The sequence below is a fragment of the Pseudophryne corroboree genome, chromosome 2, assembly GCF_028390025.1.
Source record: "Pseudophryne corroboree isolate aPseCor3 chromosome 2, aPseCor3.hap2, whole genome shotgun sequence".
In the NCBI taxonomy this organism is placed as follows: Eukaryota; Metazoa; Chordata; class Amphibia; order Anura; family Myobatrachidae; genus Pseudophryne; species Pseudophryne corroboree.
In genome coordinates, this window is record NC_086445.1 from 684,596,639 (window position 1) to 684,668,727 (window position 72,089).

The 72,089-nt window shown below is 46.3% G+C and overlaps 1 pseudogene; it reads left to right on the plus strand.

Moving 5' to 3' along the window:
* The first annotated feature begins 36,727 nt into the window (after positions 1 to 36,727).
* On the plus strand, positions 36,728 to 37,715 carry LOC135051080 (uncharacterized; annotated as a pseudogene).
* Positions 37,716 to 72,089: the final 34,374 nt, after the last annotated feature.

Sequence of the window (72,089 nt, forward strand, 5' to 3'; positions counted from 1 at the left end):
TAGGTTCTACTTCACTAGGCAGGCGATACCGAGAATGTACAGAGACGTCAGAAAAAGTGTTCTCAGTGTCCTTAAAAAATGCAGTTGTACCCACTGTCCACTTAACCACGGACATGTGGACAAGTGGAACAGGGCAGACTAAGGACTATATGACTGTAACAGACCACTGGGTAGATGTTTGGCCTCCCACAGTAACAACAGAAGCGGCACCAGTAGCAGCATCTCGTAAACGCCAACTCGTTCCTAGGCAGGCTACGCTATGTATCACCACTTTTCGTAAGAGGCACACCACTGACAACCTCTTACGGAAACTGAGGGACATAATTGCACAATGGCTTACCCCAATTAGACTCTCCTGGGGATTTGCAATATCGGACAACGCCATCAATACTGTGTGTGCATTACATGTGGGCAAAATCCAGCATGTCCCATGTTTTGCACATACAATTAATTTGGTGGTGCAGAAATTTTTTAAAAATGACAGGGGCGTGCAGGAGATGCTGTCGGTGGCTCGAAAAATTGCGGGCCACTTTCGGCATTCAGCCACTGCTTGCCGAAGACTGGAGCGCCATCAAACACTCCTGAACCTGCCCTGTCATCACCTGAAGCAAGAGGTGGTAACGAGGTGGAATTCAACACTCTATATGCTTCAGAGGATGGAGGAGCAGCAAAATGCCATTCAAGCATATACATCCACTTACGATATAGGCAAAGGAGGGGGAATGCACCTGACTCAAGCGCAGTGGAGAATGATTTCCGTCTTGTGCAATGTTCTCCTACCCTTCGAACTTGCCACACGTGAAGTCAGTTCAGACACTGCCAGCTTGAGCCAGGTCATTCCTCTCATCAGGCTTTTGCAGAAGCAGCTGGAGAAATTGAAGTAGGAGCTAAGATGGAGCGATTCTGCTATGTATATGGGACTTGTGGATGGAGCCCTTCATTCGCTTTGCCGGGATTCAAGGGTGGTCAGTCTATTGAAATCAGAGCACTACATTTTGACCACCGTGTTCGATCCTAGGTTTAAAGCCTATGTTGTATCACTCTTTCAAGCAAACACAAGTCTGCAGAGGTTCAAAGACCTGCTGGTGAGAAAATTGTAAACTCAAGCAGAACGTGATCCTTCAACAGCTCCTCCTTCATTTTCTTCCGCAACTAGGGCTGCGAGGACAAGGATAAGATTTCCTAGCCCTCACGCTGGCGGTAATGAAGGACAGTCAGGAGCGAGTACTGACATCTGGTCTGGACTGAAGGACCTGCCAATGATTACTGACATGTCTATTGTCACTGCATATGATTCTGTCATCATTGAAAGAATGGTGGAGGATTATATGAGTGACAGCATCCAAGTAGGCATGTCAGACAGTCCGTACGTATACTGGCAGGAAAAAGAAGCAATTTGGATGCATTTGCACAAACTGGCTTTAGTTTACCCAAGTTGATCCCCCTCCAGTGTGTACTCCGAAAGAGTGTTTAGTGCAGTTGGTAACCTTGTCAGCGATCTGCGTAGGAGGTTACGTCCACAAAATGTGGAGAAGATGATGTTCATCAAAGTTAATTATAAATTCCTCCGTGGAGACATTTACCAGCAATTGCCTCCAGAAAGTACACAGGGACCTGTGATGGTGGATTCCAGTGGGGACGAATGAATACTCTGTGAGGAGGAGGATGTACACAGTGAAAGGGGTGAGGGAATCGAAGGATGATGATGAGGTCGACATCTTGCCTCTGTAGAGCCAGTTTGTGCAAGGAGAGATTGATTGCTTATTTTTTGGTGGGGGCCCAAACAAACCAGTCATTTCAGCCACAGTCATGTGGCAGACCCTGTCGCTGAAATGATTGGTTTGTTAAAGTGTGCATGTCCTGTATTAACAACATAAGGGTGGGTGGGAGGGCACAAGGACAATTCCATTTTGCACCTCTTTTTTTTCTTCTTTGCATCATGTGCTGTTTGGGGCTTAGTTTTTTTAAATGCCATCCTGTCTGCCACTGCAGTGCTACTCCTAGATGGGCCAGGTGTTTGTGCTGCACACTTGTGTCGCTTAGCTTAGTCATACTCTTTGATTCTAACGCAGATGGAGCTAGACGCCGCGTTGCCCCATGCCTCAGACCATTCCTCGTTATCTAAAGTCGAGCCTAGGTCCGTTTCCCATGCTCTCTCATGGGGATCGCGCTGAGAGGGAGCATCCCCAGTGAGAGTAGTATATATGAGGGAGATTAAGCCTTTGGTTGAGTAACGTCTGAAACATATAGTCTCAAACGTGGTCAGGGGTCTTCTGGAAAGGACGCGGCCCATTGAGAAATGAAAATGTCTAAGTTGTAAAAATTTATAAAAATACCTAGAGGGAATATCAATAGTTTCTTGAATCTGAGAAAACTGTGGAAAGGTAGTGTCCCTGGTAATATCATTCAGATATAAAATACCTCTATCCTGCCAGGGAGCAAACAATGATTTATTTGTACCGGGAGGAAAAGCAGGATTGTGTAATATTGGGATGACAGGGGATGGGGCTGGGGCCAAGCCATATTTCCTATTGGCAAAGTCCCAAATCGTTAGTGAACGGGAGATTATGGGATGGGATGTTATAGTTTTGGGGCGACAGGATTTCGAAAGCCAGAGAAGAGGAGAGAGAGTAGAGAGACCCACTTCGGCGGCTTCTATAGATACCCAGACCCTTCTAGCATCGGGGTTGCACCATTGCACGCAGTGTGAGAGCTGTGTGGCTAAATAATATCTCCTGAAGTCTGGGATGCCTAGGCCGCCACTAAATGTTGGGCGCTGTAAGAGTTTCAATCGAACACGGGGACGTTTATTCGCCCATATGAATTGTGACGTATGAAATTGTAAGAATTTAAAAACAGATGGAGGAACAAATATCGGGAGGGTCTGAAACAGGTACAGTATCCGAGGGAGCACGTTCATCTTCACCGAGTTTACCCTACCTATCCAGGAGATAAAGAGGCTAGACCAAGAATACAAATCAGACTTAATTCGATCTAGAAGTCTAGGGAAATTAGCTTGGTAAAGTTGATGATGGCTATGTGTTAGAAAAATACCTAGGTATTTGATCTTTTGTTTGTGCCATTGAAATGGGAAGGAACTTTCTAATGAGAGCTTCGTCGGGCCGGGGAAATAAAAATTCAATACTTCAGTCTTACTCGTATTAAGTTTATAACCTGAATATTTAGAGTAGAGGTCCATCTCAGAGAGGAGCGGCTGTAACGACTGAGATGGCGATCCCAGAGATATTAGTACATCGTCAGCGTATAACGCAATTTATGTTCAGAAGGGCCAACCCGCACTCCAGCTATATCTATATTAGCTCGGATCCTTGCTGCCAGCGGTTCCATAACCAGGGCAAATAGCAACGGGGAGAGCGGGCATCCCTGTCTGGTGCCGTTGGTGATGTTGAACGCGGAAGAGGTGAGGCGGTTAACAGAAACCGTGGCAGTAGGGGATCTGTAAAGCGGCGAAACACCTTCTAGGAATTTGCCAGAAAAGCCCATCCTCCGGAGTACTGAGAAAGCAAAGGGCCAGGAGATTCTGTCAAAAGCCTTCTCAGCATCTAATGTTAGCAACAACGAGGGTAGCTTCTGTTTATGGATAGAGTGAATCAAATCTATGGCTCTCCTGGTATTATCGGAGGCCTGGCGGCCAGAAATAAAGCCCACTTGATCTGGGTGTATCAGTTGCGTAAGCAGGGGAGCTAAGCGGTTAGCTAAAATTTTAGCGTAAATCTTAAGATCTACATTCAGCAAAGAAATCGGACGATAGTTGGAACATCGAGTTGGATCCCTTTCTGGCTTTGGAATCACAATAATGTCAGCTTGTACTGTCGCTGGCGCAAATGATGCTCCCTCTAGAACACTATTAAAGAGCGAGGTAAGGTATGGGGCCAGTTCCATATGGAATGTTTTATAATTCTGAGCAGTAAAGCCATCTGGACCAGGGGCAGTTGACAACTGCATAGATGTGATAGCAGCAACCGTCTCTTCCAGCGATATATCCGCATTGAGAAGAGAAATCTGGTGCTCTGTCAAACCCGGCAGGGGGGCACCCAACAAGTATGAACGCGCTCCCTCAGTACCATCGGAGGGAAGAGAAGGGGGAGGGAGATGATATAAGGAGCTATAATAGGCCAGAAATTCCTCCACCATCAATTTAGGATCATAAATGAGTGCGTCTAATGTAGAAAAGTGTAGTTTTTCTATCAGCCCCATAGCTCGCTTACTTCTTAACTTATTAGCTAAGAGACTATCAATTTTATCCGCTTTATCGTAAAATTTCGGACGTAGCTTCTGTAGTATAGTTGCCGCTCTCCGCGATAAAAGGGTGTTTAACTGACCTCTGAGGTTATTTATCTGGGAAAGTAGGGAGTCGCACGGGGCAATTTTATGTTGGTGCTAAAAGCGCAGAAATGTTAGATTCCAATGAGGAAACTTCCTGTGCTGCTTTCTTACGTATTGCTGAGGCCTTAGACATAAAGTGGCCGCGGATAGTGGCTTTATGTGCTTCCCAAACTAGGCTAGGAGAGATTTCTGGAGAGGCGTTTTCCTCAAAGAAAAATTTCAGGTTCAATTTGGTGTCTGAAAGGGTGGAGGGATGCGAAAGAAGAGTATCGTCAAGACGCCATTTACGGGATTTATTAGGGGTTCCATAAAAGTCTACTAGGATATACACCCCTGCATGATCCATCCATGAACAGGGAGTGATGCCTGAATCAGATATCAACGTCGAGAGTGAGTGAGATACATGTATCATATCTATTCGAGAGTAATGCTAATGAGGTGCAGAGAAGTGAGTATAGTCTCTGGCATTGGAGTGTTTAAGACGCCAGGTGTCTCGTAAATCAAGCTGCGTGAGGGAGGATGTCAATGTGAGGGCAGCATCAGATGGGGATGTATCCTTCTTAGTTTTAGGGGGAACAGATTTATCTAAGGAGGGATCCAGCACAGTATTAAAGTCCCCACCTAAGATAATATGGCCTTGCGCTACTCTATTAAGGTGCAAAAAGAGTGTGCGAAAAAAACGGGATTGCTCTTGATTAGGGGCGTATACCGACACTAGCGTTAGAGTTTCAGTGCGGAGCGTACCAATCACTATTAGATACCGTCCATCGGGATCAGCTATGGTTGTAGTGTGGACAAATGGGATGTTACGGTGGATCAATATAGCTACCCCCCTTTTCTTACAGTCAGCAGAGGCAAAAAAGGTCCGGGTAAATTGCTTACCCCGAAGCTGAGAGTGTGTACCGGCGAAATGGGTCTCTTGGAGGAAAACTATATCAGCCTTCTCTCTCCGACAGGCGGACAACATCACTGTACGTTTCATGGGAGAATTAAGCCTGTTAACGTTTATAGAGAACAATTTAAGCACCATGTGATACCAAAGAACAGAAGAGGAGCAGTGGAAACCCAACCCGGGGAAGAAGGAAAAGGAAAGAAGAAAGACTGCAAAAACCAAGAATCAGAGACAGAGAAGAGAAGAAAGGGATAGAGAACCCATACGGGAGAAAACCCTGAGTTATAGGGTCCCAATCAGGGACCGCTACACAAATATAAAACAACATATTTCGAAGTAGCAAATAAAGGTAGCACGGGGGTAGTGGGAATAGCAAGCTAATGCAGGAGAAGCGGGGGAGGGGGGGGGGGAGGGAAGGGGAACAAGGGGAGACAAGACAAATTGTTATGATTCCAGCACTCTGGTCTGAGGAGGTCCTATTGCAAGGACCGGAGCACTGGAACGTAATGCTGGGGAAGGAAGCGGGAATAGAAAGTAGCCCCTGGCGCCCTAACTCCGTTGTCTCGCCCGTGCTGTCAGAAATCCCCTGCGAGACTATGGTTGCTTGAGCCCATGGCAGCCGCGTTTGAAGGGCGGATTATGTCTGCCCAACTCCGATGCCCCCTCAGGTCTTAATGGGAGACAAAGGGAAATCCGAGACAGGGTGATAACAAGGGGCCCTCTGACTAAACAACCAGGCCAGGGGCTACAAGCTAACTGACAAAAGCTGAGGTATGTGCGGAAACCCGCCAGGGAAAAGGACAACCAAAATCCACTAGTCCGTTACTCCTACCCAGCACCGCTGGATACCAGAGTGGATCTGTGGGAGCGGAATCCTCCGCAAAAGCTCTGAAACACAAATAATAAATAATAAATGATAAAGCGGCCAAGCCGCATCACACGGCTATGCCGTGACTCACGAACACCACTGGATGTTCAAAGGTGCTCAGTCAGGACTCCAGGAACAGATGACGACTTCCGAGTACAGGACAACTGAGAACAGGAACGACCGGATACAGCAGGACTGGAAACACTCTCAGCAAACAGATACAGCATGCAAGAAGCTATTACCGGCGTCTGTGAGAAGCCCAGGAAGTGTATTTAACAGGGAGTCCTCCAATCAGCTGTTTAGAGGCTGATTGGATTAGATGCCATACAGCTGCCTAGCTGCATGGCCAGGAAACAGGTGTCCTATTAATTAAAATGGACCCAGCAACGGGGAACGCGGTCCGTCCGTGGCGTCCCCGTTGCTAGGGTCCGTGCGACTCCGTGCGCCCGGCGTCTAGCGTTGCCAGGGAGCCGGCGGCTGTATGCGCACGGCGTCCCTGGTTGCTAGGCGCCGGGCCGCACCGACGAGCGGACCCCGCACCTAACAGTACCCCCCCCCCCTTGAGGAGGGGTCAAGGAACCCCTAAAGCCAGGTTTCCGAGGAAATTCCCGAAAAAATGCCCTCTTGAGCCTCGGGGCATGGAGATCCTTATCCAGGACCCAAGACCTTTCCTCTGGACCATAGCCTCTCCAGTGCACCAGAAAATAAAGCCGACCCCGGGACAATTTGGAATCGAGAACCTTCTCCACCAAGAACTCCTGATGACCCTGTACATCTACTGGTGATTTCCCCTGAGAGATCTTCCGAGGAAATCTACTGGAAGAAACGTATGGTTTCAACAGGGAGCAATGGAACGTATTTCCGATCCGGAGAGCTCTTGGTAAACGTAACCGGAAAGCAACTGGATTGATTTTTTTAATAATATGAAATGGTCCAATAAATTTGGGGCCCAATCTAGCTGAGGTTTGTCGAAGTTTAATGTTACGAGTCGACAACCATACCCTATCTCCCACCTTAAAAGTGCAAGGACGCCGGAGCCTGTCAGAAATTTTTCTCTCTCGAAATGCCGCTTTTCTGAGAGCAAGGTGCACTTTTTTCCAAATGACTCTGAGATGAGAGGTTAAGGTTAGCGAGGAAACAGAGGAATGTTGAAAAAAAGAATTAGCTCTGGGGTGAAAACCAAAAACTGAAAAGAATGGAGACACATTAGTGGAGGAATGACAAGAATTGTTGTAAGCAAACTCCGCCAAAGGAAGAAACTCGGACCAATCATTCTGGAGTTTGGCTGAGTACAAACGCAAATACTGTTTTAATGATTGATTAACTCGCTCGGTCTGCCCGTTGGATTGGGGATGGTAGCCGGATGTTAAAGACAATTTCATCTTTAATGAGGCACAAAAAGACTTCCAGAATTGTGCAATGAATTGTGGACCCCGATCAGAAACAATATCAGTGGGCAACCCATGAAGTCTGAAAACATGGCGGAGAAACAAAACTGCCAATCCCTGGGCAGATGGCAGTCGGGGAAGAGCAATGAAATGGGCCATCTTGCTAAAACGGTCCACTACCACCCATATCACTCGGAATCCGGCTGGCAGAGAGAGGTCTACCACAAAATCCATGGAAATATGAGACCATGGCCTGAGAGGAACATTTAAGGGCATAAGTTGCCCGATAGGCAAGGAACGGGGAACCTTATGCTGTGCACAGACCTGACAAGAAAAAACAAACTCCTTAATGTCTTTAGAAAGACCAGGCCACCATACTGAGCGGGAGACTAATTCCAAAGTCTTAGAGATCCCCGGATGCCCGGCAACTTTGCTATCATGAAACTCAGTCAAAACAGTAGCTCTCAAAAACTCAGGGACGTAAAGACGACCAGCAGGAGTATTTCCAGGAGCTTGATGTTGAAGCTGCTTTAACTGGGTAAATAAATCTTGTGTGAGGCCTGCCCAAATGACTGAAGACGGAAGTATGGAAGTAACAGGACTGTTATTATGAACTGGAAGAAAACTGCGTGACAGGGCATCCGCCTTGGTATTCTTGGAACCTGGCCTAAAGGTGATAATAAACTTGAAACGAGTAAAAAATAAAGCCCAACGAGCCTGCCGGGCATTCAGCCGCTTAGCTGATTCGATGTACTGAAGATTTTTGTGGTCAGTCAATACTGAAATGGTATGTGTTGCTCCCTCAAGCCAATGCCTCCACTCCTCGAAAGACCATTTAATAGCCAGTAACTCCCGGTTACCAACATCGTAGTTGGATTCAGCGGATGAGAATTTCCTGGACATAAAGGCACAGGGATGTAGTTCTAGAGAGTCCGGATCCTTCTGAGATAGGATAGCCCCCACTCCAACCTCCGAGGCATCAACCTCAACAATGAAGGGCAATTCAGGGTTGGGATGTCTGAGGACTGGGGCTGAGACAAAAGCTTGTTTCAAGGCCTGAAAGGATAACTCAGCTTCACGTGACCAGTTGGTAGGATCCGCTCCCTTCTTAGTCAGTGCCACAATGGGAGCAACCAGGTCGGAAAAAGCATGAATAAATCTTCTATAATAATTCGCAAACCCTAAAAAGCGCTGAATTGCTTTTAAGTTGGTGGGTTGCGCCCAACTAAGGATGGCTTGAAGCTTCTTAGGTTCCATACAGAATCCCCGAGGGGAAATAATGTACCCTAAAAAGGATACCTCCGTGACATGAAACTCACACTTCTCCAGCTTGGCATATAGGTGATTTTCACGTAATTTTTGAAGAACCTGACGCACCTGGGTAACATGTTGTTCAATAGAGTCAGAATAGATCAGGATGTCGTCTAAGTAAATGACCACGAATCTTCCTAGAAAATCACGGAGCACATCGTTAATGAGATCCTGGAAAACTGCCGGAGCGTTAGACAAGCCGAACGGCATCACCAGATACTCGTAGTGACCCGACTGAGTACTGAACGCCGTCTTCCATTCATCTCCCGACTTGATTCGGATGAGGTTATACGCTCCCCTCAGGTCAATTTTAGAAAAAATCACAGCCGAACGCAGCTGATCAAAGAGGACAGAAATCAGCGGCAGAGGGTAAGTATTTTTAACTGAGATCTTATTCAGGGCTCTAAAGTCAATGCAAGGTCTGAGTGATCCATCTTTCTTCTCCACAAAGAAGAAGCCTGCACTTAAAGGGGATTTAGATGGCCTGATAAATCCTTTCCCTAGGCTCTCCTTAACATACTCATTCATGGCCGCAGTTTCTGGCCCGGACAATGCATATAACCTTCCCTTTGGCAATGTGGCACCAGGAATTAGCTCAATAGCACAATCATAAGGCCGATGGGGAGGCAGAATGTCCGCATTGCCCTTGGAAAATACATCAACAAAGTCCTGGTATTCCACGGGAATGGGTTCGGGAATGGCAGCAGCTATTCTGACGGGAAATGTAATACATTCCTTATTACAGATGGTACCCCATTGTGAGATCTCCCCCGACTGCCAATCAATGATGGGATTATGAAAGGCCAGCCAAGGGTGACCCAGAACCACTGGAACTGCTGGGCAATGGGTAAGGAAAAACTCAATTTTTTCGGAATGAAGAGCTCCTACCGTAAGTAGTACAGGGGGTGTACAGAGGGAAATAACCCCATTGGACAAGGGACTCCCATCTAAACCATGCATGGTGATACACCTACCCAAAGCTAACTGAGGAATACCCAAGGCCTTGGCCCACGTTAAGTCCATAAAGTTCCCTGCAGCTCCACTGTCAACAAAAGCCGACACCGAAGAACAGAGGCTGCCAAAGGAAACTTTAGCTGGGACTAAAAGGGAGTTATTCGAGGAGATAAGCTGCAGACCAAAGTGAACCCCCTCACAATTCACTTGGTCGAGGCGTTTCCCGACTTATTCGGACAATTACGGGCAAAATGTCCCTTACCCCCACAGTACAAACAAAGACCAGAGTTTTGCCTTCTGGCTCTTTCGTCTGGAGACAGCCGGGAGAGACCCATCTGCATGGGCTCCTCTATGTCCTCAGGAATGGAAAATACACATGGAGTAGACCTGACAGGTGCTCCTTTTTCAGCCCTCCGCTCTCTGAGACGACGATCAATCTTAATAGAAAGCTCCATGAGTTTATCGAGAGTCTCAGGAGCGGGATACTGAAGGAGACTGTCTTTTATAGACTCAGATAAGCCGAGGCGAAACTGACTGCGCAGGGCTGGGTCATTCCAGCCACAGTCGTTCGACCAACGGCGAAACTCCGTAGAATAAACCTCTGCAGGATTTCTACCCTGTCTGAGAGCGCGTAACTGACTCTCAGCGGATGCCTCTCTATCAGGGTCATCATACAAAAGCCCTAAAGACCCCAGAAAGGCGTCTACTGACAACAATGCCGGATCCTCTGCTTTTAAACCAAAAGCCCAGGTCTGAGGATCCCCCTGGAGCAAAGAAATAATAATTCCGACCCGCTGAGATTCAGTACCTGAGGAGATTGGTCTTAAACGAAAATAAAGTTTACAGGACTCTTTAAAATTAAAAAACTCCTTCCTATCACCAGAAAAGCGGTCAGGCAAGTGCATTTTTGGTTCAGGGACTACCCTCGGGGAAGTCCGTAAAAGATCTTCCTGCGACTTCACCCGAAGGGAAAGATCCTGAACCATCTGAGTAAGTTCTTGAATCTGGCTAACTAGGAGCTGGCCAGGATTTGGCCCTAAACCAGTGGGATTCATGAGGCCGATAAATCTTACAAAACTGAATAAGGAAAAAAATCAAACCCTGTTTAATTTTAAGTTTGGGTGTGGCCGGTAATAATGTTATGATTCCAGCACTCTGGTCTGAGGAGGTCCTATTGCAAGGACCGGAGCACTGGAACGTAATGCTGGGGAAGGAAGCGGGAATAGAAAGTAGCCCCTGGCGCCCTAACTCCGTTGTCTCGCCCGTGCTGTCAGAAATCCCCTGCGAGACTATGGTTGCTTGAGCCCATGGCAGCCGCGTTTGAAGGGCGGATTATGTCTGCCCAACTCCGATGCCCCCTCAGGTCTTAATGGGAGACAAAGGGAAATCCGAGACAGGGTGATAACAAGGGGCCCTCTGACTAAACAACCAGGCCAGGGGCTACAAGCTAACTGACAAAAGCTGAGGTATGTGCGGAAACCCACCAGGGAAAAGGACAACCAAAATCCACTAGTCCGTTACTCCTACCCAGCACCGCTGGATACCAGAGTGGATCTGTGGGAGCGGAATCCTCCGCAAAAGCTCCGAAACACAAATAATAAATAATAAATGATAAAGCGGCCAAGCCGCAACACACGGCTATGCCGTGACTCACGAACACCACTGGATGTTCAAAGGTGCTCAGTCAGGACTCCAGGAACAGATGACGACTTCCGAGTACAGGACAACTGAGAACAGGAACGACCGGATACAGCAGGACTGGAAACACTCTCAGCAAACAGATACAGCATGCAAGAAGCTATTACCGGCGTCTGTGAGAAGCCCAGGAAGTGTATTTAACAGGGAGTCCTCCAATCAGCTGTTTAGAGGCTGATTGGATTAGATGCCATACAGCTGCCTAGCTGCATGGCCAGGAAACAGGTGTCCTATTAATTAAAATGGACCCAGCAACGGGGAACGCGGTCCGTCCGTGGCGTCCCCGTTGCTAGGGTCCGTGCGGCTCCGTGCGCCCGGCGTCTAGCGTTGCCAGGGAGCCGGCGGCTGTACGCGCACGGCGTCCCTGGTTGCTAGGCGCCGGGCCGCACCGACGAGCGGACCCCGGCGCCTAACACAAATGAGATAAGCCTAGCAGAATTGCACCAGGCTAGGCGTAACATATAGTAAACATTAAAGCTTGGTGAGCAACTTCAGGGCCCACAACAGGCGCTTTAAAAGATGGAAAACAATATAAAAAGTCTCCTGTCTGGAGACGCATTCCTAAAGTGTTGAGAACTGGTCAGGTGTAGCCAAAAAGAGTCCGTCAAAATCAAGGAGGGTCATTGGTGTCGTTGCGATGACGAGTTACTCGTGTCCATTCAGGCGAAGGGGCCTGGGAGCGTCGTGGCCCAGAGGAAGAGGCAGACCCACCATCGGATGACGGTACAGGGAGGAGACCAAGCTTAGCCAACAGATCTTGACCTTGATTTAAGGTTATGACGGAGTGAGTAGAATTGTTTGCTGTAACTTGTAACATGAAGGGGAATCCCCATCTATACCGTATTTGTTGTTGGCGTAGTATACGAGTAACAGGCTGGAGATCCCGTCTCTTTTGAATAGTGGAGGGGGCCAGATCCTGAAAAACTTGCAGTTGCATATCCCGAAAGTCGATCACTGGAGAGTCTCGTAGTGACAGCAGAATACGTTCCTTTGAACGAAAATAGTGTAGACGAACTATGACATCCCTGGGCGGCTGTGTCGGGGCCGACTTCGCTCGGAGCGCTCTGTGGGCTCTATCACATAGACAATCAGCATCTGAAAGGTCAGGTAAGACGTGTTGAAAGAACTCTTTCCGGAAATACGGTAGGGCAGAGCTAAGGATTGATTCCGCCACATTGCAGATGCGCAAATTGTTGCGACGGGAGCGATTCTCTTGGTCCTCTTGCCGTTCTTTGAGGTCCTCAAGCTCGTCATGAAGTCTGGAGAGCTCCGAATCAAGACGCTGCTGAGGTCGTCTGTCTTCGATTCAAGAGCATCTGTACGATTACCAAGGGCCGTGAGGTCAGATTTGAACTCGGCGATAGCTGTGGAGAGTTCTTGCTTAAAAGCGGACTGCACCCCTTCGAGTAAACTGGTCATAACTGCTTGGATCTGTGGGTCTATACTCGTCTCCGAAGAGCAGGGAGAGGAAGGAGACTCCGTGAGCAATGCAGGAGTTGGGTGGCCCTTAGATTTTTGTCCAATAAACTTTGTGGGGGGCTGCGTGTTTTTCTTGTTTCTTTGCGCCATTATGGGAAAAATGAAAAGGGGAGGTGGGATATCACAAATGTAAAAAGACACAGACAGTGTTCGTCGGCTGTACGTTGAGTAGAAGAGGGAAAGGTATAAAGAAAACTATCACGGTCCAGGTAGGACAAATTGTGTTGCTAGGACATCATCTCAGACATTGCAGAGGGGGAGATGAGGGCCAGTGTCCCTATCGCTATCCTCCTAGGGCAGTTGACAAAGACTGAGCGGCCCTGACAGCAATGGAGATCAGCGGGATACTAGAGTCGGGGAGAGCAAGGAGTAGGCAGCGTCGGAGGGAGGGACGAGGGCAGGTGGTCCCACAGTCGTACCCGTTCGTCCGTATGTGAGTGTCCACAGGGGCTGTCCAATGCAGTGGGACACCGGAGCTTGTCTCCCGTCGGGTCTGCTGGCAGGCAGTGTGCTGCACCGTAAGCCTGCGGATATATACAGCTCCAAAGGGTTTCGTCTCTCCCAGGGCGGCTAGCAGACGTGCAGTGTTGTAAGCTGGGGGCCGCACTGTGGCTCCAGGGAGAGCAGGGGCTGTGTAGCACCTAAAGAGCAGCTATTCAGCATGTATATGTAGGTGGATCTTGTTAGCCACCCCCAATATGGCCGCCATCACTGAGCTCCTGTATGTATGTTTATGACAGATAAGCCAGCCCTGGGGTTCCCTGGGCTGATGCACGCCACCAGCCCCACAAATACCTTCAGCGGGAGAGACCCGGTCAGTATAAGCCGCTCGGGCGCTCACTCCCTCCGGGCGGCTCTCTATGCCCCTTCCAAGATGGCCGCCGGCACCGGACGTCCACAGGCACCTCGCGGCTCTGGCCTGCGCTCGGTTCCCAGCTCCAGGGGCCCACGCGCTCCTTCTCCAGCACTTGGTAGGGGTCCACTGGGGGGGGGGGGGGGGGGAGTATATTCAGCCAGGGCCGCTGCGATCCGCGCGACTCCCGCAGGTCTGAGTCGCCCGGCCGGGAGGAATGCAAAATCTAGGTCCCGGCTTCTGCACAGAAGGAAGGCCGCAACCCGCAGGAACAGGAAAAACCTGCTCCCCGGCTCCGCAGCACTTCCACACGAATTGCCCTGTTTCAAGGACAATATAACAGGGCTTCAGGAGCTAAATAAACACAGACGGCTGGGTTAAAAAGGGGTAGATATGAGGCTTTTACTGGGAGCTCTCCAGGGACACCTCTGCTCAGTCAGGCTGCAAGCCACGTCCCCCTGTGTCTATCAGCCGGGGGACACTTTTATACTGGTCCCTGCGGCCCTGGCATTACATACCCAACTAGTCACCCCTGGCCGGGGTACCCTGGAGGAGTGGGAACCCCTTAAATCAAGTTGTCCGCCCCTCCAGCCACCAAAGGGCCAGGGGTGAAGCCCGAGGCTGTCCCCCCCATCCAAGGGCGGCGGATGGGAGGCTGATAGCCTTTTGAAAAAATGTGAATATTGTTTTTTAGTAGCAGTACTACAAGTCCCAGCAAGCCTCCCCCGCAAGCTGGTACTTGGAGAACCACAAGTACCAGCATGCGGTGGAAAACCGGGCCCGCTGGTACCTGTAGTACTAATACTAAAAAAAAACCCCCAAAAAAACAGGACACACACACCGTGAAAGTATAAGTTTATTACATACATGCACACCTCCATACATACATACTTACCTATGTTCCCATGAGGCTCGGTCCTCTTCTCCAGGGTACCCCGGCCAGGGGTGACTAGTTGGGTATGTAATGCCAGGGCCGCAGGGACCTGTATAAAAGTGTCCCCCGGCTGTGGCATTATGTACCTGGCTAGTGTAGCCCGGTGCTGGTTTAAAAATTACGGGGGACCCCTACGCTTTCTGACCCCCGTATTTTTGGAACCAGGACCAGGTGCAGAGCCCGGTGCTGGTTGATTAAATATGGGGGAACCCCTGTCATTTCCCCCCCCTTATTTTTCAAACCAGGACCGGCTCAAAGAGCCCGAGGCTGGTTATGCTTAGATGGGGGGACAGCACGCAACTTTTTTTCCAGTTTTTACACTAAACAGACCCTTTCCCATAGATAACCATGCACAAATCTCACTGATTCGTGCATGGTTATCCAAACTCGACTGGAAAAAGCAGGTCTATTTTTTTGCTGCTTTATTTAACGAATCTAAAAAAAACAGACCCGCACTTGAGCACTCAGAAACTAACACCCAAAAACGAATGAATAGTGAATGCCCGTATTGTATGAAATAACAGCCGTGTTTGACCGCTGGTCTATTCATTCGTATTTCGGAACTTTTCAAATCAAACCATTACGAATAGTCCAAACACTGCCGAGATTGGTGCTTAGTGAATTCCCGGATTGGGACTTAGAAAAAAAAACACAAATCGGACAAACTTGGATTTTTAGTAAATACTGGCCACGGGCGGGGAATTAGAACCAAAACCAAAACACGAAAAGTGCCCACCACATATCTCTAGTATATAAATATATATATATGTATATATTCGACCAGAATGCCCGGCTCTCCCACTAATGCAGCACTACTGCGTCGGGTGCCTCCGTAAATGTAGACACATACTCTCCTAGAATGTGGCACTCCTGGCGACTTAAAAAAAACAGGCATGCTTGCTCGACAACGTTTCAATGCCTTTATTCTGGCATTGTCATAAGGTCATAATAGGAAGAATCAAAATTGTGCTCACCTTATAAATATCACCCAAGTGCCCGGCGCCACATGCTCCTTAAACATCCTCTCTGTCTTACCAATGTAAGACAACCCACAGGGGCAAATCAGTTGATACACCACATACTTATAACTATAAGTATCTGACTTTAAAGCAGTGTTCCCTATCTGAGCCAGTTAATTGCTCTTCCCAGCCAGACATCTTGGATTCTGTCTGACTTAGAGTTTTTCTGAGGGTATACTTGAAAAGCTGGGACTCTCCCCTTTCAGTGAACACTGGCAGCTTGTCCCTAATATGCTCAGAACCAGAGATATCAGCCTTCCAGCAGCTGGTTCCTGCTCCAGCTCCACACGCCTGGTATGCAGTTTTAGATTTTCGTTGAGGGATTGCTCTGGCTCCTAAACTCTAATCCTCAAGACCCCAGTACCTCCTGAAAGGTGGGACTCTCTAGTTCTCTTTATCCCATTGAAAGCTAAGAAATGTGTTTCTAGGAACTGGAGATATCTGCAGTCAAGCAAGTTGCCATCCCACCAGAAAATGATGAATATTAAGCCCACTCCCCTATTCACTACTCCCCTGCCTATTAAACACCCGCTACCACCCTGGAAGTCATGAACCGGGGCCCCTTCATTCAGCCCAATGCCTCTTCTACAGTTTATTGTTCTCCCTCCAGTCCCATCTCCCACCATCTGTGCAGTAAAGGAATACTTAGCAGAAAAGACTGCTCTAGGTCCTATATGCGGAGTGGCAGATAGAACACCCTCTACTGCCTGCGGGACATCAAAGCTGCCGCTGATAGCACCCACCCCTACCGCTGGATGATCGGTAGGGGCAGAGCCGTAACTAGACTTTTTGGTGCCCTGTACCAGAAATAGAATTTGCGCACCCCCCCTCCCATTTATCCAATCGGGACATCAGACGCATGCCTCGCGGAGAAGGAGCATGACATATTACATACACATGCCTCGCGGAGAAGGAGCATGACACATGCATGCCTCACGGAGAAGGAGCATGACATATTACACACACATGCCTCGCGGAGAAGGAGCATGACATATTACACACACATGCCTCGCGGAGAAGGAGCATGACATATTACACACACATGCCTCGCGGAGAAGGAGCATGACATATTACACACACATTTATAGAACAATGCATGACAATGGATTTGCACACAAATCTTCTGTATACCACATTCATGCACTCAATCCAAGAGCTTGCCGCCATTTAGCCACAATAGCCCTCATTAAATAACACATTTCAATATATAATGCCACACCTAGGACTCAAACCCACAACCTGCTGCATCTCAGCCAAACACCCCACCCACCGAACCACTTGATCCCGCATAAAAACTATGAGATTTATAACTATATGAAGCTACCTGTAGCCTGTATAAATGTAACCAGCAACATAATCGAGCAGATCCATGCAGTGTACTGCCACACATCCAATCCCTTGCAGCCACACACCACATAGATCTGCCCAGCCACAACGTTGATCTCCCCTTCACAAAGTACAAGGTAAGCTTCAAATAGTTAAAACTCTCCAGCTTAGAATTCTCTAGCTTTCTATGCAAGGGCAGGTAGCTCAATGGATGGAGTGTCCAACTGCAATGTCAAAGGCAATGGGTTTGAATCCCGGGCACATAAACATCCGGAAATGTAATAAAGGACAGTGCGACTGAGCAACAAACAGTTATCAAGTCAAGTCCATGAATGTTGTATAGGTATTAGCGACAAAAGGGGTGGGGGTAGGAGCATACAGAGGCACAGGACAGGTCTGTGAGAGAAGCAGCCTCACTGCCTCAGCCATAACCAGAAGCGCAACTGTGGAAGGCAACGGAGTCGGCTGCTGCAGGGCTCCTGCTTTGTAAGGGGGCACCTCTCCTCTGTTCCGTGTGTTCACTGACAGCATTCAATTAAATTAATTGACAGCCATCGCTTTCTCTTCCTCTCTCCATCTTACAAGTCCCACCCTCTTTATTATAAATACACATTTTATAAGTGTCATACCCATGATTAGTCTGAGAATTCTAACTGGGATACAGTCAATTTACCGACAATCAAAATCCCGACGGTCAAAATCCCGACAGCAATTGACCGACGGTCAAAATCCCGACAAGGTCAAAATCTCAACATGGTCAAAATACCGACATGTAAAATGTTGACAGGTCAAAATGCCGACATGAGTTTTTCATGTGTTTTTCATTGAAACCGACTTGTTCATAATTTACCATCCCAGTGGACCTGGAGGGGGAATATAATAGTGTGCCGAGCGCAGCGAGGCACCGCGCCCGAAGCATGGCGAGCGCAGCGAGCCATGCGAGGGGGCGCGGTACACTTATACGGTGTCCATGTCGACCTATGTCAACATACACACCAAAGAACAATAAAAAAACAGGCATTTTGACCTGTCGACATTTTACATGTCGGTATTTTGACCTTGTCGGTATTTTAAATGTTGGTGTTTTGTACATGTCGGGATTTTGACCGTCGGTCAATTGCTGTCGGGATTTTTACCATGGGGATTTTGATTGTAGGTATTTCATACCGATCCCTTCTAACTATATTAAGTTCTCTGACAATTACACGTAACTTCATATAGTTAGAATTCTCATACTTTCTATACAGGAGCAAATAGCTCCATCAGTGTAATAGGTCGTGGGTTCTAATCCTGGGTATGACACTTGTAAAATGTCAGAGGAATAATCAGTATTGTGCACACTACTATATATATATATACAGTAGATCCAGAGGCATCACCAGGTGTGGTTACACCCGGTGCGCCCTCTTCATTACTACACCCCCCCCACTCACTCCGCCAGAGCCGTGGCCACCCGAGAAGGAGGCGTGGTCTAAATTAAAGGTGGTGTGGCCTCACGGGTCTTCTCTTCTTTACTCCAGGGAAGTGTCCAGCTTCCTCAGAGATGCTGGCTACCCCCGGAGACTAGGCAACGTGCAGTGCCGACTCCTTTTCTGTGACAGGAGCCGAGTGCTGCAGAGGATAATCACACTGCAGCACTCGGCTCCAGTCACTGCAGAAGAGCCGGCACTTTGGTGTCACCCCTTCCGAGGGTGACACCTGGGTGCGGGCCGCACCCCACACACCTGCCTTCTGACGCCACTGCATAGATCTGCCTAGTTGCAACAGTTTTGAACTGACAATTCTCACTGCTTCATATAGTTAGAATCTGCAATCTGACAATGCAGGAACAAATATCAGTAAGGTGTCTACCTTCAGTGTAACAGGTCATGGGTTCTAATCCTGGGTTTGACTTCTAAGAAATATATATGTGATTCTAAGAAATATATATGTGTTTTCAAATATAGTTACACAAATTTCAGAACACTACCTGACCGTCTCCATGAGGGAGAAAATGCTCTGTTCCTGGACTTTCCTGGTAATGTATGATTGCCATCACCTGTGGTGAGCTAGTTAATTGATAAGAAAGGTGTTTCACCACAGGTGATGGCAATCATACATTACCAGGAAAGTCCAGGAACAGAGCATTTTCTCCCTCATGGAGAGGGTCAGGTAGGCAAGTATGGTCTAGGTCATAGGTTCTCAAACTCGGTCCTCAGGACCCCACACAGTGCATGTTTTGCAGGTAACCCAGCAGGTGCACAGGTGTATTAATTGCTCACTGACATATTTTAAAAGGTCTACAGGTGGAGCTAATTATTTCACCTGTGATTCTGTGAGGAGACCTGCAAAACATGCACTGTGTGGGGTCCTGAGGACCGAGTTTGAGAACCACTGGTCTAGATTTCAGCTGCAGGCAGAAACCCCTAAAGCTGATTTTTTTAAGCAGAGAGCTGAGTCAGGTCCATAAATAGAAAAACATCAGTACAGAGACAGTCTAAATTTAAGAGCTTGTATTGAGTGCAATTAGGCTCCACTTGTATTAGACAGTCCAGAGGAGATACTGGAAGGTTTGGCTGAGTGCAAGAGGTGGCACTCGTGTGAGGCAGAGTAATGCTAGGCAGTGGCGTCACAATGGGGTGCGGGGGGTGCGGCCCGCAACCAGGTGTTACCCGCTGTGGGGTGACACCAAAATGCCGGATCCTGCTCAGTGACATGAGACGAGTGCTGCACTGTTACATTATGTGCAGCACTTGGCTCCTGTCACTGAGCAGGAGACGGCACTGCACAAAAAGCACTCTGCGGGAGGCAGCACGCACCTCCCAAGTGACGAAAAACCGGGGTAGGGAAGCGTAGCCCCTCCCCCTCCCGCGAAGCCACGCACCCTCCGCGAAGCCACGTACCTTTTTCTGGCGGTGCCGCACCGGGTGTACAAGGCGTAAGTGACACCTCTGATGCTGGGTACACACCTGTACAATCGTTGGCCGGTTCTCCCGATATCGAGTGAACAGCCTTTGATTGTGAACCGATGCAGGAGCATTAGCCCATAAATGGTTTGTAATGATCATGCAACGGTCGGGACCGGGAGTTCGCATTTTATGTGCTGCACAAATGCAGCCTCCCGATCCCCATAGAGGAGCCGCTACCTCCCTGCTGCCGCCTCCGCCTCACAGGGGGTATAAGCACTGGCGTATCTATAATGGGTGCAGTGTGTGCGGTGCACACCGGCCCCTGGGTCCAGAGGGGTCCCACACCGCACACACTGTACCCATTTCTTCTATACTCACCTTTCCAGTGTCCATCGGCGACTGTGTGTGGGCCCCCTCCTCTCCCGTAGCCGTCACCGCCGCTGCTAGCGCACTGAGCGCTAGAGACTCTGGCACAGTGCCAGAGTCTACAGTGCATGCGCAGGACTCCGGAAAAATGGCTCGGCGGACATTTTTCAGAGTCCTGCACATGCGCTGTAGACTCTGGCACTGTGCCAGAGTCTCAGTGCTGAGAGCACTAGCAGCGGCGGTGACGGCTACAAGAGAGGAGGGGGCCCACACACGGATCCCCTCCTCTCCTCTCTGCACACGGGTCCCCTCCTCTCTAGAAACGTCGCTGGTCATAGGGGTCACAGCCGGGTATCTGGAGCGATTTATCCAAGCAGCCGCTGATCGCACAGGTGTGTACCCAGCTTGAGAAGGGACTGAGCATCTACTTCCTGGCCAGACAGCTGGGGAGAGTGACTATGTCTAGCTGCTGTTGTGTGACCCAGGGCGGGATGTACTAAAGGGAAAATGCGGTAAAACCCCCGTTTTACAGCATTTTCCTATGTACTAACCCCCCGACCGCCGCGTTTTCGCCCCATAGGGTATCGCCATCTTTTTATGGCGATACCCTATAGAAGTCTATGGGATTCTTACCGCCCCCGCCGCCCCCCCACCCCCGCGCCGCTCACGACGACCCTCCTCCCCCCGGCAAACTTGTGTGTCACTGAGCTGCTGCTGGTGCGGCCCCCCTCCTCCTTCTCCCCCGCAGCACAGCCATATCTCCTTCAGGCTGCAGGGGAGAGGAGGAGGAGCCCGGGGACTCCCGCACACGTCACCTCCCGTGTCTGGGAGGTGACGGAGACCCATGCTGACCCCCGCCGACATCATCGCGGGGGCCTCCTATACTGCATTGCGATACTAATCGCATATGTTAGTACATATGCAATTAGTATTGCTGCGGTAGGCGGCGAGGGACGTCGATGAGAATAGTAAATTCCGCCCCCCAGTGAGAAAGGATCAGATCTGTGTTAATAATACCGCATTCAGATCGCAAATGCTGGATCCCACCCGGTAAAAGAAACGTGTACTTACCGGGTGGGATCCGGCATTTGCTCCACTCTGCTGGCTTTCCGACCCGGCAATATACCGGGTCGGTTTCCATAGCAGCGGGGGGGCGCAGCAGCAGCAGGGGCGGGGGTGGAGGCGGCGCTGGGAGATGAGCTCATCTCCTGCGCCTCATCTCCCTATGCTGTGAATGGGAACCGTGTCGCATCGACGCGGCTCCCATTCACACTGCACCTGACCCGGTATTCAACCCAGGTATAATCCTTTTATACCGGGTTGAATTACCGGGTCAGACGACCCGCTAATTCCGGCAGAGTGCTTTCACATCGCACACTGACCCGTGTCGACACGGCAATATGCCGTGTCGATACCGGGTTATTTGTGCGATGTGAAAGGGGTATAACTCACAGATAGTAAGTGGAGATTCAGGCTGACATTTGTAAGAAAGCAACACTGGCAATTTCCACAAATACTAGTTGTGAGGAGAATTGTGTCATCTTAATAAACTAAGCTATGAAACTCTCTGGCCATCTTGATAAGACACTAATGCACTAACAGGCTATGAAACAGACAGCATAAGCAGTTGTAGCCAGAAAGCCAGGAATACTCTCTACCGATAAATACAGTTACGTAATACCAGGGTCGGACTGGCCCACAGGGGTACCAGGGAAACCACCGGTAGGCCCCGCTGCCTGAGTGCCCACTCCTTCCTCTAATGATCAGGTTCCAGACTGTGCACTTGTATTATACATGGTAGATATGTTGCATTACACTGCACTAGACTATTTTGTATTTCAAGCCTCTATGGAGGCTGGCCACACCCCCTTTGTAGGCTGGCCACACCCTTAAGTATGGGCTCCTATCACTGCATTCCCCCGGTGGGCCCTTCATGCCCCAGTCCGACACTGCGTAATACTGAATGAGTACCTGATGATCTAATTTGGAATATTCAGAAGCAAAGGAAACCCTGAACGGAGTATTCGGAAGACGTGAGCTAACTAAACTAACAACTTTAAATCCACTTAAAAATCACCGATTTTCACATTTGTGGTAAATTTAGGGAAGATAACTAAAGTGTATAAAAAGTGAGTGTCTGCATTTTGCACCATACATGCCTACCTGACCCTCTCCATGAGGGAGAAAATGTTCTGTTCCTGGACTTTCCTGGTAATGTATGATTGCCATCACCTGTGGTGTAACACCTTTTTTGGCAATTACCTAGCTCACCACAGGTGATGGCAATGATACATTACCAGGAAAGTCCAGGAACAGAACATTTTCTCCCTCATGGAGAGGGTCAGGTAGACAAGTATGGTTTGCACTGATTGTAATGTACACCATGTGCACCACTGACAGGCTGGCCATTGGGAGGGGAAGTGCTTAAGATTCCAAATTGTATATAGTGGAAGTGTTAGTGACATGTACTAATTGTAGAGGGATGTAGTTATGTGAGGACACAATACTGACACCTACATCCCACCACCTCAAATTCCCAACAGTCGGCATGTCAACTAGCAGGGACATTTCTCACTCTTGGGTGTCCACAACATCCATAGAGTGGGACTAGAACCTGTGGCGACCCTGCAAGGGGCTTCATTACACTCGTGCACCCGCCGGCATTCTAAACCCCGGATCCCGGCGTCGGTATGGTGACCGGTGGTATCCCAATCGCCGGAAGTGGAAGTGAGGCAGCACCAGGCGAAGTGGAGCGGAGCAGGCAGTGGGTGATCGGCAGGAGGAGCGGGCGGGATCGCTGCTGCTACCGCTGTGATCTGTGTGCGGACCGGGCAGCGGTGGTGAGCAGGCAGCGGGGGATCGCTGCTGCTACCGCTGTGATCTGTGTGTCTGTGTGTGTGGGCAGGTTGGAGTGTGTGAGCGGCGTCTGGGCGCAGAGTCCAGCAGGGGGGGTCACTACTGCAGGAGTGTGAGTGTGGGCTGATTACAGTGCTGCTGGAGTGTGTGTGTGGGATTGTGTGAGTGAGAGTGCACTGCTTTGAGGAAGAGGGAAAGGTGAGTGCTGCTGCTGGGTGAGCGTCTGGGGGTGCGCTGCTGGGAATAAGAAAGAGTGAGTGTTCTGCTGCAGGGTGTGAGAGAGTGCTGACAGGGAAGTGAAAGTGTGTGTGGGCTGCTGCTACTGGGAGTGAGTGTGTGCTACTGAAGCCACAGCCTGCGTACGTGAGGTCTGCGGACGAAGCAGGAGCCGGAAGCCGAGTGAGGAGGTGGTGCAGAAGACTGGAGCAGCTGTAAGGAGAAGTATCAGTGTCGCAGAGTTTCCTTTCAGATAAGCATTGAGCACCTACCTATTGTGTATTGATTGTATTGGCCAATTATTATTATTATTTTTTTTTTTTCTCATTGTACATTGATTGTATTGGCTAGTTAGTTTTTATTTTCTTATTGTTCTTTCGGAGTGTAATAGGGAGTTGGTTTTTTAAACAGATGGGAGGGGCCGTGATTGAGAGTCTCACTCAGTGCATGTCGTGCAAGATGTATGCGCACCTGGAGCAGCCGACCCAGGGCGAATACATATGCGCGAGATGCGAGCGAACGGTTGCCCTGGAAGCACAGGTAACTGATCTAGAGCAAACCATTACACGACTGAGGGACATTCACAATCTCGAGCGAAGTTTAGATAGAACGGTGGAGGAGTTGCAGCAGGGGTCACTGGTAGACGAGGATAATCAGGTAGGCAGTTGGGTCACTGTTAGAAGGCAGAAAAAGAGGGAGAGGCACGACATCTCGGAGCTATCAAACCCGAACAAATTTGCCCGATTGGACGAAGATTCGGTGGATGATAGTCAGAGGAGACTGCTCCCTCTAGCAACCGGAGGAGTGGTCCCTCTGGCTCAGATGGGATGAAAGCTAGAGAGGCGCCAAGGCAGATGGTGGTGGTAGGGGACTCTATCATCAGGATCTGCTACCGGGATCATGATCGCCATATGGTCTGTTGTCTCCCGGGTGCTCGGGTACGGCATATCGTGGACCGGGTGGATAGATTGTTGGGAGGGGCTGGGAAAGACCCGGCGGTCTTGGTGCACGTTGGCACCAATGACAAAGTTAGTGGAAGGTGGGATGTCCTTAAGAAAGACTATAGGGACTTAGGCCAGAAACTTAAAAAAAAGGATATCTAAGGTAATATTCCCCGAAATATTACCAGTGCCACGCGCTAGCCCAGGGAGACAGAGTGAGATTAGGGAGATAAATGTGTGGCTCAGAGACTGGTGTAGGAAAGAAGGGTTTGTGTTCTTGGAACACTGGGTGGACTTCTCAGTCAGGCGCCATCTTTTTTATTGCGAGGGATTGCACCTGAATGAGGAAGGGGCTGCGGTGCTCGGGGGAAGGATGGTTAGTAGGTTGGAAGAGCTTTTAAACTAGGAGCCGGGGGGGGGGGGGGGGAGGGTTTAGCTAGAGACTGTGGGTCAAGCAGTGAGAATAGTAGGGATGGTGGTAGTAAGTTAAATGGGGGTGGAGAAGGAGGGCAGAAAAGTGCAGCCGGTAAGGGCATTTACATGGGTTCTAATAAGGGTATAAAGAAAGGTATTACCAAAGCATTCACTAATAACAATTATGTGTCATCTTTACAGCCTATAGAAAATGATGTACGGGACATAAGGGAAAATACTTATGTCAGGGCGGTAAATTTAGATGGGAATATTGGGTTGATCAAAGAGAAATGTAAGGTGGGCAATTCTAAGTACAGTGAGGTTGGAGCGGGAGCGAGAAGGACAGTCTGTATCAGTAACTCAAAGGATGCACTAGTAAAGGATAGGATATTTTTTTTTAAACAAACGAATAAAGGAACAGCTAAATTAAAATGTATGCTTGCAAACGCTAGAAGTCTAGCAGGTAAAATGGGGGAATTGGAATTGCTAGCATCAAAGGCTGAGTATGATATTATAGGTATTACGGAAACATGGTGGGACGACTCTCACGACTGGGTTGCAAACTTGGAGGGGTATTCTCTTTTCAGGAGGGATAGGGCAAGCAAAAGAGGAGGGGGTGTATGTCTTTATGTTAAACCATCACTTAAATCATACTTAAAGGAAGTTATCTATGAGGAAACTGGTGATAATGTGGAGTCGCTATGGGATGAAATCTCAAGTGGGGGTATTGATGCAAAGAAACTAGTCATAGGCAAGTGCTACAAACAGCTGGATATTAGCATACAGGAGGAAGAACAACTCTTGCAACAAATCGAAAAGGCTGCGGGATTGGGGGAAACACTTGTGATTGGGGATTTTAATTACCCGGATATAAACTGGAGTAACGATTCATGTGCTAAAACGAGGGGCAATAGGTTCTTAAATATGTTAAAGGATCACTATTTATCTCAATTAGTCGAGGACCCGACTAGGGGTAAAACTACCTTGGATCTAGTAATTACTAATAATGCGGATATTATATCAAACACTAAAGTTGGGGAGACCTTGGGTAACAGTGACCACTATATGATCACATTCAACATTAGTTTCAGGAAACATAGCTACAGGGGTTCCACCAAAACCTTTAATTTTAGGAAGGCTAATTTCAGTATGCTGAGATGTGCACTTAACAACATGGAGTGGGAGATTTTGTTTAATAACAAGAATACTTCGGAAATGTGGGATGTTTTAAAGGGGTTGCTGGATAGCAATATTCATAAATTTATTCCCTTGGGCAGTAAACGCAGGAATATTAAACTCAAGCCGATGTGGCTTAACAAGAAGGTTAAGGCAGAAATGGATAAAACAATCGGGCTTTCAAAGCATTTAAATCTAATGGCAAGGAAGAGTCCTTCAAGTATTACAAGGAATGTAATAAGAAATGCACAAAAGCAATAAGAGCAGCTAAAATGGAAAATGAAAACCAAATTGCTATAGTGAGTAAAACCAATCCTAATTTTTTTTTTAAATCCAAAAATGGTAAAGGGCTAAAAAAGGAGAATATAGGTCCATTCAAAGATGAATTTGGAGAATTGATAAATGATGACGAAATAAAAGCGGAAATACTGAACAATTTTTTTTCATCAGTATTCACCAGAGAAGAACTGTTGGTGGGAGTAGAGCATAACATTTGTGACAGTAAAGATCCATGGTTAGAAACTTGTTTAAGTGAAGAAGTAATCCGGGAGAGTAAGTAAAATTAAGGTTAATAAATCACCTGGTCCGGATGGGCTTCACCCGAGGGTTCTTATGGAGCTTAGTTCACAACTAGCACGACCCCTATACTTGATTTTCAATAGATCAATTAGAACAGGCATGGTACCGAAGGATTGGCGTATAGCTGAGGCAGTGCCATTATTTAAAAAGGGATCCAAAAATCTTCAGGGTAACTGCAGACCAGTTAGTTTGACCTCCATAGTGGGGAAAATATTGGAAGGAGTTCTAAGGGACAGCATACAGGAGTATCTACAGACCACTAGGATTATTAGCAAGAACCAGCATGGGTTTATGAGGGATAGGTCACGTCAGACTAACTTAATTAGCTTCTATGAGGAAGTGAGTAATAATTTTGATCAGGGAAAAGCAGTGGATGTAGTCTTCCTTGATTTTGCAAAAGCATTCGATACAGTGCCTCACAGAAGACTGATCATAAAATTAAAGGGGCTTGGCCTAGGAAAAACTATTTGCACATGGATAAGCAACTTGTAGGATAGCAAGGTACAGCGAGTAGTGGTCAACGGGAAGTACTCAACCTGGTCCCCAGTAGTCAGCGGTATACCACAAGGCTCCGTACTCGGTCCACTACTGTTAAACATATTTATCAATGACCTAGAAATAGGCCTGGAAAGCACTGTGTCAGTCTTTGCAGATGATACTAAACTGTGTAAGGTAATTAACTCGGAATTGGATGTGGAGTCCTTACAGAATGATCTATCTAAACTTGAATTCTGGGCGTCTAAATGGAAAATGAGATTCAATACAGACAAATGTAAGGTTATGCATTTCGGGACTAAATGGGGAACGACCAGGTAAAACAGATTTGGAAAAGATTTGGGGGTACTCATTGATAATAGGCTTAATAATCATACACAATGTCAAAGCGGTGCTAGCGTGCATAAAACGGGGAATTGAGTCAAGGGACTCGGATGTAATCATGCCGCTGTATAAAGCATTGGTACGTCTGCACCTGGAATATTGTGTTCAGTTTTGGGCACCACTATATAAAAAAGATATCGGTGAACTCGAAAGGGTCCAAAGGCGAGCTACTAAACTGACTAAAGACCTAGAGGGACTGGATTATGAGGAAAGGCTTAATAGGTTGCACTAGAAAAGAGGCGTCTAAGAGGGGATATTATTAATATCTTCAAATATGTAAAGGGGCATTACAAAGAGTTATCAGAGGAATTATTTATTAAAAGAACACAGTTTAGGACACGTTGGCAGTGGCACTCGCTGCGGCTGGAGGAGAGAAAGTTCCGAACGCGACGGAGGAAAGGGTTCTTCACTGCTAGGGCAATTAGGATGTGGAATTCCCTGCCAGGGAAGGTAATAATGGCGGACTCTGTAAATGGATTTAAAAAAGGAATGGATAAATTTCTGAATGAAAATGATATCCAAGGTTATAATATTTAAAATATCAAAATGGTTAATCCGGGGGTTATATGAGTTATAGTAGTTAACTAGTCATAAAACATTACTCAACGGGTATGAAGATTCATCACAACTTAATACAGGTTGAACACGATGGGCAAATTGCCTCTTTTCAACCTTAATTACTATGTTACTATGTTACCCATACCCAACCCAACTGTAGACATATGTTTCCTTGCTGAACAGCTGGCCCTGTTTGGAATCCTTGTGGTGTTGCGGCTGATGAGGTCCTCCAGTCTAATAAAATTGTTTGCATTTTTAAAAACCTGTGTGATTATTTGGTCTGCAGTCAGGCTGCCTTCACCTCTCTGCCAGGAAGAAAGAGAAAGCCTCCCTGTTACACTGCATCAGTTCTATAAACCTGTCCGAACCACCAGACACCAAATGTGGGTGACACAGTATGATTGCTCTCATATGACACATAATGATGACGGAATTCATTACTAGTCAGCCTCACAGAAGAGTTCAAGAATTGAATTCAGTTAAATCTTTGTACTCCTTTAACAGCTCCCCCTACCTGGTACTTCTTGATGCAATGAGCTATTATGGTGTTCTTCCAACTTCAGGTCCCTCTCATGCTTGGCTAGCTGTCTGATAATAAAAGCTGCTGCTTTACCAGGTCAGTTGTTTTAGTCCATTTAGTAAACTAAAGTAAAAATCAGCTACATTGAAGCAAAAAAATAGGTTCATATTACTTCCACATGAATTTACAGACTTATCAACCTGAACTTCTATTTCACAGCACTCTTGTGAACAAACGTATTGAATGCGCTAAGTACAGGAAAGGTTCACTTCCCATGCTGACACTCTGAACCCCCCCCCCCCCCCAAAAAAAAAAAAATGTACTTGTGCTTATATTCACTCACAATTAATCCAAGTGCACTGTATTAATGCTGATTCTCCACAGTGATCCCTTGTATGCAGTGATCCCCAATATCAATCGCACGTATATAAAAGAAAATTCTAATTACAGTGTCAGGAACACAAGTTAAAATGCACAATATAAAACATGGAAAAGCACAAAATGGTAAATATATGCTTAAAAGGATTCCCTTGGCTCATATCATGGGCCTACTGTACTTCAGAGTTGATTGCAGCAGCAAATTTGTTAGCAGTTGGGCAAAACCATGTGCACTGCAGGGGGGCAAATATAACATGTGCAGAGAGAGTTAGATTTGGATGGGGTGTGTTCAAACTGAAATCTAAATTGCAGTGTAAAAATAAAGCAGCCAGTATTTACTCTGCACAGAAACAACATAACCCACCCAAATCTAACTCTCTCTGCACATGTTACATCTCCCCCCCCCCTGCAGTGCACATGGTTTTGCCCAACTGCTAACAAATTTGCTGCTGAGATCAACTCTGAATTACCTCCCATGTCCGGCTGGTGGTGTGTGCAACTGCAAACTGGGTGTGATGGCCAATATCCAGATTATAGGCAGGTTGTGAAACACATCACAGAGCTTTGCCTGGTAAAAGAGTCCATCAAGGGGGTCCAAGACAGCGTAGCATGGTAATTTACGACCTTCTGTAATCTAGATATCATAGAATCAACACCAAATTGGTATATTTGATTGAGCTGGTAATCATCTTTCAGAGAACAACACTATACACATCCACATACTTTATTGTTTATACTGCAATATCAAGTACTGTAATTGGTGTTTCATTTGTTTTTGGGAGAGTGTTTGCTGCAGATTCAAAGTTAACTGCGCTGTAAAGGGTTTTCCTATACAGAGATATATAGGGGATTTGAGTACCCCTAAGGGTGTAGCAGCCCGCTAACTCCTAGTCACCCCCCTATAGTAAAGCGTTGAGTACCCCAACCATATTCCTGGTTATTCCTATACGTTTGAGATAATCCACATAACGGTATCCACTGCCAGCTGTAGCACAGCCAGGTAATAGGGTAGAAGGAGGAGCTGATGTCTGGCTAGTAGAGAATGAGCTCCTCATCAAAATAATGTCATCCCTATTCTACTTCTGCCACTAGTTACCTGCTATTGGTTTTGTTTTTTTTTTCCTTCCTTCCTCTCTTCCACCCCACTGTGTGTTTTTCCTGTAATGTTTACCTCCACTGATTTCACACCTTGCCATTGTGCCCTACATGCAGGGTACATCATACTACTACATAAGCGTCAGTTTTCCCATATATGAACTTGGCCCTTGTATGGCTCACATCCCACAGTGTAACCTTCAAAGTGCGTCTAACATGGCTGCCCCATATGGTACACTTGTGGATGGGATGAAAAATACATAGGCCTGATGGTTTTGATGGAACCCTACTCTGAACTGTAGGACTCTGAAATCACCCCCATTTTGTGTCATCTCTTCTAGGGGTGGACTATTCCACCCTGGGTAATCCTATGCTAAGCGCCCAAGATGGCTGCCGCACCTGGTACCTTGTGAGGGTGGAATACACAACCCTTGGAAGTTATTACCCAAAATGCCTACACCAATCCTGCATTATGCTTTCTGTGTGCTTAAGGTTTTCTTTTATGTCTGTGTGGTTTATCTATTGCTGTATTACTCAAATCCTCTGTATCATGTGCACTGTTTTTGATATCTGTAAAGCGCCTTGAGTCCTGTTGGAGAAAGAGCGCTATATAAATAAAATTATTATTATTATTGTTATTATTACTATGGGTGTAATCTCAACAGCCAGAGTGGACGGCAACTGTCAGATTCTGGAAGACTGGAGAAAAACTTGTTCTTCTGTAATAAATGAGTCACAGGACAGTAGCACCATTCTGCCTATTCTATGATCTACTATGGGGGAAGGGGCGGGAGTTGCCAGCAACTTGTATTATTAGTAGGGGAATGCATCTAGCTCTGACACAAGCCCATCTGCTCCCATATTCCATCCGATCTGATCAACAAGCACCAGTACTACAGTATAAAACTTCCGGGCAGGGCCAGATTAACTATGGGGCCGATCAAAATATACCTCTGGGTCGCCACATAAATATAGGCCCATTATCATGGAAGCATGATGATGACTAGCTGCCTAACTGGCTACACAGTTGACCATACAATTATAAGCAATAAAATAGTTTTACTAGTTTCCCCACAGATGTCACGTGGCCACCCGAAAAATCCTCCGACCCACCCCCTGTTTTCACAAACACTCCCCCGAAATGCCATAACACCACCCTCCCAACGGCCGCTGCTGTCTCCCTCTGGTATGCGATTGCACTTAGATAGCGCACACGTGCAGTGTGCACAGCAGCCACAGCACATGCGCAGTTTAGCACAAACAGACTAAACTTAAACTTGGGAGCTGGACTCAATATAGAAGAAGCAGTCTATGACATTTTCATTGAAGGAAGGAGCTGTCCATTGGTGGCTAGAAGGGGTCACTCTTGGTGTGACCTTGGTACTGTTCTACTGCTGGAGGAGAGGCGTGACAGCTCTGTGACCATTTTCTCTCCACTGATATCTAAGCCACAGTTCAACATCATTCTGCTGCTGTGTGCTGACGGCAATCAAACTGTAAGAGGTTTTTGAAAAATACAGATGGAAAACTATTTTTTAATGCCCTATCAGATAGATGTACTAAGACTTGGAGAGTGATAAAGTGGAGAGAGAAAAAGAACAAGCCAATAGGCTCATAACTGTCATGTTACAGGCTGTGTTTGAAAAATGACAGTTAGGAGCTGACTCTCCACTTTACCACTCTCCAAGGCTTAGTGCATCTGCCCTGGTAAATTATGCTTATCAAGGGTAAATTATACATCAGCCTCTTAATCATTTGCATCAGTCCATGCCTCGATTTGAATGTGGAATGTGGGAAGAAACCAGAGTGCACACAAACCACGCACAGATAGTGCCTTGTTTGGAGCCACTGGCGTATCTATAATGTGCAGAACTCTGAAAAAATGACGCGGCGGCCATTTTTTCAGAGTCCGGCATAGGGCAGCCATCAAGGAGGTCCCGGGCCCAGCCACTCTGACAGAGTGGAGAGCCCGGGCTGCACACACAATATTCCCCCGGCGGCAGCCGTCCCTGCAGACAGTGAGTCACAGTGACTCACTGTCTACAACAGCTGTGGCCAGCAAGCGGCTCGATCCGCTCCCGGCCACCGCTGCCTGGCGCGCACTGACGTCTCCGGCGGCAGTAAAGTCTATCTTAAATTCGGCGCCGGCTCGTGAGCCAATCAGAGCTCGCGGACCGGCAGATGAGGCTTCTGATTGGCTGCCGGACTGCGAGCTCGGATTGGCTCACGGGCCAGCGGCGAATTGAAGATAGACACCGCTGCTGGAGACGGAGGGGTAGGAGAGGCGCACGCTGCGCTCTCCTCCCCTTAGGGCCCTTACAGCAGCAGGTGAGAAGCGGAGGGGGGGAGGTACTGTGGGGGCATGTGTATCAGCACTAGGGTTAAATCTGGCACTGTGGGAGGCACGTTGGGGGCATGTGTATCAGCACTGGGGGCATATCTGGCACTGTGGGAGGCACTGTGGGGCATGTGTATCAGCACTGGGGGCATATCTGGCACTGTGGGGGCATGTGTATCGGCACTGGGGGCATATCTGGCACTGTGGGAGGCACTGTGGGGGCATGTGTATCAGCACTGGGGGTAAATCTGGCACGGTGGGGGCATGTGTATCAGCACTGGGGGCATATCTGGCACTGTGGGAGGCACTGTGGGGGCATGTGTATCAGCACTGGGAGCATATCTGACACTGTGAGGGCATGTGTATCTGCACTGGGGGCATTTCTGTATCTGGCACTGGGGGCATATCTGGCACTGTGGGGGCATTTCTGTATCTGGCACTGGGGGCAATGTGTATCTGGCACTCTGGGAGCATTTGTGTATCTGGCACAGTGAGGCAATGTATATCTGGCACTGTGGGGCAATGTATATCTGGCACTCGGGGCATTTGTGTATCTGGCACTGGGGGCTATGTGTATCTGGCACTGTGGGGCAATGTGTATCTGGCACTGTGGGGCAATGTGTATCTGGCACTCTGGGGGCATTTGTGTATCTGGCACTCTGGGGCAATGTATATCTGGCACTGTGGGGCAATGTATATCTGGCACTGTGGGGCAATGTGTATCTGGCACTGTGGGGCAATGTGTATCTGGCACTCTGGGGGCATTTGTATATCTGGCACTGTCGGGCAATATATATCTGGCACTGTGGGGCAATGTATATCTGGCACTGTTGGGCAACGTGTATCTGGCACTATTGGGGTCATGTGTATCTACCCTCCCCCCATATGTGTATCATGCCCCCATTGTCATTGGCCATGCCCCATGTGGCATTTGGCCACACCTATTTTTTGGCGCGCGCGCCGACACAATGCTGTAAGACTTTTTTCTACTTGATGGGGGGGGGGGGGGGGGGGGGGAGGGGCTGCCTATTTTTTTAGTCCCGGGCCCCACAATTTCTGGTGGCAGCCCTGGTCCTGCGTATGCGCTGTAGTCTTTGGCACTGTGCCAGAGTCTCAGTGCAGAGAGCGCGAACAGTGGCGGTGACGGCTACAGGAGAGGAGGGGGCCCACACACGGAGTCTGCACACGGATCCCCTCCTCTTTAAAAATGCCTCTGTTTGGAACTGATCATAATTCAGAATTGGATGCAGCCGCGCGGTTGCTCGCAGCGGCTACATCCAGGTGGTCTGCACACAACCTTACCCATTGCACCCGCATCCAGGAAGTGTGATTGACAGCGGCAGGCTTCAGGGGCGTTGTCGCGGCATGGGGGGGGGGCATCCCGATCGGGGATGGGCCTGGACCATTTTGGATGTCACAATCAAAATTGCAACCAGGTGTCAACCCTAGTTCCGATGGGTCCACAATGTAATTGCGAAGGCATGTCGGCAGGCAAACTCACATGGGATCCGGTCTCTATGTCGACAGTAACTAGGTCAACACTATCTAGGTCGACCACTATTGATCGACAGTAACTAGGTCGACAGGGTTTCTAGGTCTACAGGGTCTCTAGGTCGACATGTTCTAAGTCGACAGGTCAAAAGGTCGACATGAGTTTTTCACTTTTCTTTTCTTTTTTTAACCTTTTCATACCTAACGGTCCATGCGGACTATGATTGGAATGGTAACCTGTGCCGAGTGAAGAGGTAGCTGAGCGAGGCACCTTGCCTGAAGCTGGCGTGCGAGGGGACATGGTGCACTAATTGGGGTTCCTGGTCACTCTGCAAAGAAAACAACACTAAAAAAAATAAAAAAACTCATAGCGACCTTTTGACCTGTCGACCTAGACCATGTCGACCTAAAGACCCTGTCAACCTAAACCTAGAGACCATGTCAACCTAGTTACTGTCAACCAATAGTGGTCGACCTAGACACTGTCGACCTAGTTACTATCTACCTTCCATACCACACCCAACTCACACATGTTGGGTGGCTTTGCCATGTGCTGAGCGGCCCCCAGCATGTGAGGAGATGAATGCAGATCTGGCTGCGTATGCAGCAATCTGCGTTCATCTCTGAATAACCCACTGAGTCCAGTACTGTGAAGTTATGATCAAACTCAGAGGAGGAGGGGCGGTGTGCCACCTCTCTGCCTATACTCTCATATGTTGTGTTTTGGCCTGGTTGCACTCCCAGTGATGTTAAACATACTTTGCAACTGAACCACACCCCAGGCTGTTGTATTGTGAAGGGATTATCACATCTGAATTAGAATGAGAGTAGAGTTTAGGAGCAAGATAAAGGAATTGTTTGGAAAAGAAAAGCAACAATGACATAAAAAGTGAGTTTTGCTATCAGAATTACTAGCACCATCCCTTAGGTAATGACCCCTGCGGCATGAGTGTTAGAGTATTATTGACATAATGTATAGCCTATTGGATTGTGGGTCACAATAGGCGCACAGCAGATGTGAAAGTGACAGTTAGACCACGCAGAGAGCCCTTAACCAGGATGCTGGATTTATTGGTAATCAGCAGGTACAGATTGATGCAGGAAAATGGTGGTACTGCAGGAGACAACAGCAGTGGTATCAAACACAGGGTATTGCCGCTAATAGGTGTCTCACCTAAGGAGCTAAGTGGATCTCTACTCGCCTTTCTCTCTGCGTGTTGCAGCTATCTACCGCCCACCTGGGTATCCAAAACAATTTTTGGAAGATTTTTCTGCCTGGCTCCCTCACTTCCTATCCTCTGACATCTCCACCATTATCATGGGTGATTTCAATATTGCTATTGATTGTCCAAAATCTGCTGCTCATGCCTCCAAACTACTCTCTCTAACTTCCTCTCTTGGCCTCTCCCAATGGACTGACTCCTCTACTCATCAGGATGGCCACTGCCTTGATCTAGTATTCACCAGACTATGCTCCATCTCTGAACTCACTAACACTCTTTTCCCCCTCTCAGATCACAACCTTATCACCTGCATGCTCTCCTCCGTTAATTCAAACCCTGTGTTGCTGAAGTCCTCCAATCTTCCTCAAACCCACAGAAATATTAACACAATTAATCTTCAAGAACTTTCCACTTCACTCCAACAACTGCTTTCACCTATTTCTGCATTCACCTCTCCTGAGATGGCTGTATCACACCTTAATGAGACTCTAGAACTAGCCCTTGATGAAGTGGCTTCACATACCCATCACACTCCACATAGGCCTAGATGTCAACCATGGCACTCCAAATTAACAAGACAACTACAAAAACTCACACGAAAACTTGAACGTCAGTGGCGTAAATCTCGTATTTCAAGTGACTTCCTCACATATAAGACTGTCTACCATTCTTATAAAAATGCCCTGGACACTGCCAAACAAACATATTTCCAAACGCTTATCTCTGCTCAAGCCTCCAACCCCAAACGACTCTTTAATACATTTAAATCACTTCTGAATCCTCCCTCACATTTAAATCACTTCTGAATCCTCCCTCACCAGCCACTATCAAGGAACAGGATCTTGCTTCCTACTTCAAGGAGAAGATTGATAAGATATCGAAATTAAATGGTATGCTCTTCAGGAGCCAGTGACCTGCTCCGTTCTTTACCTGAACCCTCTGGCACTCTTTCTTCATTTGATCCCACAAATGAAGATAAAGTATCATCACTCTTCTCATCCTGCTTCTCCACTACCTCTCCTCTTGATCCTTTACCCTCACAAATAAGTAAAGCTCTGTCTCTGGTGCTCATCCCTACCTTAACTAACATCTGTAATCTCTCTCTCTCTCTCTACTGGTATTTTTCCTTCACTCTTCAAGCATGCAGTGATTACTCCCATTTTAAAGAAACAAAATTCTGACCCTAATGCTCTCTCAAACTACCGCCCTATCTCTCAGCTCCCTTGTCTCTCTAAGCTACTTGAGAGACTTGCCTACACTCGACTCACACACTTTCTTAACTCATACACTTTGTTGGACCCACTTCAGTCAGGCTTCCGTTCCCAACACTCCACAGAGACAGCACTGACTAAAGTGGTTAATGATTTGGTCACTACGAAGTCTAAAGGCCATTACTCACTACTTATTCTTCTAGATCTATCTGCTGCATTTGACACTGTAGACCACTCTCTTCTCATACAGACATTACAATCCCTAGGTCTTAAAGACACAGCCCTTTCTTGGTTCCTATCCTACCTATCTAATCGCTCCTTCAGTGTTCACTTCTCTGAATCTACCTCCTCTTCGCTACCTCTTTCAGTTGGAGTACCGCAGGGCTCAGTCTTGGGTCCTCTGCTTTTCTCTATCTATACCTCATCTCTTGGTAAACTAATCAGCTCTTTTGGTTTTCAGTATCATCTGTACGCAGATGATACTCAAATCTACCTATCCTCCCCTGACTTGTCCCTATCTGTACTGGACCGTGTCACTGAATGCCTTTCTGCCATCTCATCCTGGATGACATCTCGTCACCTCAAACTGAATATTTCAAAGACAGAGTTAATTATATTTCCACCGGCCAATAGTAGGTACCAACCTGATATCTATCACTGTTGAAAACTCGACTATCTACCCTACCCCACAAGCTCGCTGCCTGGGTGTCATCCTTGACTCTGATCTGTCCTTTGTTCCCCACATTCAATATGTCTCAAGATCATGTTACATGCATCTAAAAAACATATCCAAAATACGACCATACCTTACACAAGACACTGCTAAAACTCTAATCCACGCTCTCATTATCTCCCGCATTGATTATTGCAATAGTCTCCTAACTGGTCTTCCCAAAACGAGACTCTCACCACTACAATCCATTCTGAATGCAGCGGCGAGGCTTATCTTCCTCGCTAGATGTTCATCGTCTGCAGATCCACTCTGTCAGTCCCTCCATTGGTTACCTGTACTCTACCGCATTCAATATAAAATACTTTTACTCACACACAAGGCCATTAACCAAACTACACCAACGTACATCACTTCGCTTATCTCAAAATATCTCCCAACCCGACCTCTTCGCTCTTCACAAGACCTGCGTCTCTCATCCACACTCATTACTCGCTCCCACTCACGATTGCAGGACTTTCATCGGGCTGCACCCACTCTGTGGAATGCCCTACCATGCACAATAAGACTCTCCTCTAGTCTCCAAACCTTCAAGCGTTCCCTGAAAACTCACCTCTTCAGGCAAGCATACCAAATTCCAGAACCGCCCACATAACTTTCATAAACCTTCCTATCAAATTGCATCCACTCTGTACAGTCCACACATATCCTCACATGTCTTCTCATTCTATGCAATAGATAGCACCTTTCCTTATGTACACATGCCTATTTCCCTATAGATTGTAAGCTTGCGAGCAGGGCCTTCCTACCTCTATGACTGTTTGTTATCACCCATTTTGTTATTGTTATTTCAAATTGTAAAGCGCAACGGAATTTGCTGCGCTATATAAGAAACTGTTAATAAATAAATAAATAATCTCTTACATAGTCAAGACGGCCAGACCCGCCATCAAGGGGCATCCAGTGCTGAGCCCGGACTGAGAGGGAGCATGGCTGGCTGCAGTTAGGTTGTGATACACTATGCAATATCGCATAGGATCCACATACATATATGTGTTTATGCTTAATACAGGATACAATGCGCGCTCCTGTGGGTCGTATCCTGCATCGCACGTCGGACAAGCAGGTCCGATGTGTGATATTGCTTATGAGGGCCGAATGCCGCATGGCCCCGCCATGGTTTTAATCAATCCTTCAAATCTTGCCAACTGAGTCTAAATATTATACTCCATCAATTTTGCCTGCCGACTGATGGATTTGAGTGAACCTACATACTATATGAGCTCTAGTTTAGATGTGCTCAATGCTTAAGTGTTCATGAGTTCCAAAAATATGGTTTTGTAAATGTGCAGAGAAGTCAGCAATGTTGCAGAGGGTATCTGCAGGGCCACCATAAGGGCACAAATGTCCCGGGCCAGGGAGTGTGGAAGGCCCCGGCCATCCGCTGCTTCCGCTGCTACTGAGAGGGCCTTGGCTGGAAGTATTGAAAAGGTCCCTCCTTAAATGGCCACCACCTCAGAGGAGACAGTTATTTTAAATGCTAGAGGAGGCGGTGGAAGTTTAGAGAGGGGCATTTTCAAATGGTTGAATAGGCAGGCGTGTACAGCACCCCCTGCCGGGACCATGGACCCGCGACTGCAGCCAGGGAGGGGTTACCCTGACAAAGAGCAGGACCCCCCTGACAGGGCATAACTGTGGGGGTATAGTGTGGTGACAGGGCATGGGCATTACTGTGGGGGTATAGTATGGTGTCAGGGGCATTACTGTGGGGGCATAGTATGGTGTCAGGGGCATTACTGTGTGGGGCATGAAAGGTCAACATGTAAAAGTGCTTATGGTTGACAGGCACAAAAGGTCGACATGTTCAAATGGTCGACACATTTATGCTTGACGCAGCTTTTTGGGTGGTTTTAGCATTTGAATCAACTTTTTCATACTTTACTGTCCATGTGGACTATGACTGGGAATAGCAGCCTGAAACATGGCGAGCGAAGCGAGGAGACACAATAGTCTAATTGGGGTTCCATGTTCTTTCACAGTGAAAATGACACCAGTCACGAATGTGTACCCCCCTCCTCCCAACTCAGAGCCATTTTAACAAATGGCAGGCATGTGTGCAAAGGACCCCCACACTACTGCTTACTGTGCTATTTTGCTGCAATGTTTTCATAAAGATGTTACATGCTCAGTAGATAGCAAAGACTATGGCACAATGCTATCTTTCAAAAACCATTTCCACTGGCAATTGGTAAAGGGAAAGGGGGGTCTGTGGCCCCACACAGTGGAAGAGTCTGTTCTGGGTGCATGGTATGCAGCCCCTCCCATAGGCTATTGTACTGTGTTTTTTCAGGGGATGTGGCCTCATCTACTTTATAGCGACTAGCACGCCCCTAATATGACACACGCCAAATCTTGTATTAGAAGTGACTTGGTTTTGTACCAATTTAAGAATGTTAAATGTTGGAAGGCATGTGAATGGAGTGAGGTGAATTGGCACCAGAAGTGTTCGAGTAAGGTAACAACAGCCATATAGAAGAAGAGAAGAGAAAGAGATATATAGTGATAATTTTAAATTCTTTTGTTTGCAGAAAGCTTCTGCCCATGTCACTGAGTTACGTTTCAGAGAATGTAGTCGGAAGATTTCCTGAGCCCGTTTATTTAAAATTAAAATAGTACACTACTACCCCTGCTGTATTTGCACTTTACACACTTTGCGGTTATTAAACCTGCAGGTCATATCATCATCATTTATTTGTAAGCTGCCACAAAACTCTGCACTGCTACATAGTCATAACCAACCAGCAATGGAGCAGGGCTCTATGATGCCCTTTGCCAGCCCCACCCACAAACACATGACATCACACTAAAGCAGGGGCAGATTGTGATGGAAAACCAGCTCGGGAAATTTTTACTCACTTCTCATAGGGCGTGATTCTGAGACAGAGGCAGTTATGGCCTCCTTGCATCTTTTACTCCAGTTGTGTCTGTGACTTTATGCTAATGCTGCTACAAAGGCCATCCCTGGTGTTGCCCAAAAAGCGCTGGGCTGCTGGCAGCCTCTTTAGTAAGTTCTGGATAGCTCTGCAGCAGCATTACCGTTTCAGGCACCTTGCAAGCCTAATGGAGTATGGAGTATTTAATATTCCTATGCTGGTACCAGGGGAAGGCCTACCTTGGAGAGGAAAAACACCTCCATTCTGAACCTCCAACTCTTCTATTTCTGTTCCCTTTTGACAAAATGTTGTTTAAACAAAACATGGCAGCAATAGGTTGAATAAATCACAAACACCAAACAAGAAAGAATTTATAGTGTGGAACCAACACTGTATTTCTGGTTTCCAGTGGGGACTTCCTCTTTAGCTTCCAATGTGCAGCATATATTTTGTATCTATATAAATACAGCAAAACAACTATTTTTAAGCCATACTTTATTAGAACCAATAAAATTAGTTTATTATCACTATTGCTTAACCCTTTTGTTGTGGATGTGGTGAAAGATATATATGTATATATCTCCACAATCCTGGTTTCCATTAATTCCATTAATCATACACTATGTAAGAAGTCCAAGAGCAGAGCAGTTTGTTTCTGGTGGAAGCGGTCATGCTGGAGGATCTGGATTATTAGTTGTTGTGTGGTAATCACCTGGCAACACCAAGGCATATCACCCAGCAGTGCAATGTGGAAAACTAAAGTTTTCTAGAGATGTGGAGCACTCTGAAAGTTTCCCTATCTCCCCTATACTCACCCAAACACGTCATGGCACCCATGGTTGAAAGAAGAGAGTCCCCTCTTCAAACAATATAATCCCTTCATAGTTATTGCCTTGTGATTGTACATGATCATCGGACTACACAAAACACTACCCCTATTATTCCTATAGATTGTAAGCAACTAATTCAAGAAAGTACACTAACCACCAAGGTATAATTTCTGTCGGTATCTAATAAAAAGCATCCACCATTATGTTGCTGGCTGTATGATTAATGCACAAACATGACATTCATCTGTGCATGTGTATTGTGCTTCAACCCAGCGAGGACTCAGCAAAGTCTGGAAGGCTTCGCTGAAGCTGGAAAAGCTTTTGCTGAGTCCCTATTGGCAGAAAAATAGACTTCCCTCTTCTTTGCATCTTAGAACTGCTCCCGTTATAATGACCTACACTGTATTACTTCTCTAATTTATATTCATTCTTCTAATTGCCCAACAGATTTTTTAATGTAAATTGTTTGCATAAAGGCTAACAACATGCATAATGTACACAGAGGGCCTGATGGTTTATGTATTAACCCAATGGTAGGGGAACTGTGATTACGCAGGACCGATTCTGCGCATGTGCAGAAAAGCTTCTGAGTGATCGCTTACTGCCCGCTTTAGCCACAGCATGATTGATATGCTGCAGCATTTGGGGGGAGGCGATGGGGCCCGTGCAGCCACCTCTGTAAGCTTCCGCTTACTCGGATAGTCAAGGGTTGTGAACAGCTTCAGACGCAGCACTCGGATCACAGATGCATGAAGATGCCTCCTGCAGCATAATGATAATAATAATAATAATAATAATAATAATAATAATAATAATTATAATAATACTGTTGATAATCCACCAAGAGTTAGCTAGCTAACTGCATATTCTTTTATCAGAAAGCAAACTACTTCTTATGTTTAACAATGGATGTATATTGTGACTAATACCACTTACAGACTGCCTGAGCCCCATTCACACTACTGTCAGCAGCTTGGCATATTACCCGGTGGGTGACGTCAGCAGGGAGGTGTGCAGGGGTGGCGTTCGGAGATCAGATGATTTCCAAGTGCCACCCGTCCATACAGTGTGAACGGGAAATGGGTCACATCGACCCGGCAACTCATTCACACCGCACAGCGACCTGAGTTGAAACCGTGTAAAACCCTAGTCGCTACCACGGTTGAAATACTGGGATGCTCAACCCGGGATATTTCCCCTGGGCCCTTTCAGACCGCACAGCAACCCAGGTTATGCACACTCATGTGCAATAACCCGGGTTACAAGTTGGCGGGCTGAAAGGGGCATTACACGCTTGCTAAATGAAGCCAGTCAGGCAGGGGCAGGAATCTCCTAGTCCAGAGGTTCCCAAACTTTTTTTTAATCATGGCGACCTAGAGTATCAGAATTTTTTCACTGCACCCCTAGGCCAAAAGTTTCTTTAAGAATTTTAGAAAATAAATAAGTAGATTATGTTTATGTGTCATCCTTAGTTTCTTTAGTGTGGTACAGGACAATATTTGCTTCTGTCCTCATATTTTATAATTGGCAGCCACAAGCACTGGTTGTGTCTATTACTTTGACCAAAAATAGTTTGAATTGGTCCTGGACCACCAATCCAAGGCACCCCTGCTAGTGTCCTGAGGCACCCCAGGGTGCCTAGGCACACAGTTTGGGAACCACTGTCTTTGTCAGATACAGTATACTATAGTTTCCCTTCCTTAAAATAATAAAACATTTCTACTCGTTGTAAACAAAACAATGTAATAGGTCTGATGTATCTTATTTGTATGCAACTGTAAAAATGTAAATAAAAAATAATCTTTAATTCTAAAACCAAAATCAAAACACAGTACCATATTATATATAACCGATAAATAAAACAATATCTAAAATTTGATACTCAAAAACAAAACACAGCAGTGCAAGAACTTGATATGATTGTACGATTGTGATGTCTGTAGGAACTTGTTACGTGTGGTTCATAAGACACAGTTTAAGGTCTGTTAGTGTAATGCTGATAAATAATGCTTTGCTACTGCTTGTTGCTATTTGCTTGGTTGCTACAATAACAGTCTATTTATAGCCTTCATTCAGCAGCAGGTCAGCTCCTCAGAAAGACTGATAGCCTGAAATACTGGGTTGGCAGGTGTGTGTCGGGCAGCTGTGCCGCACTGCTAGAACTCTAGGATCACTCCCACCTTCCAGCCTCCCTGCTCTTGCGCTCATCTCACTAAAATAGGAAAGTAGATAATCTCTTCCTAGCAACACAGCAGCTGTTGAGCAGGCAGAAAATTGGATATTGTGTTTCTTAATTTCAGTTTTGAAAGGATCACTTTTACTTTAAAGCTGCATTGCACTGTGAAAAATGTGGTGTGTTCAGTGGCGTAACTAGAAACTAGAAATGATCTCCCCCCCCCCCCCCCCCCCCATAATGGGCAGTAGTAAAGTGGTGAATCTGCGTGTGAAAGGGGGCATGGCCTTGCTGAAATGGGTGTGGTTTTGCCATAGCTCCCAACTTCTGTCCTTTTTCGAAGAGGGACATGCTGCGCCGAAGGTGCGACTGCGGGCGAAAAGGGGGCAGAGCTTTGGGCAGAGAGCAGGGCCTCTCGGTAAGGGAGCATGGCCTGTTGCTGCGACACCCGTTTTCATCATTTTGGGGGCGTGTCCAGTGCTCCATGAGCTGCTGGACAGCCCCCGGCTCTCCTCCTTGTGCTGTTAGATGCCACCCCCCCCCCCCCCCCCGCCCGCGGGACACTGCGACCCATGGGAGGGACAGCGGGACAGTGTCCAATTAGCGGGACTGTCCCGCTGAAATCGGGACAGTTGGGAGGTATGACTTTGCATGAAGGGGCGTGGTATTGCAGGAAAAGACTACCTTATACCCCAGTTTTGCAACCTGCACGCCCAGACGTTGGCCACCACAGGAAACAAAATAATCCTGATTCATGCCCCTTACATTATTTGTCATTTTTCATCCGTATAGTAATGCCCAGTATACATTATGCCACATACTGTAATGGCCCTTAGACATTATGCCACACACAATAATGCCCATGACACAATATGCCACACACCATAATGCCCCCGACGCATTATGCCACACACAATAATGCCCATGACACAATATGCCACACACCATAATGCCCCCGACACATTATGACACACACCATAATGCCTGTGACACATTATGACAGGCATCGCAATGTCCGTTATACATTATGCCACACACTGCAATGCCCCTGAAACATTATAGCACATACAATACCTGTGACACATTATGACACACACCGCAATGTCAGTGATACATTATGCCACACACTGCAATGACCCTGAGACATTATACCACATACCATAATGCCCGTGATATAGTATTCCACACATCGTAATGCCTGTGACACATACCGCAATGCCCGTTATACCCTATGCCACACACCGCAATGCCCGTTATACATTATGCCACACACCACAATGCCCCTGAGACATTATACCACATACCACAATGCCCGTGATATTGTATGCCACACACCGTAATGCCTGTGACACATTATGCCACACACCACAATGCACATTACACATTAAGTCCTACAGTAAGGCTTCTAATTACTTTTAAATTACCTGCTCGTTGACAGGGGTTTCATGCTCTGGGTTCCATGCACGGTGCCAGGGGTTTTCATGCTCAGAGTGTCATGCTCGTTGCCAGGGATTTCATGCGGTAGGTGTTACGCTTGTTGCCAGAGGTATCATGTGCTGGATTTCAAGCTTGTTGCCACGGGGTAATATTCGTTGCCAGGGGTTTCATGCACTGGGTGTCACGCTCGTTCCTAGGGGGTAATGCTTGTTGCCAGGGATTTCATGAGCTGGTTGTTGTGCTTGTAACCATGGGGTAATGCTTGTTGCCACTGCTGTGTTCCCAGTGCCAGATATTCCCCCACTGTGCCAGGTACACATATGCCCTCAGTGCCAAATATGCCCCCCCCCCCAGTGCCAGGTACACATATACCCCCAGTGCCAAATATGTCCTCCCCCCAGTGCCAGGTACATATACACTCCCCCAGTGCCAAAATATGCTCCCCACATGCCAAATTTGCCCCCCGTGCCAACTATGCCCCCCCCATTGCCAAATATGCCCCTTCAAGAGTGCCAAATATGCTCCCCTCCAGTGCCAGGTACAACCCGCCCCCCTCTGGGCTCCCCCACTGCTGTGCAGTTTTGTGAAGGAGTGTGTGCCTCTCTGTGTGACCCTCCTTCATCTTTGGTGGCAGCGGCGTGTCTGTTTAATGAAGTACCGGTTCGTGAGCCAATCAGAGCTCACGAACAAGCACTTCATTAAACAGACAAGCCGCTGCCACCGGAGATGAAGGAGGGACACACAGGAGAGGCGCGCGCTGTGCCCTCCGTGTCCCTTCTTCCCAGCAGAAATCAGTGGTGGCTAGGGCGCCCCGTAGCCCTGTGCGCCTCCAAGCGCTCGCAGTGGCTGCGGACCCCTAGTTACACAACTGGGTGTTTTCATTGAACAGAAATCATCCGGTTACCTGTAAGCAAGGGCGTAGCTGCCATAGGTGCAGGGAGTGTAGCTGCTATGGGGCCCAGAGTTAAGAGGGGCCCGCTTCCCTGTCAGAGTTTCATGTGGTATATACATTTTTTTTCCCATTGGGTGATACATAGGGGCCCTTTCAAAGTGCTGACTTGGGTCGTACAATATATCTAATTATGCCCCTGGACCTGCTCATTGTAATGTGGTATAAAATGAACTGGGTCGGCATTATAATGTTACATAATATGAACTGAGGCACTGTAATGAAGCACAATAGGAAGCAGAGGCACTGTAGTGTGGCCTAATATGAACTGGGGCACTGTAATGTGGCATAATATGAACTGGGGACACTGTAAGTCATAATGTTAATTGGGGGTACTATTTGGCATAATGTAAACTGGTAGCCCTACAATGTAATATACTATGAACTAGGGCATTACTATGGGGCATAATATTAACTAAGGCACTACTATGGTTCAGAAAATTAACTAGGGCACTACTATGGGGAATAAAATCAACAACAGCTGTAAAGAGGTAACTCTCTAAAAGCATTTGGAAAGGGGGCCCTGCAAAATGTTGCTATGGGGCCCACAAAGTTCTGGCTACGCCCCTGTCTGTAAGAAGACAGATTCAGGGGCTGTGCAGAGATGGACGCAAGTCCGTTTTGCAGATGGATCGTTGTGATATTTAGCACTGCACCGGCCTCCAGAGCAGAACAGTCACATATATGCATTTATGTTGTAACTCCACTTGTGATGCAGGAAAAGTTTAGTGGGTGGGTGCAGTTAGCCAGGGTCGAAACCAGGATTTTTGTCACCAGGGGCAAGGCAGTAATTGGGCACCCAAACCCTCCCCCCCCCCCAAAAAAAAAAAAATAACAAACAAAAAAAAGCAATAAACAAAAAAAAAAACGCTTTCAGACTAAAATATTCAAATTATCACAAATGTGGAAAAAAGGGGATACTATTGGACAATAGTCCCCTATGTGCCTCAAATTCCCTATGTGTCACATGCCCCGCCAGCGTGTTCAACTATATGCTCCTCTGTGTGTCCCCATACATTGAACTATATCATAACACTTCATCACTGCACTACATTCCCTATCCACTGCACTACATCACTATACTACATCCCCTACAAGCTGAACTACATCACTTCGCTACATATCCTATATGCTACACTACATCACTACACTACATCCCCGTATATGCTACACCACATCAGTGCACTACATGCCCCTATATACTGCAATACATTACTACACTACATACCCTATATGGTAGACTACCTCACTACACTACATCCCCCTATAAGCTACACCAAATCTCCCCACCTGGGAGGCATTGCGGAGGTTGACACTGCTAACTGGGGGTACAGTGCGCTTCTATAGCTTGTATGGTGCACCGCATGCTAGTCGCAGCACTGCATGGCAAAGAAGAGAGTCTAAGACAGTAGCAGGCATAGGAGAGATCCCAGGTACTGGAGCTCACCCGCACAGTGACAGAGCCAGCTGCGGGCAGACAGGTGGGTTAGAAACATTGCCCCAGGAGCTGTCTGCTGTCTCACTGGAGCAGCACAGATGTGCCGGTAAAAAAAGAGAAACCCTGCTCCTCTGTAACTCCTTGGCTCCCCCTCAAATCCTGCACCCGGGGCGCATGCCCCCTTAGACCATCCCCTAGTTACGGCCCTGAGTTGGCATCGTACGCTATGATGCGTATGAAGAGATCCATCAGATCGGAGAGACATGGACGCAAACAAGCATAGAACTCAGTTTACAGGCGAATATCTAATGCTATTTCCATTCAGGCACTGCAGTTGTGATAGCAGCAATCCTGATTCGGGCCCTGAATTTTTCTTTAGGATTTTGAGTCAAGCTGCTTTCTGTAATTTAGAATGCTCAGCATTGTATGATTACCACGGCAACCATAATCATATTATATATGATCACATTCGACATCAGTTTCAGGAAACATAGCTACAGGGGTTCCACCAAAACTTTTAACTTTAGGAAGACTAATTTCAGTATGCTTAGATGTGCACTTAACGACATAGAGTGGGAGGTTCTGTTTAATAACAAGAACACTTTGGAAATGTGGGATGTTTTAAAAGGGTTGCTGGATAGCAATATTCATAACTTTATTCCCATGAGCAGTAAACGCAGGAGTATTAAACTCAAACCGATGAGGCTTAACAAGAAGGTTAAGGCAGAAATGGATAAAAAAAGCGGGCTTTCAAAGCATTTAAATCTAATGGAAAGGAGGAGTCTTTCAAGTATTACAAGGAGTGTAATAAGAAATGCAAAAAAGCAATAAGAGCAGCTAAAATGGAAAATGAAAAGCAAATCGCTATAGAGAGTAAAACCAATCCTAAAAAGTTTTTTAAATACATAAACGGTAAAAGGTTAAAAAAGGAGAATATAGGTCCATTAAAAGATGAATTAGGATAATTGATAAATGATGATGAAATAAAAGCGGAAATACTGAACAAATTCTTTTCATCAGTATTCACCAGTGAAGAACTGATGGTGGGAGTAGAGCATAACAATTGTGACAGTAATGATTCATGGTTAGATACTTGTTTAAGCGAAGAAGTAGTCCGGGAGAGACTAAGCAAAATTAAGATGAATAAATCACCTGGTCCTGATGGGCTTCACCCGAGGGTTCTTATGGAGCTTAGTTCACAACTAGCACGACCCCTATACTTGATTTTCAATAGTTCAATTAGATCAGGCATGGTACCGAAGGATTGGCATATAGCTGAGGTAGTGCCATTATTTAAAAAGGGATCCAAAAATCTTCAGGGAAACTATAGACCAGTTAGTTTAACATCTATAGTGGGGATAATATTGGAAGGAATTCTAAGTGACGTCATACAGGAGTATCTACAGTCCGCTAGGATTATTAGCATGGGTTTGTGAGGGACAGGTCATGTCAGACTAACTTAATTAGCTTCTACGAGGAAGTAAGCAATAATCTTGATCAAGGAAAAGCAGTGGATGTGGTCTTCCTAGATTTTGCAAAAGCCTTCGATACAGTTCCTCACAGGAGACTGATGATCAAATTAAAGGTGCTTGGCCTAGGAAAAACTATTTGCACATGGAAAAGCAACTGGTTGGATAGCAGGGTAAAGCGAGTAGTGGTCAACGGGAAGTCCTCAACCTGGTCCCCAGTAGTCAGCGGAATATCACAAGGTTCTGTACTCGGACCACTACTGTTCAACATATTTATCAATGACCTAGAAATAGGCCTGGAAAGCACAGTGTCAATCTTTGCAGATGATACTAAACTGTGTAAGGTAATTAATTCAGAATTGGATGTGGCGTCTAAATGGAAAATGAGGTTCAATACAGACAAATGCAAGGTTATGCATTTTGGGACTAAAAACAAATTTGCATCCTACATATTAAATGGGGAACGCCTAGGGGAAACAGAGTTGGAAAAAGATTTGGGGGTATTCATTGATAATAGGCTTAATAACCATACACAATGTCAAAACGCAGTAAAGAAGGCAAATAAGGTGCTAGCGTGCATAAAAAGGGAAATTGAGACAAGGGACCTGGATGCAGTGGCGTGCGGTGAGGTCAGTGGCTGGTGAGGCACTACAGCCATAATGTCCGCCATATCCTGCCGATGACCCCTACCGCTGCCGAGCCAATGCCCGCTACTGCCTCTGAGCTGATGCCACCGCCAATGGCTTACAAACTTGTCCACCATCAACTGACCCAGCCCTCTGCTACTAATTTGCATCTCAGTCCGATGCCACCAATGCCCGATGCCAGCCTGCTCATCATACTTGTGATATATTGTACATTTTTATAGAAAAAAAATTAAGATTAGTGTTTGGGACTGGGAAGGGAGTGGGAGGAGGACATGAATGCAATTTTTTGTCCAGGGCTTCCATTAACTTAATGGAGAAAAGTCTGAATGGGTAAAAAAAAAGTAAAAAAAAAAAAAATGCGTGACGTCCCTCCTCCTAAGTATAACCAGCCTCAGGCTCTTTGAGCCATTCCTGGCTGTTTAAATACTGGGGAAAAATTGGACAGGGGTTCCCCGTATTTAGACAACCAGCATCGGGCTCTTAGTCTGGTCCTGGTTCCAAAAATACGGGGGACAAAAGATGTAGGGGTCCCCCGTATTTTTAAAACCAGCACCGGGCTCCACTAGCCAGGGACATAATGCCACAGCCGGGGGACACATTTTGTGTAGGTCCCTGCGGCCATGGCATTATCCCCCCAACTAGTCACCACTGCCCGGGGTTCCCTGGAGGAGTGGGGACCCCTTAAATCAAGGGGTCCCCCCCTCCAGACACCCAAGGGCCAGGGGTGAAGCCCGAGGCTGTCCCCGGCACCCCTGGGCGGTGGGTGGGTGCCAGGCTGATAGTCATAAGTGTGTAAAAAAAAAAGAATATTGTTTTTTGTTGTGGAAATACAAGGCCCAGCAAACCTCCCCCACTTGCTGGTACTTGGAGAACCTCAAGTACCAGCATGCGGGGAAATAACGGGCCCGCTGGCACCTGTAGTTCTAAAACAAAAAAAATACCCAAATAAAAACACAGCACACACACCGTAAAAGTAAAAATTTATTAAAACACCCTTACACACTCACACATACTTACCTACATCCCACGCCGGTCACGTCCACTTGTCCATGTAGAATCCAATAGGGCCGGTACCTGTAAAAATGAAAATTATACTTACAAACAAAGTAATCCACAGGAGGAGAGAGAGAGAGAGAGAGAGAGAGAGAGAGAGAGAGAGAGAGAAAAATAATTGAATATTATGCACTTACTGACGCGGAAAGACGTTGGCACAGACAGGGGAGAGTGCTGCTGCTGGCTGGGAGGATGAAGCAGGTGCCCCCAAAAGTTGTGAGCCCAGTAGCAGTGCCCCCAGTAGTTGTGACCCCAGTAGTAGTGCCCCAGTCGCTGTGCCCCCAGTTGCTGTGCCCCTTGTACCTGTGACCCCTGTAGCTGTGCCCCCAGTTGTTGTGCCCCCAGTTGCTGTGCCCCCAGTAGTTGACCCCTGTAGTTGTGCCTCCAGTTGCTGTGCCCCCTGTAGCTTTGCCCCCAGTAGCTGTGCCCCTTGTAGCTGTGCCCCCTGTAGCAGTGCACCGAGTAGTTGTGACCCCTGTAGTTGTGCCTCCAGTTGCTGTGCCCCCTCACTGTGCCCCCAGTAGTTGTGCCCCCAGTTGCTGTGCCCCTTGTAGCTGTGCCCCCAGTAGTTGTGACCCCTGTAGTTGTGACCCCCAGTTGCTGTGCCCCCTCGCTGTGCCCCCAGTAGTTGACCCCTGTAGTTATGCCCCCGCTTGATGTGCCCCCTGTAGTTTTGCCCCCAGTAGCTGTGCCCCTTGTAGCTGTGCCCCCTGTAGCTGTGCCCCCTAGCTGTGCCCATTGTAGCAGTACCCCAGTTACTGTGCCCATTGAAGCAGTGCCCCCAGTTGCTGTGCCCCTTGTAGCAGTGCCCCTAGTTGCCGTGCCCCCAATTGCTGTGCCCTAGTTGCTATGCCCCTAGTTGCTGTGCCCCCAGTTGCTGTGCCCCCTGTAGCTGTGCCCCTTGTAGCAGTGCCCCCTGTTGCTGTGCCCCTTGTAGCAGTGCCCCCAGTTGCTGTGCCCCTTGTAGCAGTGCCCCCTGTAGCAGTGCCTCTAGTTGCTGTGTCCCCAGTTGCTGTGCTCCTAGTTGTTGTGCCCCCAGTTGCTGTGCCCCTTGTAGCAGTGCCCCCTGTAGCAGTGCCCCTTGTAGCAGTGCCCCTTGTAGCAGTGCCCCCTGTAGCTGTGCCCCTTGTAGCAGTGCCCCCTGTAGCTGTGCCCCTTGTAGCCGTGCCCCTTGTAGCCGTGCCCCTTGTAGCAGTGCCACCTGTAGCAGTGCCCCTAGTTGCTGTGCCCCAGTTGATGTGCCCCTTGTAGCAGTGCCCCCTGTTGCTGTGCCCCTTATAGCCGTGCCCTTTGTAGCAGTGTCCCTAGTTGCTGTGCCCCCATTTGCTATGCCCCGTAGCTGTGCCAGTGCCCCCGTAGCGCCGCAAACACATAAAAAAAACCACACACACACACACACACACACACACACACACACACACACACACATACTTACCGCTCCTGCTGCGCTGTCCTCCGTCTCCGGCCGCCGGCTCCTCAGCGCCGCTCAGACACTAGGGGTCAATTATGACCTCTAGTGTCATTCAGCGACGCCGGCTGCAGCGGGCGCCCACACAGCCCACGGCGCCTGCTGCAGCCGGGGACGGGGGGATTGGACAGCGGATCCAGCACTAGATCCGCTGGGCCAATCAAATCTGGGGGTCTGACAGGGGCGTGCATTCATCGGGGCTGAATGCACGCCCCTGTCATTGAGGCATCGGTAAAGGTGCCGCTTCCCCATGCGTTTGCAATGGGCTTTCACAGCCCATTGCTGCGCCCTGCCCCCTGCTGGGACTTTAATGTTAGCAGCGGGAGGCACCTCTCCCGCTGCCTCCCACCTGTCCCTCACACGCAGCCACAGGGGGGAAGGGAATTATTAAAATAATAAAAAAGATATTTATAACAGACTGTGTTATAAATATCTTCTTTTTATTATTTTAATCATTATGACAGGGGAGGCACTGCCTCCCTTGCCTCCCCTGACTGCACATCCCGGCTTGGATGTAATCATGCCGCTGCATAAGGCATTGGTACATCCGCACCTGGAATATTGGGGGTGATTCCGAGTTGTTCGCTCGCTAGCTGCTTTTAGCAGCATTGCACACGCTAAGCCGCCGCCCTCTGGGAGTGTATCTTAGCTTAGCAGAATTGCGAACGAAAGATTAGCAGAATTGCGAATAGAAATATCTTAGCACTTTCTGAGTAGCTCCAGACTTACTCAGCCATTGCGACCAGCTCAGTCCTTTTCGTTCCTGGTTTGACGTCACAAACACACCCAGCGTTTGCCCAACCACTCCCCCGTTTCTCCAGCCACTCCCGCGTTTTGCAACTCAAACGCCTGTATTTTTCCGCACACTCCCATAAAACGGCCAGTTTCCGCCCAGAAACACCCACTTCCTGTCAATCACACTACGATCAGCGCAGCGATGAAAAAGCTTTGTTATGCCGTGAGTAAAATACCTAACTTTTGTGTAAAATAACTAAGCGCATGCGCTCTGCGAACCTTGCGCATGCGCAGTAAGCGACTAATCGCAGTATAGCGAAAATTGGCAACGAGCGAACAACTCGGAATGACCCCCATTGTGTTCAGCTTTGGGCACCATTATATAAAAAAGACATCAGTGAACTCGAAACTGTTCAAAGGCGAGCTACTAAATTAATTAAAGGCCTAGAAGGACTGGACTATAAGGAAATACTTACTAGGCTGAATATGTATACACTAGAAAAGAGGCGCCTAAGAGGAGATATTATTAATATCTTCAAATATGTAAAGGGACATCACAAAGAGTTATCAGAGGAATTATTTATTAAAAGAACACAGTTTAGGACACGTGGGCACTCGCTGCGACTGGAGGAGAGAAAGTTCCGAACGCAACGGAGGAAAGGGTTCTTCACTGTTAGGGCAATCAGGATGTGGAATTCCCAGCCAGGGAAGGTGGTAATGGCGTACTCTGTAATTGGATTTAAAAAAGGAATGGATAAATTTCTGAATGAAAAAGCTATCCAAGTGCTGAGGGCGCGGTCTGAGTTGTCTCTTTTCTTGTCAGAGTGCACGGCTAAGACCCTTCAGAGGCTTAACCAGTCCTTCTATGAGAAGGGAGATAAAGCGGATAGGATGCTGGCATCCCGTCTACGAGCACAACGCTCTCGGAATAATATCCTGGCGGTGCATACAACGTCAGGTGAGATCACGTATACCCCGGATGCCATAAATAAAGCATTTCAGGAGTTTTATGCTCAGCTCTATAATTTAAATCCTGACAATCCAGGTTCTGGCCCCCCAGATGTCTTAATCTCTGAATTCTTGTGTAAGGCGAAACTCCCCAAATTGTCTGACGGTGCTTCTTCAGAATTGAATAGAGATATAACAGATGAGGAAATGGCTGCCGTCCTGAAGTCCTTTAAATCTTCCAAGGCTCCAGGGCCCGATGGCTTCTCGGCATCATATTATAAGAAATTTGCTCCCATCTTAATCCCACGTCTCAGAGTATTGTTCAATGCTGTACTGCATGGCACCCCATTCCCGAGCACCATGCTGGAGGCCAGAATAATAGTTATCCACAAAGAGGGTAGAGACCCTCGAGATTGCACTAGCTATCGGCCGATATCCCTTTTGAATCTGGACATTAAGCTCTATGCCAAAATTTTAGCTACCCGTCTCAATGGCATGCTCCCTGGCCTGATTCATTATGATCAGGTCGGTTTTATTCCTGGCCGTCAGGCCAGGGATAACACTAGAAGAGTGATAGATCTAATACAACGACTGAACTGCAGACACACCCCGTCTATTGTCCTTTCACTAGACGCTGAGAAGCCGTTCGACCGTATATCGTGGACCTTCTTGTTTCAGACCCTGCAGGCGTTTGGGATATCGGCTGAATTTTTGACGGGGGTCTCTGCCCTCTACTCCTCCCCTATAGCTAAGGTCCTCACTAACGGAGTGCTGTCCGCTCCCTTCCCATTGTCCAACGGTACGAGGCAGGGCTGTCCCCTCTCCCCCCTGGTGTTTGCCATGGTCATAGAACCCCTGGCTGCTGTGATAAGGAACTCTGGTAAAATCTGGGGAGTGAAGGTGGGCTCGCAGGAGTTTAAGATCTCCCTTTTTGCAGATGATGTACTGCTGTCCCTCACTCAGCCACGGTCTTCGCTCCCTGCCTAGTATCAGATTATAGAGGAATATGGTTCCCTATCGGGATATAAAATTAATTTTGTTAAATCTGAAGCCATGTTATTACATGTTTCAGGAGACCTTAAACGTGATCTACAGGCCTCCTATAACCTTCGCTGGCAAACCAATAAGATCTAGTACTTATGAGTCTATATCACATCTCACTATAGCTCCCTATTTCTGAAAACTTCCCACGCATGTTTGCTAAGATCAAATGTGACCTGTCGAGATGGAAGTCCCATATCATATCCTTGCTGGGTAGGATAGTTGCCCTCAAAATGACAGTCATGCCGCAACTTCTCTACCTCTTTCAAACTTTACCTATCAAGGTTCCGGAGAGGGTTCGAAGGGGTGCCCAGGCCTCATTTGTGAAGTTTGTATGGAACGATAAACCTCCAAGAATAGCTTTTGCAGTTCTCCGACTCCCTCGTTCCGCAGGTGGCCGGGGATTCCCGGATGTCAGGTTTTATTACCTGGCTAGTCACCTGAGCCGCAATAAATGGTGGCAAACTGCTCAAATCAAGCTGGTAACAATCCTCAGGTGCTGCGGGAGGGGGTTACTCTAGACAAGAAAAACAAAAGGGATTTTTCCCACGCACTCTGCTGGCTGTTAGTAAGAAGAACTATATACTATGTAATAATAGAAAATGTAGAACTCTTCGTTACATATGTTTTGCAAAAGATATGATAAGCCTCCAGGCCACTTCACGGTTGCTCTATTACTGGAGGTCCCTAACTAAGCATAAGTCCAGGGCTTGGACCCCACAAAGTCGGCTCAGGCCCGACCACCCTAGGGCAGCACACCATTGAAATACTAAAGTGTTAATATGTGTTATGAAAGAAGCAGAAGCTATGGGTTAGAAAGTGCTACAGAAATAAGGGTGTTAATAAAATACTCAAAAGAGTAATATTAGTGAAAAAATAGGAGTGTTACATAAGTGCTAAATAAATTATATGGCGTGCTGCCCCAAGGTAGCCCAGTCACACCAGACCTGAGGGGTACCACTCCCCAAACTCACACACAGCATAATAATAATAATAATAATAATAATAATAATCACTATGGGTCATACAATTGCTTAATGTACGGCCACATGATAATGGCACATACAAAACATATCCAGATTGAGAGCTGGCTTACCTGGAGGCACCCCTGTATCCTCCAAATGGCACCACAGGACCCAGCATGCCCTATATTCTGAAAACTTCCCACGCATGTTCGCTAAGATCAAATGTGACCTGTCGAGATGGAAGTCCCATATCATATCCTGGCTGGGTAGGATAGTTGCCCTCAAAATGACAGTCATGCCGCAACTTCTCTACCTCTTTCAAACTTTACCTGTCAAGGTTCCGGAGAGGGTTCTTAGGGATGCCCAGGCCTCATTTGTGAAGTTTGTATGGAACGATAAACCTCCAAGAATAGCTTTTGCAGTTCTCCAACTCCCTCGTTCCGCAGGTGGCCGGGGATTCCCGGATGTCAGGTTTTATTACCTGGCTAGTCACCTGAGCCAAATAGTGGCTTCCTTTGTGCCCCGTGGCTCTATTGCCTGGGTGGACATGGCGGCTCTCTTCCCGTTCTTTGGCTTTGCTTTGGGGCCTGGGCAAACCGTACCAGCTCACTCTGGCTGACTCTTCTCCGTCTCTCAAATTCCATCTCTCTATCTGGCATAACTCCCTCACGAAATATAAACTGTCCTCCCCCTGCTCCCCTCTCACCCCCCTATGGGATAATCCTGCCTTTCCCGCCGGGGTTTCAACCCTTCGTTTCACCCCCTGGTTTAGTGCGGGAGTCCATGTGGTACATGATCTCTTCCTCCAGGATAGCTGGATGACGATAACCGATATCAAATGTAAGTTTTCCACTCTCTCCCCTCCCTTCTTTGAATATTTCCAGATCCGACTCTTCCTATTCTCCCTCCCTCAACTCGAAGTCCAGCGGGATCTCACCCCCTTTGAATCTCTTTGCACCACGAAACCTATATGTAGAGGTCTAATTTTGCTAGTATACTTAATGTTAGTTGGGGCTTCCTCGGGCCCGCAGACTCGCCATGAACGGGAGAGGGACCTGGGCCCCCCGTCGGATGATGCCTGTTGGGAGGAGATACGAGAGGGCATTGCTAAAAGCTCTCTCTCAACTCGACTTAAGGAAACATCCTATAAATTGTATCACCGGTGGTATTATACCCCGGATAAATTGTCTAGGATGTTCCCTTCTGCCACCCCGGTTTGTTGGCGAGGATGTGGTCATCGGGGAACCCTCCTCCATATTTGGTGGACTTGCCCCCGTATAGCTCACTTTTGGAATAAGGTGCTTGACTTATTGAAGTCCCTCTCTGGCCTTCCCCTCGGGTTGGACCCTTGGGTATTTTTGTTGGCGCAGTCGTACCCGGATCTTGACCCGCTCCTGAATAAGCTGTTTTCCCATATAATGGTGGCAGCTAAATCCTTGGTAGCCAAGAACTGGAAGTCTCCCGATGCCCCTACGGTTTCTGCGCTAAATAATTACATTTGGTTCGTGGCTGGCATGGAAAGGATCACTTACTATCTGCATGACTGTCCACACAAATTTTAACTAGTGTGGAGCCCTTGACTGCTTCAGATGTCCCCCCCTACTTGATACTCTGACTGCCCCCCTGATCGGACCTTCTGGATCTGTCTGCCGCGCTGCACCTGGCTCCTCCCTCCGGATGCTTACCTACCATTCCTAGCAGTTTCTCGGTGGATGGGAAGTAACTTTTTTTACATGTACACTTGTATACTGTTATATTCACACACATATATGTTTGGTATACCTTTTAAAGTATGGCTTAGATCGGCCTGGTATGGCCCGATTGTGTTTGCTCTTTTCTCCTTCTCCTCCCCTCCCCGTTTCCTCCTTTCCCTCTTCTGCTGCTCCCCTTCTTTTTTCTTCCCTGTTTGTCTGTCGTCCCCCCCTCGTGGGACCCCCCCCCCCCCTTCTTATGTGTTGAATTCATTCTTGAAAATTTTTTAGGAGAACCTTTTGTATTTTGTTGTACGCCTAATTGTATTTCGCGCAATTGATTGTTTCTCCTATTATAAATAAAAAGTTTAAAAAAGAAAAAGAAAAAGCTATCCAAGGTTATAATACTTAAAATATCAACGTGGTTAATCCGGGGTAACATGAGTTATAGTAGCTAACTAGTCATAAAACATTATTCAGCAAGTATATAGAATCATCACAACTTAAAACAGGTTGAACACGATGGGCAATTTGCCTCTATTAAACCTCAAATACTATGTTACTATGTATGGGGACAGCTGACTGAAACACAGGATTCCATAGGAATCTTTTTCGATGACACGTCATGGGGGAAGAAACATTGCTTATTTTTCTCATACCCCATAGTGATTTGCTTGCCATAATGCCCAGGATCCACCTGGAGCTCACAGCTAATTGAAACTGCCCCTGAATGTAGTGATTAGTGAAGCTTTGTACACTATTCTAAGCATGCACCCTCATCCTCCTCCTTCCTCTGCCATCATGTGACCACCTAAAGGTCCATGATTAAGAGATCAGGACACACTCTCCTGTGAACACAAGGCTGGGGAACACAGCAACCCTGCCTGCCTTCTGCACTGAGCTTTGGAGCATTCAAGGTCCGCTGGTGCAGAAGCAGAGTTAATATGAGAGGTGGATGCCTTGTTTATATCTGTTGTGTGTGGTCTACAACACCCATAGAGGTGGCAGATAGATATGCATCCAACACAGAGTACTTTTCCCGGCATGCTTCGGGGGATGGTGTCACACTCCTCAAACCGGCAGTGCCAGAACGTGGAGGCCCGGTGCAGAGATAAAGAGACCAGGGGCAATATTTACTAATATTCATGTTTGAGTCGGTTTGTGTAGTGTTTAAACTCGTTTTGTATCGGGTGCATTTTCATGCAACTTTTTTAATCCATATACGCAAAGTTACGAAGCAGTCGACTTTATGGTTGTCTTGTTTTCCGATGTCGATGGCAGTCGGTTTTTTTTGGCACATTTACGGCCGTCATTGTCGTTTGCGTACGTATTTTTGTTGTATTTGCTGTTTTTTTTCCTAAGTTAAACGCGGCAGGGTTTTTTTTTTCCCGCGGCCGCATTTTCACTTTCAGTTTCGATTTTCATCCCCGTTCGTGATTGGTTGTGTTTCAGATGGTAGGAGTGTATGTGCGCAACCATATAAATACACCCCAAACCGTCCGCACCTCGTGGGTTTAGTTAGTGGTGAGGAGGAGGGAGGTTGTGCTGTGGAGGTAGGTGAATTTGTGGTTTGGTGAGGAGTGTTGGTAGCGATTTCTGAGTGTGGTATTGTGTTTGAAAGTTGTCTTGTCATTCTTGTTGTCTTGTATTTTGTGGTTTTGTCTCATTTTTAGTCCAAGTTATTTTTCTTTATAGTCCCTTGTCAGTGTGTGTGTGTGTGTGTGTGTGTGTGTGTGTGTGTGTGTGTGTGAGTTGTGTAGTGGTAGTGGAGGAGTGTGTTGTTGTTTTTTTCCCCCCTGTGTTAACTGTTTAGACAGACAATTATGTGTGACTCAGAGGTGGGTGAGGTGGAGGGTGTGAGTGAGGGGGAGGAGGTTGGTCAGGTGGAGGAGGTGAGTGTTAGTGAGGTTAGTGAGGTGGAGGAGGTGGGTGAGGTTGCTGCAGCAGCCTCAAGTGATAGTGACAGTCAGAGTGCTCCGCAGCCACGCACCACTACTAAGACTGGGCGGAATGTAAAGTTTAGTTTTGCTGAAAATGTGGCATTGGTGCGTGAGCTGATGAAGTATCAGAGGCAGCTATTTGGCCCTGAGTCCGCCAAGGTGCCAACACGGAGGAAGACGGTGTTGTGGGCGAAAGTTGTTGCTGCTGTCAATAGTGAGGGGGTGGTCAAGCGGACGGAGGACACGTGCCACAAACGGTACTATGACATAAAGCGACGTGTCAAGTCCAAAATGGCCAAGGAGGCCAGGTCGGCTCGGAAAACCGATGGTGGGCAGCCCTATATTGCAAGTTATCTGGAGTATGAGGAGCCCATGCAGAGTGTAATCCCTCCAGAAGTTGTCTCTGCAACCCATGTCCGGGATTCAGATAGGCCCAGGAAGAATGGTGAGCATGTGTATTTGCATTTACATTCTATGGGGGTTTTTTTTGTTTTGTTTTTAAATGTGTGTCATGTGACGTTGCATATTACTCCCATCTTCAAGTGTGTGTCAGCAAATACATTGTTTTGGTTAATGTTTTATACAAAAGCCAATGTAACATCTTACAATAAAGTAAGATGTTACATTGGCTTTTGTATAAAAGTATGTCATGTGTTTTTCTGTCAGATATTTTGCATGTGTAGTTTGGACTTGGTGTGTCTCTGAATTGTCCTGCAATAATGTTTTCCTTTTGGCCGTTTTTTCAGTTAAAAATGTTTTATATTTAAGTGATCCATGTGCAATGTTTAAAAAAACAGTGGTTGTCATGTTAGAGGCTGGAGTACTGGAAAGTGGTTTGGAAACCACTTACATGTGTAATGTCATTTTTAGATAATGTTAATTATTTAATTAAAAAAACAATACTTTTTGTTTGTTTTTTTGCTTGTATTTGTACCGTGACGCCACACTGCAGTGTAATTTTTATATAAATTGCTGCATTTTGTTTTTGCTCATATAGTGGTAATGTGTCTTTGGAGTGCCACATCACAGAGCAATTTATATATTGCATCTGTAATATTTTTCCTTTCAATACAAAATGAAGTTGTGTGTGTTTTTATTTTTGTTTTTTTTTCTTCAACTTGTGGCCTATGTCAGTGTCCTGTACATGTTTTCCTGTGTTGATGTTGCCATAGTGCATATGTGTTTTGGTCAATGTTTTTTTTAATTTTTATTTTATTTCTGGTCCTTATGTTTTTTATAAATAAAAAACAAGCATTTCTAAAAGAATAATTGTTTATAAGCATAATGGGTGGATGTATACACAATAGCATGAACATTTTTTAAAAATGTATTTTATACAGTGTTAGAAAAAAGCAGTACTACTCGTCGGCCAGTAACTCCTATCACATCTGATGATGATGACGACGCTGCGGAAGCAGGTAAAGTGTCCATTGTAGTATAGGGTATGCTTGTAAAGGAATGGCCATAACAAAATTGCACTTTCATTAAAAGGTCCATCAAAAGAAGTATGGAGCAGCAGAAGTGGCACTTCTGTAAGACATCACCACAAAAAACCTGTGGCCGAAAAGAAAGCAAGGTCGTATGTCCCAACACAAACACAGCAGGCTACCCCGCCACGAAGATTATCGTCCGTATGTTCTGTACCCCCACTCCAAATTTTGGACACACCTCCAAGACGTCATCCACACTCCCCTCATCTTGATTGTGAGTATCAAACTGAAAAAAATGTGTAAAATGTCAGAACGTAATCAAAATCTTTCATAACCGCATTAAGTCAAAACACATCAAAAACTAAAAATCTTACCGCAGTAAGTAAAAGCTGAAATGGAATCCAAGCTAAATGGCCTTGTCCACATCCAGTAAAGATATGTATGTCCACTTGAGCCATACAGTATGACATTGTGTGCAAGATGCTGCAACAAAAAAGCATGTTGGTTTTTTTTGCAAAAAGTAAGGTTGTTTTTCCAAATTTCACATGTGTGCTTGAGGTAACATTGCAAAATACATATAAAAACATTACTATGTTTGTTTGAACAAAGCTATAAGGTAACACATTATGTATTCCAATGTGTTTTTATGGTGGAGTATGTGTGAGCTACAATAAAACTAAAGTGTTTGCTTTCACAATTAAGTAACCAGACACATTTGCCACAAACAGGCATATGTATGTATTTAAGCTATGAGTGATGATGTTGCTAGCCAGAATAGTTGAAAGCAACAGTGAATTACATGTGTTCCATGTGTAGTGATTTGTTTACATTTCTCAAACATATGGATAGCTAACGGAGATTTGTTTAACATTTCATCTTCGAGTCCTGGGAACAGCATCCCTCCGCAACAACAGCAACACAGTGACATGGAGGAGACAAACATCCTAGAAGTGCAGCCATTAATGCAAGGAATGAGCCCCCCCCCCCAGCACCTGTGAGTACACCACCACAGCAAAGCACACCACCATTACAACACAGCCCAACAACACCAGGAACACAAGGTCCTGATCAGGTGTTTTGGACTATTTGGGCTAGACAGCAGGCCACTAATGAAGATTGCCTGCGTAAGCAGACACAAATGTTTGCAAGCCTACCATCTCACCTCAGAAGAATATCAAGAAATCTGAGTAGACAAAATTAACAAACAACCAGAATAGGCAATACCATGGAACTCATGCGTACAGACATTACACAGGTCATGGGCAACTTACAGCGCATAATGGAAGAACAGCACAGACAACAGCAAAGTTATATGAGCATTTTTCAAAACAATCAAAAGATTAATGAAAGTTTATTCCGAATAGTAGACAATCAAAATGCTGCTACACATGAACTCAATGCCACCCTCACTAACCTGAATGAAACACTCAGATGCATGCACCAACAGCAAACAAGCAGCAGTTCTGGTACGACTACTCTAAATATCACGCCAGTCTCATCACCACCAAGACGCTCCACCAGAGCACGACAACATGACAGTGCTAAAGGCAAAGGGCAGGACAAACAGCCACCCAAAAAAACGTGAAAAAAATACAAGTTAGACATTTGTGATAAGTAACTCAAAATAGTTAGCAAGTGTATTTTTTGCTAAAAATATATAACACTTAGCTCCTTGACACTTTTTTCTACATCATTAATTATAAGTGGTACAAACAAAAACATAAAATTTGTACGCACATTTATTCTTTACCAATTTTTTGGGGTATTGGAGGAGGGAAATGTTGATGGAGCCACACATACATGTTAGCAGGAAGTAAACTGACCACTTGATTTTTTTCTAATCATTACTCTTTCTAGATTCCAATCATTCTCTTTTCCTGCAGATACAAAAATTGCCAGCCAGGCAGAATGTCTTTAGCAGGAAGTAAACTGAACACTTGATTTTTTCTAATCATTATTCTTTCTAGATTCCAATCATTCTCTTTTCCTGCAGACAATCCAAATTACAATGTTATTGATACATATTTTAGCTTTCTTATCTATACAACATTACAAGAAGAACACAATTGAGTTGCGTAAAAAGCTTGTAATATGTTTGCTTTGTTTTGTTTTAAAAACATTGTCAAAATGAATGTCAGTATTGTTGGGACATGTTTGTGTGTGTTAAAAATTAGTAAGAATGTTTTTACACATGATGCAAAACATGCACTGTGTGTGGTCCTGAGGGCCGAGTTTGTGAACATGTGCATTAGGACGTTACACACAATGATAAAGTGAAATACTAAATGGATGATGTGGGCTTGTAAGAAATTAGCACTGCAAGTTTACGATCACTTATCCAGACTTAATGCATGCCACTCATAATCAGTTGTTTTGAGAATAAAAATACACAAAACACATGCAACATTTGTTTTTCATATAGCGAGGGTATGTTTGTATGTGTCAAGGAGACAGACAAATTCTGAGTAATGGTTTCTGGGAAAAAATGGCAAAACATCTATTTATGATTACACAACAAATGAAATAAGCAAACCAAGCTTACCTTAGAAATAGCGATTGATGATCTCTTGCCTAACCTGCCTCCCTACATCAGTACTCCAAGTATCACCAGAAGTCTCTAATTCCTCTGCTTGCTGGCTGCTTTCTTCCTCCTCCTCCTCCTCCTCCTCCTCAACATGTGGCAGATGTTGTTGAAAACACATGTTATGAAGAAAGCAGCAGCAGAACACAATTTGAGTCACCTTCAAGGGACTATACAACAAAAGGCCACCAGACTTATCCAGACACCGAAACCTAGATTTCAGCACACCAAAACATTTTTCTATCACATTCCGCGTGGATTTATGTGCATGATTGTAATTGTGTTCAGCAGGGGTATCAGGTTGGGACAATGGAGTTAGAAGCCAAGAGAAACAGCCATATCCTCCATCACCTAAAAGACAGATATAGTAACGTGATTCATGTTAAGATACAGCAACATATAAGTAACACACTGTGGGGCAGATGTATTAACCTGTAGAAGGCATAAGGAAGTGAAAAACCAGTGATATGTGCAAGGTAATAAAGGCAGCAGACAATCTGTTCCTAAATGTTCATTTACATATTGGAGCTGATTGGCTGGTGCCTTTATCACCTTGCACAGATCACTGGTTTCTCACTTCCTTATGCCTTCTACAGGTTAATACATCTGCCCCTGTATTTGGACAAAGTATACGCAGGCCTACACATATCAAATTACATACCAAGCAGCCATCCATCTGGCATTTGTCCGTCCTCAAAATTATCAAAGAGGGATGACTGACTGAGGATGAAGGAGTCATGGCAGCCCCCAGGGTAACCAGCAACAACACTCATTATTTTGAGATTTGCATCACAAACCACCTGCACATTTGTGGAGTGTTCGAAATGGCGGTTTGTATATATGTGCTGCCTGCCCCTAGGTGGTCTCAGCTGAATGTGTGTGCAATCTATGGCTCCAAGTACATTGGGCATGCCAGCCAGCTCATATAAATCTACCCTGACGGCATGCCACTGAGACTCCTGGGTAGGGAAGCAGATTGAGGCCTCGATGTGGGGCTGCAAAACAGCCAACACCTGTGTGTATATTTTAAAGAACAATAAACATGAGATTTTAGGACAGAACTGTCCACCGAGAAATTAAAACAAACACAAAACAGAAGAGGTAGTTAGGTATACATCACCTGTGTTAAGATTCTGGAAAATGAGGGCTGTGAGATTCCTATGACATCCCCAGACACAGCCTGAAAGCTGCCAGTAGCCATAAAGTGCAACACAGCCAGGAGTTTGTGCAGGCCTGAGACAGAGCGAGAGCGTGCTGTCTCAGGGTCTAGGCCCAGTTTGACAAGGTCATATAGACGGAAAATGTTGTTACGATTTAGACGGAACATCTGTATGACCTTATCATCGGACAATGCGTTCAAGTTTAAACGCCCCCTAAAAAAACGAGGCCCCCGCGGAACCTGTACAACCTGCTGACCATGTTCAGTTTCTTGGCCCTGGTTACTTACAGGCTGATGTCTGAGTCTGATGAATCCCACTGCACACAAAAGATCACTGGCCCACAGTCCTGCTGCCATTTCTGAGTGTAGGTGTATTGAAATGGGCCTAACATCCTTTTATAGGCATCCTAATTCAGGTGTGAGTGATTTTTTATTTGCAACACATGTAAACACGGATGAAAAAAGCAGGTCTATTTCTTTGCCCCTTTTTTTTACGAATCGCAAAAAAATACGACCGCATTTGAACACTCAGAGACTAACACCCAAATACGAATGAATAGTGAATTCCCGTATTCTATGTAATAACAGCCGCGTTTGACCGATGGTCTATTCATTCGTATTTGTGAACGTTGTCATTCAAACCATTACGAATAGTCCAAACACTGCCGAGATTTGTGCTTAGTGAATTCCCGGATTGGGACTTAGAAAAAAAAACACAAATCGGACAAACTCGAATTCTTAGTAAATACTGGCCCAGGTATCTGGGGAGCAACCTTTCTCTCTCTACAATCTCTCTCTTGTCTCTCTCCCCTTCTCCTCTATCTCTAATGTTGATGAGCGGTACTTTATTTATTTATTTATTTATTCATTCATTCATTTTATTGTATTTTTTGGGAGGACAAATTACTTCCTTGCTCCTGGTGCCGAGAATCCTAGTTTCGGCCCTTGGTAATGGTCTATTAATAGCAGGTATGAATATCTGGGCCTGATTCGAAGAAGTACGCAAAAGCTAATGGTCCACAGAACTGAGTGATTATCAGCAGACTGCGTATGTGCTGTGTTTGCATTGCGCATGTGCCAAGGTGTCGCTGCTGACCCACACGCAGTGAGGATTCCTACGTCAAGTGATTGACAGGAAGTGACCATTTGGGTGTTAGCATGGTGTCAGCAGGGAGTAGTTATTAAAATGCAGTCATATCATGGCTGTTTTCGGGGCGTGTGGCTGACATCAACTGTGGACTCACAGCCAATACAGTCCAGGTTTTAAGAATGAGTCCTGATGGTTGAATCAAATTTACTGTACCGAGAGTACTATGAATTTATGTTCTTCTTCCATACATATATATTGGTAGATGCTTAATTAGCTTAGTGATATCATTCAGGTGCTCGAAAGGGAGGGGTATTTCTAAGCAAGAAAAAAAGGCATTTGTTTCCCCCAGCACCCTGAATGAGAACCGTAACCAGATATAAATTCCACATAATAATAGAATTCAGAGATCTTTGTTACACATATTTGCGCAAATGTGTGAATAAGCCCCAAAGCCGCATCACCGCGTTTCTGTATATTTGGGGTCCCTAGCGCTATATCTAGGTGCAGGGTGTGGCACCCCAGAACACCAGCATAAGCCAGAAAGCCCAGCGTAGCATACCAGTGAAAAAACTATAGTGTTAATAAATTAGTATTTAGGAAGCCGAAGCTATAGAGAAAGTGATACAAAAATGAAATGCAATTAAAATAGAGAAATAGTGTTAAAACATTAATAAGTGAAAAGTGTTAGTAGAATGTAAAGGTATGCCACACTAAGGCCATCCAGCTCAGCCAGTCCAGAGGCACCACACCTCACACCTCCATTACCCCAATCTGGGTCTAAGATTAACCAGCAAGGAGCCACATGATAATGGCTCCTTACTACAATATGTCTAAGCTAAGAGCTACCTACCTTGGAGCAACCCCATAATGCTCCATGTGGCATGTCAGGGCCTGCACCTCCTCCTAATGCAGGAACCTCTCTGCCTCTCACAACAAACATATATATTGGTAGATGCTCAATTAGCTTAGTGATATCATTCAGGTGCTTGAAAGGTAGGGGTATTTCTAAGCAAGAAAAAAAGGCATTTGTTTCCCCCAGCACCCTGAATGATTACCGTAACGGTTATCATTCAGGGTGCTGGGGGAAACAAATGCCTTTTTTTCTTGCTTCTTCCATACATCACAGCATTTAATATCTGGATTCATGGCTATGCTGCTTGAGAAATGATAGAAACCACTATGGCCTGATACTTTGGCAGATTGTGTAAGCCTTCCTTTCAGCAGTATACGCACCTACTGTCTTGGTCCCATTGGGAGCACTATTCTCCTTTTCCAATTGTATATACCAGTGTGTGCTTCACACCTCTCAGTATTACACTATTATTTATTAGTCTTTAACCTGTCTGAAATGAATGAGACACATGATAAGGTATACTTTGAGTTGGTTTCCTTCATAACATCTGTACTATTAGTGGCATATCTGAGCTCCATCTTGTACACTTTTATGTTCCTCATTTATGTACATTGACTATCTGGTGGCTGTTTTGTGTTTGAGTGGCTGCACATCGGCTGCCCCTTGAAAACCTAGCCCATTTTATAAAAATATCCCCTACAGATCAGTTTTTGAAAGAGAACACTAAATTATGGAGGGATCACCTGCAAAAATCAGATTCAGTTTTATTTTAAAAGTGTGCAAAACTTGGTGTTTTATATATATATATATATATATATATATATATATATATATATATAAATATACTAGTTAAAAGCCCACCAAAATGATGGACACCAGGGCCAGATTATATTAGGAGGGTGGTCGCTACTCACACAGGAGCTGCCGGGTTTCTGGAAGTCCTGCTGCTGGGAGCCGGGGCTCTGTCATGCTGAGTGTGTGTGTGAGTGTGTGTGTGTGTGTGTGTGTGTGTGTGTGTGTGTAGTGTTAACCTTTTAGAATTATAGATGCTGTATATCTTTAATGGGCAGGCTATAATGATCCTGCACTATATACACCAGTACTGGCACGTGTAAGCTCACCAGTCCCCACACAACTCCCAGCCAGTCTGGGGGGTAGAGGACACCAGTAGCCACCAGCAGCTGGCCGGAGGAGTCTGGGCATGGCCTATGCAGGGTGTGAGAGGGCCGAGCACAACCCTCTGTTGGTGCCCAGTATAGATAAAGCAGCTGAGCCGATTATCTGCCTCCTCACTCGCATCATCTGCAGCCCCAGCACCGACCCCTCCTCCTCCCGGTCATCGCACTGCTCACCTGACACAGGGTCTCATCTTTTCCTGCCAGCCTGATTCACCTTCTCCCTCAGCCGGTAAGTGGCCACATGTGTCCCCGATGCCTCAGCTCTGAGTGCCTCGGGACCGTCTGGTGGTTCGTAGTCATCCGGGTCCTGGTTACTGTTGCTACTTGTTGCTGAGTCCTGGGATGGCAAATGAGCTGGGGTTGCAGCATAGTATATGGAGGAGGTTGTGCAGAGTATGCAGTATATGGCGGGAACAGTATATGGAGGAGGGGGTGCCCTGTATATAGGGAGCTCTATATGGAGGGGTATGGGGGTGCAGTGTATATATAGGGGCAGTGTATGGTGCGGGTTGCAGAATATGGAAGAGGATGGGGTGTAGCGTATATAGGGGTAGTATATGGTGGGGGTGCAGTGTACATAGGGAGTGTGTGTGTTCGTTTGTGTTGCACAGAGGTGACTATAGTGTAAAAATCTGCATCTCTCCACTGCCCCATCTGTACCTACCACTCCTCTCTCTCCCCAGTCCCTATCTAACCCTACTCCTCCCCTCTCTATCTCCCTCCATGCACTATCTGCCCTTACCCCCCTCTCTTCCCTGTCCCTATCTGCCTAAACCATCCTGCCCTCTTTCTTTTTCCCCTAGTCCCTATCTGCCCCTACACCCACTCTCTCTCCCAGCCCCCTCTCTCCGTGTGCAGCAAGTGTGAAACAGTCAGATCAGTATCATGTCTCCCAACTGTCCCGATTTTCGTGGGACAATCCCATTTTTTTGGGGACTGTTCTGCTGTCCCATCTGCGGGCCGCAGTGTCCCGTGGTAGGGGTGCAGTTGGGAGGCTCGTGCACTCGCTGCTCTGCTTAGCATGCGCACAGCGTCTATTCACAGGGAGACAGAGGGAGAGGGGCATGCCAGCAGCTCATAGAGCGCAAGGCATGCCCCCTCAGTGACGAAAACGGGGGCGCTCCAAAGGGATGGCGGTCATTAGGTCGACATGAGTTAGGTCGACATACATTGGGTCGACCACGTCTGGTTGACATGCATTAGGTTGACACAATCACTAGGTCGACATGGTCATTGGGCCAACATGTACTAGGTCAACATAGAAAAAGGTTGACATGAGTTTTTCACAATCTTTTTCATTTTTTGTCCTTTTTCATACTTAACGATCCACATGGACTACAATTGATAACGGTAACCTGTGCCAAGCCCAGCGGTAGCAGAGCGAGGCACCTTGCCCGCGCGAGGGGACACGGGGGGTCATTCCGAGTTGATCGCACGCTGCCGGTTTTTGCAGCGCAGTGATCAGGTAAAAAAATGGCAAAAATGCGCATACGTATGCACTGCAATGTGCACTCGCGTCGTACGGGTTAAACAAGATCGTTGCTGGGCACTGCTTCTAGCGACGATTCCATTTGCACTGCCAATCGCAAGGAGATTGATAGGAAGAGGGCGTTTATGGGTGTCAACTGACCATTTTCTGGGAGTGGTAGGGGAAAACACAGGCGTGTCCAAGCGTTTGCAGAGCGGGTGTCCGGGACCTGTGTCGCTGGAATCATCGCACAGGATAAGTAACTACGTGGCTGGTCTTGTTTTGCACAAAATGTTTCTCTTCCTCTTGGGTGCACATGCGATCGCATACTTGCAAAGCGAAAATACACTCCCCCGTGGGCGGCGACTATGCTTTTGCACGGCTGCTAAAAGTAGCTAGCGTGCGATCAACTCGGAATGACCCCCACGGTGCACTAATTGGGGTTCCCCTCGTCACTTTTCGAAGAAATACGACATCAAAAAAGTAAAAAAAAACACATGTCGACCTTTTTCCAAGTCGACCTAACACAGGTCGACCTAATGACCATTTCGAACTAGTGATCATGTCGACCTAATGCATGTTGACCAAAAGTGGTGGACCCAATGTATGTCGACCTAACTCATGTCGACCTAATGAACCACACCTGCGCCAAAGACCATCTTTATAGAAACATAGAGTTGGGAGGTATGCAGTATTATTAATATTACCAGCAGCAGGTTAGGAGATAGAAGTTAACATGTGTTGTATCTCAGGCCCTTGGGGTTTAGGAATCAAGATTGATTTTAAAGTCTTTTCTGTCTATTGAAAAATATACAAAAAATACAGAGATCCTTTGTACAAATTGATTACAGTTGCATGTTATCCAGGTCAGTAGAGAGCCTGGCCGGGCCCAGGTACTTTTCAAGGGGAGTGGCCTAATCACAAGAGGCGCGGCCATGCACCCTTAAATAAAAAGTACAGAATAAATTGTATTTTAAGCACTTCCCTGATCACACTGCAGCAAAGCACAAACCAGCGTGTGCTGGGCTGAGGAGAAGAGCTGCAGCTGCTGCTGCCAGGAAAGGGGAAGGAACCTGGGCCCTTTCATCCAACCTGGGCCCGGATAATTAGTAATCGTCCCCTTCCCCCCTCTTGGTGCCACTGATGTCATCCCTCATGTTTTGTAAAGGAGTATGGGGCCCACTAGTGAGGTACACTAATGCTCTCCCAGAAGTTCCTGGAGACTCACAAACTCAAAGACTCCCAGGAAATTAAGTTACCATCCCACATCCTACTCATCCGTCTCTAGTGATATTGACAGGAAGCAATTAGTTTAGCACTGTGGCAAACTACAGAAATAAAAATAAAATTAATTAGACACTACTGTCATGGCCAGATCAGAGCTATCAATTCAATTTCCTGCAAGAGGTTATGAACTGCACCATTTTTGAGTAGATAACTTTTGATAAAGCAAGTCAATTGTAGAGATATTATGGGCCGTTATTTCTATACTTACTACATCAAACAATAAGATTTGTATGGGTGAATGTCATAAAGAGAATGAACACCGTAATACTCAATATTTTGGTATACAGTGTCAAAGTCGAAAAATATTGCAGTACACACATCACGTACAAACTACGCACAGATGGCCTCCGTGCGCGTACTTGCTGTGCGTGCGCATATTCGCAATTTGCGTATGGTCGCTCCCACGGTCCTGCGAATTAGCGCGTGGTATGAGTATTTACGGTAGAGTTTGTGGACGCATGGAAGGCTATCAAAACATATTACATATTTAATCCAAATAGTGCACAATGTACACATAGTTTCCCTGCACCACATCAGAAAAACAGCAGTTTAAATGGTATCAGAACAAAGGGATGCACCTTTACAGGATAGGAGGGGACAGAACAAGGTTATAAGGTGGTGTTTGGTATCCAGCTGAAGGGTATTTTAAGGGTAACATTCCGGTGTTGGTTTGAGAAAGATCGCATGTTCCTGCGGATAGTTATGTGCAGGAGCAGAATATAGATATAAACTGTATTTACTGTACATTATGTATGCGGTGGGAATCCAGAGGAGACCACCCACAAGAGCAGTTTGGAAAGACATCGCCTACCTATTCAAACCGACCTATGACCTCTCCTGTATTGTAAATGTGCATCTCTGTGTCCAATGGACAAAGAGATTACAGTATCTATTGTATTGCTTTTTGGAAGAATTGTATAAAGAGAGCCTGCTGCAGGCCTGGTCAGACACAAGACTCACAACGTTATCTATCAGATGACGGAGGACCGGACCGGGTAGCGCAAGCGAATCCACTCACGTATGTACCATTGAATGTAGCCATTATTCTGTTGTGTTGTATTGTTTATATTGTAACCCCCTTTCAGCAATAATACGCTGTGGTGTCGGAACCCAGTGGTTTAGCCACAGACTGGTGTCGTGTCTTTCTTTCCCTGCTAAGGTTTAAAGTGTAATAGCATCACACTGCATTGCTGCATTAGGTTTAAAGTGTAATAGCATCACACTGCATTGCTGCATAAGGTTTAAAGTGTAATAACATCACACTGCATTGCTGCATAAGGTTTAAAGTGTATTAGTAACGCATCACATTGCTGTATAAGGTTTAAAGTGTGTTCATTGGGTGTGTACGCGCTGTGTGTAGTTTGTACCGTCAGCGCGGCATTTGTACGCTAAGTCCATACACAGCACGGGACTTTGTACGCTAATAGCGTACAAAGTACGTAGAGTGTGTATTAAGTACAGCGGCCGCAGCAGCTCCATGGTAAAGTGTATTTAAGGTGTGTTTAAGGTATAGCTTTCATTCCTGCATATAAAACGGCATTGTCAATTGGGGGCTCTCACGGGATAACACGTTCTTAATGATGCACTGTACATTACAAATGCGGCTGTAATTGACCGGCTCCAATGGAAGCTGATGAAAATGACATCCACGTTAATGTATTGTTGTGGTATCAGTTAGCCGCTGATATGAAATTCAAGGGACAATGCATTTCTCATAATATTTAAGATGCTAAAATGTATTTTTATTGTTGCAAAACAAGGTTCAAATTAGACATATTGTGTTTGATTCAGATTGGATTGTTTATCTGTTAAGTAGGTTTAAAAGTACATTTAAAAGTTGCTGCATAGCCTTGATATAGTTTTTATTTTTAACTCAGGCCTAAAATAACTTCTGGTGCTTGTATGATGTGTGATTTCTTTGTGACAAAGGAAGCCGCATGGTCTGTCCTCCATTTTGGACAAACCACATGGCCTGTCCACCATTTTGTTTAACCCTCATGGATGTGGAAGGGGGAGGAGCAGCGGCCATTTTGGGAAGGTCGTTTTTCTAAATGGCTGATTTTCAGTCTGCTCAGAATAATCAGCTTTCCTTGGTCACATGAAACACGATTTATGAGTTACCAATGCATTTATTTAACCCATGCCATAGTCAATTACAAATAGTTTCAATGGGGCCTAGTGAAAGTTAATAGTGAGATGAATACTTGATGTAAGAATTACACACAGATATAAACAAAGTTTTTTTTCTTTTACCTCTTGGATTTAGTTAACTCTGCTTGCTATAAGATAGCCATTGAAATGCAAATTAACCTGTGTAACTGCTTTTTCCTAGCAGTGAAAAACCACCTTTACAGGCAGCCAAAAGCACATAGCATTGATATGCAAATTAGAAGCACTGAATGGGTAAATGAGTCCCATAGGAGACCAGTGAATGGTACATATATATAATATTATAATTATG